Source organism: Lynx canadensis, chromosome A2 (genome assembly GCF_007474595.2).
Source record: "Lynx canadensis isolate LIC74 chromosome A2, mLynCan4.pri.v2, whole genome shotgun sequence".
Taxonomy (NCBI): Eukaryota; Metazoa; Chordata; class Mammalia; order Carnivora; family Felidae; genus Lynx; species Lynx canadensis.
Window position 1 is genome coordinate 46,856,675 of NC_044304.2, and position 71,404 is coordinate 46,928,078.

General features: G+C 45.0%; 1 protein-coding gene across 2 annotated transcripts; it reads left to right on the forward strand.

The window, feature by feature from the left end:
• The first annotated feature begins 493 nt into the window (after positions 1-493).
• Positions 494-30,187, forward strand: EDEM1 (ER degradation enhancing alpha-mannosidase like protein 1). 2 transcript variants are annotated; one of them, XM_030307289.1, is made up of 12 exons: positions 495-1,097; positions 7,597-7,669; positions 10,612-10,715; positions 11,954-12,125; positions 13,339-13,522; positions 16,097-16,271; positions 17,866-17,986; positions 18,482-18,652; positions 20,495-20,568; positions 21,417-21,513; positions 23,631-23,834; positions 26,349-30,187. In XM_030307289.1, the coding sequence occupies exons 1-12, from the start codon at positions 598-600 to the stop codon at positions 26,436-26,438; spliced, it is 1,965 nt and encodes a 654-aa protein (XP_030163149.1). In that variant the 5' UTR covers positions 495-597; the 3' UTR covers positions 26,439-30,187. The 2 variants fall into 2 exon arrangements, with proteins under 2 accessions (XP_030163150.1, XP_030163149.1); XM_030307290.1 differs by lacking the exons at positions 20,495-20,568; positions 21,417-21,513 and having other exon boundaries at positions 494-1,097.
• Positions 30,188-71,404: the final 41,217 nt, after the last annotated feature.

Genomic DNA, 71,404 nt, shown 5'->3' on the forward strand with positions numbered 1-71,404 from the left:
TTTCCCTCCTCTTCCTTCGGTCATTTGACTGGCACCATCCCAAACCTACAGCTGGAGTGGCTTTCTCCAGGCCCAGCTATGCGGGAGACACACACTACCCTAAGCCTGGCGGTCCGGGAGCCCCGTCTCCGTCCGGCGTCCGGCTGGTGCAGCCGTGCCGCTCTCCCATTGGCTGGAAGTTTCCTCGCCAGTAGTCCGAGCGGCCCCTACTCGCCACGCCAGCCCTTCTGGGCTCCGACCGCCCAGGGGGCGGGGCGGAGGCAGGGGCGGGGCCCAGAGGGCGGGGCAGGATGATGGGGCGGGGCCTCGCGGCGCTGCGGAAGTCTGGGCGGCCTATGGCGCGGGAGGGAGTCCCCGGCCGCGCCCCACGAGGCCGGGCCGGGCCGGGCCAATCCCGGGCGACTGGGCGGGCGAACGCGGGGCCCGGCCGGCCGGCCCGAGGGACTGGGGGTGGGGGACAATGGGCCGGTTCCTGGTGCGTCACGGGGGAGTTCCTTAAAGGGGAAGTGAGCGGGGCTACGGGCGGGTGCGGGGTGCGGTGGTCCGCGGGGGAGGCCCCCCGCGCTTTAAAATAATGCCCGCGGCGCCCGCGCGACCATGCAATGGCGAGCGCTCGTCCTGGGGCTGGTGCTCCTCCGGCTTGGCCTCCATGGAGTGCTGTGGCTCGTCTTCGGGCTGGGGCCCAGCATGGGCTTCTACCAGCGTTTTCCGCTCAGCTTCGGCTTCCAGCGCCTGAGGGCCCCCGACGGCCCCGTCTCTCCTGCCTTAGGGCCCGCGGGCCCGTCGGGGCCGTCGTGGCTGCAGCCGCCGGTCCCCGGGGCGGCGGCGGGGCGGCGGCGGCGGGCTCCGCGGCGGCCCGGGCCAGGCATGTGCGGCCCGGCCCACTGGGGCTACGTGCTGGGTGGCCGGGGCCGCGGCCCGGACGAGTACGAGAAGCGCTACAGCGGCGCCTTCCCGCCCCAGCTGCGCGCCCAGATGCGCGACCTGGCGCGGGGCATGTTCGTCTTCGGCTACGACAACTACATGGCGCACGCCTTTCCCCAGGACGAGCTCAACCCCATCCACTGCCGCGGCCGAGGGCCGGACCGCGGGGACCCGTGAGTAGCCGGCGCTGGCCCGACGCCCCGGGCCGCGCGCACCACGCGCTTCCTTGCGTCCTCCGGGTACCCCAAGGGATGCCATAGCGTTTAGGGTCCAGCGGGCCACACCCACCCACCTGGGGCCTTGGCCCGACCCCCCTGGAGGTCCCTCTGGGCTTGGTGGGGGTGTGGATGGGTCCGTGGCTGTCCTCTTCCTCTATTCTCCCGGAATGTCAGTTACAGCACAGCTGTCCAGCTCAGTCTCTTTTACAGATGGGGAAATTGAGGCTCAGAGACCGGAAGGGACAGTGGCAGTACCAAGGGGTAGCTTCGGGGGCTTTTGACTCTCATCTCCAACTCCTTCTCCAGATGAATATATAATTAAAATGAAATCCCTTGTAAAAACGCAGTTTCGAAACAAGCCCTTATTTCCCCGTACCTGCTCGCATCCCTGGCTTTTCTGTGTAAAAATTCGAGAGTTGATTCTGGGAAAGGACTTGCCTAAAGCCAGGTAGTGAGTGCGAGGCAGAGCGGGGTTACAACCTTTCTCCTTCATGTACAGGGGCTGCTTCTTAGGCTGAGGATACTTACATGAAAGGGAAAGAGAGGGAGAGGGAGGGAGGCAGAGAGGCTATCTAGCTGAGATTTGGGGTCCTGATACTCAGGCTGTGATTCCCTGGCTGCAGAATTGACTGCCACCTTTATCTGTCCCATAAATTCCTCCCCTCTGGTGGCAAGGTTGTCACGGAAGTTCAGCCAGTGTTCCTTTCCACCAGCCTTGTCTGTGGAGGCCAAGCTTCCAGGGTCACTGCTGTTGACATCAGAGTCCAAGAGGACAGCACACTCAGCTGAGGACCTTCCACCTGGAGGGAATGGGTGTGCTTTGTCACTGACCCTGTTAGACCACATTGGTGACTACCTTCCTCTGTGTGGTGAGGGTGGACCAGAGGAGCTGCTCAGTGTCCTGGCCCCACATCCTGGGGGTGGCTTTGTACTTTTGGGGGATGTACTTTCCTTCACCTGGGGAAAACGAGTCCGATCCTTAAGTTCTGAAAAGGAAGCCTGTATACTAAAGGGATTTGAAGGGTTTTAAAAAATGGTTTGGTTATCTCCAAAGTCGTATTTTAAATGACAGTTTGAGGAGCATGAGTTTCAGTGATGTAAGGGCACATTCCAGGCTACTTTCAAGGGACTGTGCCTTTCTAAAATTGCAGGAAACTGATGAGTTATTTTTCTTGCTTCACTAGATCAGGCTTTATGCATATAAATATCTTCTATCTTAATTTTTTTTTGAGAAAAATTTTTCTTAAGTTTTGAAAAAAAATTGCTGGGCCTTTCCATATGTTTGGAAAGTAATGAGTCGTTTGTTGGTATTTAACTGTACCAGGTTATGCCTGTGTATTTTCTGTTAATTTCATTTTTTATTGTTGGAGGAAAAAAAAATTAAAATTTGAAAAAATGAAAAAGCCTAAAACCCCACCAGACATTTAATTTATTTTTCCTTGCCAGCTCCTGCTCATATGCCTACACATTTTTTACGTAGTTGAAATCAAAGTGTGTGTACACATTTTGGATCTTGATTGTATTTTCTTGCTAATGCTCATGGTATTACAGGAAGGGAGAGAATACTTTCAGTAAGTGCCCTTATTCTCTCTCGAAGACTTTTTCCTCAGATTTTCTTTTATGAAGGACCTAAGGAAAAGGTTTAATGAGTGCTTGTGATCACACTTTCAGTTGGGAATATGGTGGTCTGGAGAGTTAGCTGATGACATTTGGATGCTTTTCTTAATGAATCTTAGGAACCCTTTGGGGAGTTGGAGCCCCTCTCCAGCAACGTGACGTGTCGGTTGATTACCCTACTGGGCCCTGTGGTAGTTCCGGGTGGCGTAGGCCTTTGTTTCAGACTAAGTCTGCTGATGAGTGTCTTGGTTTGATTGTGTAGTGGCGGTGTGGGTAAACTGAGGTCAGATTGCTTTGAGACAGATATATTGCTGTTGGAAAGATGGAGTTTGAAATGTCGAGGGGGTGGCATTTGGGAAGGGTCATGCCCAGAGGTTAGTAAACCTTTTGGTTGATAAACCTTTGATGTCTTTGAGGAGATGAAAAAATTCTGGTGTTATGGTGATCTTGAGTAGATCCTCACATTGGCTGCTTCCAAGGAGTGGAAAGGTTAATTTTTTTACTCCCCTTTCTTTAACTTAACTCCTTTCAGACTAGTATTTGCTTTTCTTCTTTTTTAAATCATATATTTTTTTAAAAAAGATTTTATTCTATGCTTTTTATAGCTTATTTATTTTTGAGAGAGAGAGAGCGTGAGCAGGGGAGGGGTAGGGAGGGAGGGAGTGAGGGAATCCCAAGCAGGCTCCATGCTGTCAGTGCGGAGCCCAATATGGGGCTCAAACCCATGAACCCTGATATCATGAACTGAGCCGAAATCAAGAGTTGGATGCTCAACCAACTGAGCCACCCAGGCACTCCGAGATTTTTTTTTTCTTTTTTTCTTTTTCTTTTTTTTTAAGTAACCTCTGCACCCATCATGGGTTGCAAACTCACAACCTTGAGATCAAGGGTCACATGCTGTACCTACTGAGCCAACCAGGCACCCCCAGACTAGTATTTTCGAAGAAAGTTTAGAACCAGAGTTTTGGCATTCTGGCTCTGAAACAATAGGATAGTTTATATCCCCCAAGTAAATAACCTGCAATAAAAATTTTTCAGATTTTAAAAAATCAAATGTATTCTAATAATTGTTTTCAAGCGTATTCTAATGATACATTTAAAATATAGAGTGACAAAGCCATTAGAATGTTATGCAAAAAGTACAGAAACAAAATATGGGTGCTCAATGTGTGTATCTTTTCTTTCTAGTCACATTTACCTGAGGCATATCTTGCCCGTCATGTTTAACTATAAATAGGGTGAGGGTTTAACATGAAGTAAATGAAACCCGAACGCTTTAAAATAGAAAATCTTTCTGTTCAGCTACAGATGACTATGCAAAGTCAGTCACTCTCATATCCCCAATTTGGATTGGAGGATCCAAATTCAAAAGTTTCCTCAAGTGAATTTGAATGTTCTATTTTTTGTAACCTTGTGAATAATAACGATAGTTCTGGCCTTGGGCACGTGACCCTTCTTTGCGTCCTCCCCAGCCAAGTTGCTGTTCAAGTAAAAAAGCAAATCGCCTTTGAATCACCCCAACCAGTATTGGCCCCCAAACCAACCCATTCCTCAGCAACCAAGCTTAAGATGGCCTCCTCTGCATTCTTCTTTCTTTCTAAAATCCTGTCCCACTACACAACTCGGGCCTAAGACTTTTTCTATGATGCCATTGAACTTTTGAAGACAAGTTTCTTTGATTTACTCGGTTCTCCTTTCAGTTCCTTTTCTTTAAGCTGCTGTTCCACATTTTAACATCACTTGAGAATTATGTATTCACCTTCCTTTCCCTTTGTCTTGTCTTCCCAGATCATCAATCCCTTGACACAGAGACTGTTTCTTGTATTACCTCTGTGTCTACCCAGCACCAGGTATATTTCTGAACAGCTGGTACAGGTTAAGTGTATGTGGGAATTTTTTTTTTTAAACATATGTTTGATTTTGTCAGTTATGTCATCAAAAATTTTCTGTCAAAGGTGTAGTTTTCTCCTCTATCTCTGTTTTGGGGTGATAAGAACCTTAAGAATTCACAGTAGAGTGGGATCGCCTGGGTGGCTCAGTCAGTTAAGCATCTGACTTTGGCTCAGGTCATGCTCTCATGGTTCATGGGTTCAAGCCCTGTGTCGGGCTCTGTGCTGACAGCTCAGAGCCTGGAGCCTGCTTCAGATTCTGTCTCAGTCTCCTTGCTACTCTTCCACTCACGCTCTGTCTCTCTCTGTCTCTCAAAAATAAATAAATATTAAAAAAAGTTCACAGTGGGGCAAATGTCATGAACAGTCACACATGGTAAATTAAGTGGAGAGTTTAATTCTGGGTCATCATGGTTCAGCCAGCTGGTTATGTGGAAAGATGTGTACTTGTGAGCCTAGTCTTGTACTAGAAGATTGAGTTCTTGGCTTGAGACACTTAGCAGATATAAAGTCAGGCTGGCCATTGGTCAAGAATACCTACAAAGAGCAAGACCACAGTCTTACATACTGGGCTGGCCTAAGTGGAATCACAGTAATATGGTGCTGCTAGGCCAAGAGCGTTCTATGGAGTCTACATTTCCTTTCTCACTCCTCTTCCTTTTTTATTTTGGCATATTTTAAAGACTGTATAGCAATTACTCGGTAGAAAATAATTAAAAGTGTTTTAATGAACACCTTAGATTTTTCAGTCAAATCCTTTAGGGGGATTTGTCTGAGTGGAGAGAAGGAACCAACTCCATTATTCCAAATATTTATTTTCTTTTACTGTGGCATTTCTTATAACTGTTAATTGTTAGTGACTGCTTGGGCACTGTATTGAGAAGTAGGTTGAAATTGGGTCCATTTTAGTTATTAGCCTAAAAGGAAAAGTGCTACAAAACACATGAAGGAGTGCAATGATCGAAGTTAGTAACACCTTCCACCGACCTGTGTAGGTGGAAAGGGTGGTGTTGGCCCCAGATGAGGGTATAGCTCAGGAGAGGGTGTGTTTCACACATAGTTTGAATGCTAAGTGGCGAAGGAACTATTTTCTAATGAGGTGGGTGTTGGAACCCACTCTTTGTTTCTGAGCAGTAGAGCAATGCAGTTAAATGTTTAAACCCAACAGGATGTTCCTGAATTGGCAGAATTAAGCACAAGGATCTTCCTGTCTACTTTGACCTTCTCCTCCAACTTTCGACATTTCCTGTATGTTTTCTTGCTGGCACTGCCCTTGAAGTGCTTATTTTTACCCCACGGCTCTCGTCTTTAGAGGACCTTTTGGAACTATATGAACATATTTAGAAAGAATCTACAAATAGAAGAAGCAGGTGCAGTTTTTCAGCCATGCGGTGTGCTGGCCTCGTGGCTTGTAAGGGGCAAAATAACCCTGGTTCCTAGATAGCCTGTTCTGTATGGCTTGTTTTCAAAAGTGTATCTAAAAGTTAGCTCTAAATTCTTTGTCCTAGATTTAGTGGGGTAACAGCATATAACAAAGCAAGTGGAAGGCTCACGTGAGATCAGATGTGAAGTGTCGAAGCTGTGTGTGCCTGCTTCATGTAAGGCCACTGACCCCGACCAGGGCACGCTGGAGGGTACATTTTCAGAGAGCGTAGCAAGCCATCCAGGACAGGGGAAGTGAGACCAGGTCCTGTAGGTGTGACTGAGGGAGTAGCTACGGTGGCCTGGGACGTGCTGCAAGATGTTTGAGTTTTGGTGAATCTGTGGTCGAAGATGAAACTCGGGCTTTTCACTTTGGTTTTTAATAAATGTAACCTTTTTAAAATTTTTATTAAAAAAATTTTTTAATGTTCATTTTTTGAGAGAGTGCTAGAGTGAGTGAGTGCGGGCGAGGGGCAGAGAGCAAGGGAGACACAGAATCTGAAGTAGGCTCCAGGTTTCGAGCTGTCAGCGTAGAACCTGATGTGGGGCTTGAACCCACAAACCATGAGATGACGACCTGAGCTGAAGTGGGATGCTTAACTGACTGAGCCACCCAGGTGCCCCAATAAAAGTAACCTTTAAACAGCTGTCCCATTTCTCCTTACTCCAGCCTTTTCAGGCTTCTGCAGTTACTCTCGGGGCTGGTGGGAAGGAGAGAGAAGAATGACTGAAGTCCCTGGAGTTTGTCAAGCTGCACTATTTCTCCGTCCTTGCCCTTCCCGGATGTTTTCGTTGTCCTTGTCATCGTTTTCAGTGTTACAAGGAGCAGTCTGAGTGACTGGGGAGCTTTACTTTCCCTGCAGGCCTGAAGGCAGTGTCTTAAGATTGCTCCAGGAAGGGAAATCAGTGTTGACTATGGGGGCAGGAGGAGTGCGGCAGACAAGTCCCACCGTGGCTCATCTCCTCAGAATGGGTGGAGGTGATGGGGATTCATTGGTTGAATGAATGAGAATGAGAAAATGAGATCAAGAGGTTAATTTATTCCCCCAACCAAAGCACCGTGGTGATAATGGGAATATAACTGAAGGTATTTACTTCTCTTTGTGTGTAACCTGCTGGAGTGTCTGATTTCTATATTTAAGGTCACATGACAGGGTCTTCCTAGTTTCGTTAACAATGATTTTGAAATCAGAGCTTTTTGAAGCTGGTCAGAGATGATTTGTGGTGATAAAACTGTGTCTCAGGGCACACGATTCTGGTTCACCGTCTCCTGACTTCCTGTTGCATGTTTCCTCAGTAGCATTAAGGGTGCATCTATTCTGTGAGTTGAGTCTACTTACAGACACCATAGAAAGGGTCACTTATCAGATGGAAAGACTGTTGCCATACTGATCCACCTGTAATCGGCCCTGAATAAATGAGAGTTTCTAGCAGTTTTAGTTTCTAATGGATGTTTAGTTTTATTGCCCTTTTTCTCTTTTAAAATAAAGTACCTTTGTTTAATTTTAATTTTGTTTCTTTTTCAGTTCAAATCTGAACATCAATGATGTCCTAGGGAATTATTCATTGACTCTTGTTGATGCATTGGATACGCTTGCAGTAAGTGTGTAGGCTTGTTATTATTTTTGTAATTAATTAAGGCATTTTGGAGTTGCATACCCCTAGTTTCCACCATCGAGGGAATTCCAGGAAACCTGATATTCAAAATGTATTCATAGCTTTGATAGCCATTGTTTATTTTAATGACCTTAATGCTGAGAGCAAGAAAAGCATTCAGGGTTAAAGGGACGGAAATGTGATTCCCCTAAAAAAAATGGAGAAGGAAGTATGATTATTTTGAGGGAACATGTTTTTCTCCCAGTTTCCCACTGTTTTATTCCATAAAGGAGCAATGGAGCATTCCATTAAAGTTGACAGTTACTGTAGTTAAGATTTCAGAAGTAAAAGATAAGCTCAGGGTGGGTAGGGCCCCTGAGATAGCATTCAGCTACTTGGTCCCCTTGTGTGTGTCCTGGGCCCTGGTCCCAGCCCCTGCGTGAGACCCCTAGAAATGCTCCTCTCCTGTGTGGGACTCCGTAGTTTGTAGACACTCCCTACTCCACATTTGGGCTGCCAACTTGGGTGCCGCCTTCACCCCCCCCATCCCCTGTTTCCTTCGCGGAGTCTGGGGAACTGGAGCTTTTTGAGTGGATCTGCAGAAGCACACTGAAAGCAGGATGGCACTGTGGCATGGTACTTAACCATTGGGCTGTGTCGTGTGCCTGGTCTGCTTCTTGGTTCTTTGCTTCCAAGAGGCTGTCTTCCAGAACAGTATGTTAAAACCTCCTTGATCAAGGTGATTTCACAACCTCTTTGCTCCTCGTCATTGTCCTGCACGGCTTTACCATTAGAGAATTCTTACCATAGTCGAGCCCAAATACTGCATTTAACAACGTACTCTTGTCTGTTTGGACGTCCCTGAGAAGAATTTAAAGCCGTCAGGGGTTAGAAGTGGGTCATGCTAGCTAAGTTTGCGTTACAGCTGCCCAGTGTCTTGCTGGCAGAAGAATCACCAGAACATGGGAAGAGCTTGAGTGATTGCTCTGCATCCTCACAGGCCCGGGGTCTGCGGGGACTGTGGGCTTTCATTCTGCCAGGCTGTGATTGCATAGCACTTTTGGTTTCCCAGTCTCTCTGGGGTTCTTGCTGCTGCACTTCAGTCATCCGTCATCCATGATCACAACGTGCCCAGACAAGTATGCTCAGCCTAATTGGAATTAACTTGCCGCATATACCAGAGGCTGACTCAGACCATAGGCGTTGGTTAAAACAGAGTCCCAAAACTCAGATATGTTATGAAAGGCATAACATCTCTTCTCCCTGACCCCTCTTTTTTGGCCTGTTGTGTCTTTTTATCCTCCTGCTGTGCTCATTAAGTACAGAGACCTCATCTCTATTACTCATTGTCCTCTCCACACCTCCTGTGTCTGATACATAGTAGGAGTGCAAATATGTGTTCAAAGAATGAATTCCTACAAATCCAGCATTTCCCAACACCATTTTCAAGGGTGTTCTCCCTGAAGGAAGAGTTGCTTTCTCAAACGAACTTGAGAAATTCTTCATGCCTGTCCTACTATTGGAGAACCACAACATACACCAGCCTTTCAGAGGCTCTGAGAAGTTCTTCAGTAAAGAAACTGTTTTAACTCTTTCTTTCCAACCCACATTTTCTTAAGCCCGAGTGAATGATTTCATAGCCTGCTTACTCTGTTCTGTAGCTGCCTAAAAGGGTAAATTAGAGTATGTAATTGAAAGTCACTGGCTTTCTTCACCATGCTCCACTTGATCTGAGATTGTATCAGCCTCTGCAGGTGCTAACAGATATTGTTGCTGGCGAACATCTGTAAGGAAACAAAGCCACTTCTGTGGTTTTCATTGTAGAATATCCGGTGTTGAGTGTGCTAGCACTTTAGGCTTATTTTTCAGGTGTTACTTCAGTTGAGGGTTTCTTGATCTCTTGCTAACATTTTAAATAGGCTCTAACAGATGTGCTGTGGAAACATTCAGATGATAGCAATCCCCTGACCACTGGCTGCAACTTGTGGCATTATTGCATAGTCTTTTAAAAAGAAAGAACTAAAAGTCAGGAAAGAAACGCCTGTACTCGATCTGCCTGTTTACAGTGAAATAACAACGAAGAAGGGACAAAAAGATGAGCTGGACCAATAAATACTGGGAAGTAAGGGACACTTGGAAGAAGTAGTATCTGGATGAAATTTTTTGTTTTCCCTTTGTGTGTGTGTGTCCTGATGATGTCCTTGTAGTACCAGGATTGTCCTGAATTTTTGAACAGGATGAAACCATTTTGGTTCAGTTAATCTGTAACATTTTATGCCCAATTTGCACTTCCTATAGGAGAGAGCAGCTTAGCATGAGATCATATTCATGCACCCAAAATAGAAATCGTAATTTTAGATCACTCTTTAAAAAGGACATGGAGCTGATTATTTGTTTGTTTGTGTGTTTTGGATGCCACTGGTTTTATGCTGTGCTCCAAAAGATAATGCTTCATGTTCTCAAAGCGTTTAGACATCTGGACAGCAGGCAACAAGTCCATTTTCCCCAATGTTTTGGTCTCCCGGGAGCCAAGCCCCAAGCTGCCGATTTATTTGAGGAGCACCGGGAGAGTTATATTTTTGTTTCTTCAGTTTTGGAATTTATTTTTACTCATGTTAAGAGTTTTAGGAACTCTGGCGCCTTGCTTGCTAAATCGGATCAGACCGAAGTTTGAGGGAGAGTGGAGTGGGAAAGTGAGGGCTACTCATGGTTCATGAGGAATTACTTCACAGTTTTACCATTCGGAGATCGGATTCTTGAGTTGCCATCTGTCATGGAATATGTTCTAGGAGACAACTGTGCTTTTTCTGCCTTTTGTGTTTCCGCTCCTCCCGTGGGTGGCGAAACCCCGTGCAGACTTTTAGGCGAAGTGGTCCAGCTCCTGCCCTCTCGGAGCCTCGTTCCATTATAAGCTATGGTAATGGTTTGTGTTCCTCTTTTTAAAGATAATGGGAAATTCATCCGAGTTCCAGAAAGCAGTCAAGTTGGTGATCAACACAGTTTCATTTGACAAAGATTCCACCGTGCAAGTCTTCGAGGCCACAATAAGGTAAAATAGTATATAAGATGGATTGAAGACTTCTTTTGTAAGTGTGAAAGGAGAGAAATTCCTGCGAGGATTTCCCTGTGAGATCCAGGTAGAGAGTCGTTGGAGACCTTATGAGCCCTGTGTCCATCTTTCCTCTTCCTTTTGGGCTTTATCAACAGTGGGACCCTTGACATTTCAAAGTAATTACATTTGGGGCTGAAGAGAAAGACTCACCTAAGCTTTAATGGAGGTGGGAGTTAGGTGTGCTTTTAATGTAGATTTTCACTGTTGCACTTCATGTCTGTTTTCGTTTCCTTCCTTCGCCGTGTCCTAGGAAAACCCCTACATATTTCTGACGGAAATGAAAGTTTCCCATTTTACCTACCACCCACAGAGGACCGCTGCTTACCATTCGAGTGTATTTCCCCCTTTTCCCTCTTAATGCAACTCCCTCTTCTCTCTCCCTCCCCCGCTCCGTGTTCCACACTCCGATTTGTTTCTTGTCTCTTTTAGGTTGAAATGTTGTGACTATTTTACTATTTCATTTAAACTTTTGGAAAATTATATTACTGCACACCATTCTAGATGTATCATTTATTTCAAGTTAAAGTTATAAAACCGTTTGTGCCGAAACACGTCACGATGTACTTGAGATCATCGGAGTGGTACATGAATTCCTGGTTCTTAGGGACGTAGATCTCAGCTGGTGGCCGTCTGCCTCTGAGCAGGTCATTTTCTCCTCCTCACCTTCTTCTCTTCCTGACCTCACATCCTCACCAGAAGTTGGGTGATTTCTGAGCTGTTTGGCAGCCCAAACAGGGAAAGTGACTTAGTATTTGTTGTTTTGCCCTTCCCTGTTTCTTAGATGGTTAATTGTGTTCCCCATGTGAGAGAAATCAAGAGTAATTTATTCATATTGAAAGGTAATGTTTATTCTTAGGACAGCTAGTATACTCTCTTCTGATGAGATGGCTGAGACTGCCAGCCATTTGTTTTTACTTTATGTGAGATTATTCTTGGAGGCCCCAGATGAACGGTTCTCTTTCTCCCGGGCAGTAGTGTGGTTAACTAAGAATCGGTTATTTATTATTAGGGCTGAAAAGAACTTCAAGAAACCATTAAATTCAGTCTCTCTGATTCTCGGCTGCTCTGAATTCACGAGGGATTTGAGGCTGCTTCTGTCCCTTGGAACTGGATTGTGTGCATTGATGAGCAACATGATTTTATTATTTTTGTGTTCTTGTCATCTTGTCTTCTAGGGTCCTAGGAAGCCTCCTTTCTGCCCACAGAATAATAACTGACTCCAAGCAGCCCTTTGGTGACATGACAATTAAGGATTATGATAATGAATTGTTGCACATGGCTCATGACCTGGCTGTGCGGCTCCTCCCGGCTTTTGAAAACACGAAGACAGGAATCCCCTATCCTCGGGTAGGTAGACTAGTTTGATGTTTCAGCATCTTCCTGAATTGAAACTCTTTAAAAAAAAAAAAGTTTATGTTTATTTATTTTTGAGAGAGAGGGAGAGACAGAGCATGAGCAGGGGAGGGGCCGAGGGAGAGGAAGACACAGAATCTGAAACAGGCTTCCGGCTCGGAGCTGTCAGCACAGAGGCCGATGCGGCGCTCGAACTCATAGACCGGGAGATCATGACCTGAGCCGAAGTCGGACACTCAGCCGACTGAGCCACCCAGGCGCCCCTAAAACTCTCTTTTGATTATTTTATTTGGAGAAAGGAGGGAGGTGATGCGGAAGAGGAAAGCTGTGTCCTAGAGACAATTTGGCCCTAAATGCGATGTAAATGTTTTCTAGTTTGTTCAGCATTTACTGAGCACCTACCGTGTGCCAGGCACACAGTGACGTACCTGATCTTTCTCTTAAAGAACTTAATGTTCCTGTGCTCAGTGTTCTTAAATTCTTCTGCATGTGAGGTTTATATCCCCTGCTACAGAATAGCATGGGGAATATGTCTTTCTTTCTGACTTGAGTACATGTCCCCAAAGACTCTGATGTGTATATTGTAAGGATCCTGGTGAATGTTCTTTGGAGTGCTTCACATGGATCTTTCAAATAAAAGCCTGCACAGCCCAACAAGTTAGCTGCTGATTTACATGCAAGATCTGGAATGAGATTATATGCTTGTGGCACCCGATTTGCTGAGCCCAGAACTCCCTTGGGAATTGAGTCAGCCTTTGACGTAACCAGCAGAGAATTGCCAGACCACAGAGCCTCAGGGATGAAACAGGCTGTCACATTCTCCCTGTGTCTCCTTTCTCTCCCAGTCTGCAATTTGTTTATGTTTGCTGAGCAGGGGTGAGTTCCTAGCAGGTCACTTAAACTTTGTAAGGGGTTCCACAGCAGAGCTCTGTTTCTAATGCCAAAGCCTGGTGCCCTGTAACCATGAAGAGAACCCACTGGAAAGAGACGGGTTAGTGAATAGCATTGTGACGATGCCCCTAAGACTTACTAAAATAAGGTGGTGGTGTTCTTATGGTCTTGTAGGTGTGACCTGGAAAGTGGTGAGCTGAGTCACACTGCAACAAGTTTGGGTCATTGGTGGAGTCTGGTGGCTGGGACATGGCCTTTTGGCCCTGGAGGGTTCCTCAAGTTTTGCCACAAATCCTTTGTCTCTTCCTGTCCCCAGGTGAACCTGAAGACTGGCGTTCCTCCCGACAGCAATAATGAGACCTGCACAGCAGGAGCTGGTTCCCTCCTGGTGGAATTTGGGATTCTGAGCCGACTCCTGGGGGATTCTACATTTGAGTGGGTGGCCAGACGTGCTGTGAAAGCCCTTTGGAACCTGCGGAGCAATGATACAGGATTATTAGGTGTGGTGGCACCTTCTCAGGCCATTGGGACTGTGTACCTACGACTCCCTTTCCTTCCCTCTTCTCTGGGGCTCTCTCCCCTCTCCACTCCTTCTGTCTTGCACCACGAATCTGACAAATGACTCCTCAGAAAGACCGGCCCTCTGTGTCTGCTGTATCGGTTTCTCTGTGGGGCTTTCTGCTGAGAGGGAGGCTGTAACATCCAATGGGAAAGAATCATGCTTTTGCTGTTTGAGGGTTCCCTTCTGATTTGAATCCTTTGGCAATTCCACTTGAAGATAATTGTTAATGGAAATGCTGTAAGAACTGCCTCTAAGGCAGATTATATTGTTTCAATCTAAATAGAGGGATTTAGAGTTACTGGTAGAGTGGCTTTCTCCTTTAAAAAAAATCTAGGCACATGGTAGGAGGTTGAAAGGCCAGATTAAACTTATATTAGGTGTTTTGGTTTTTTTTTTCCTCCTTTGTGAATGTTTGGTCAAGATGTTATTTGAAAAATTATGGGGCCGCCTGGCTGGCTCAGTTTGTTGAGCATCTGACCCTTGATTTTGGCTCAGGTCATGATCTTACAGGCTGGGGAGTTTGAGTTCCACTTTGGGTTCCTTGCTGACAGTGTGGAGCCTGCTCGGGGTTCGTTCTCTCTTTCTCTCTCTCCCCTTCTCCTTCCCCCCTCCCTTCCCCCACTCATGCTCGCATTTGTGCATGCACACACTCTCAAAATAAGTAAATAAACTTAAAAAAAAATTATTATAGGGGTGCCTGGCTGACTTAGTAGAGTGTGTGACTCGATCTCAAGGTTGTAGGTTTGAGCCCCACGTTTGGTGTAGAGATTATTTAACAATAAAATCTTTAAAAAAATTATTATGGAATGTTTCAAACATGCAGTCATAGGGAGAAAGTGTAATGAATTATAATTACCTATGGACTCATCATTCATTCTCAGTAAGTAATAGTTCTTGCTAATTCAATATTTTATTTTAAACTGTCTTATACTGAGAAATTTTTTTTGTGTCATTGAGAAGTAACTTGATTGCTTCTCCTAGAGCCATGCAATGTCATTCCAAGAGCACTACTTTTTATTTTTATTTATTTCCCCAACCTTTTTAAAATTTCAATTTTAGTTAGTTAACATGCGGTGCAATATTGCTTTTAGGAGTAGAATTCAGTGACTCATCACTTACATAGAACACCCTGTGCTCATCATAAGTGCCCTCCTTAGTGTCCATCGCCCAATTAGCCCATCCCTTACCTACTTCCGTGCAGCAATCCTCAGTTGGTTCTCTGTATTTAAGAGTCTCTTGTGGTTTGTCTCCATCTCTTCTCTCCCTGCCCTTGCCATATGTTCATCTGTTTTGTTTCTTGAATTCCACTATGAGAGAAATCATATGGTATTTGTCTTTCTCTGACTGACTTATTTCACTTAGCATAATACAGTCTCTCTCTCTCTCTCTCTCTCTCTCTCTCTCTCCGTATATATGTGTATGTGTATATATATACACACGCACATACCACATCTTCTTTATCCATTTATCAGTCAGTGGACATTTAGGCTGTCTCCATAATTTGGCTATTGCTGATAGTGCTCCTATAAACATCGGGGTGCATGTATCCCTTTGAAGGAGCATTTTTGTATCCTTTGGGTAAATACCTAATAAGAGCACTCCTTTTTAAAATGATTTTTTAAAAATAATCTCTATGCCTAGCTTGGGGATTGAACTCATGACCCCGAGGTCAAGAGTTGCACGCTTCACTGACTGAGCCAGCGAGGTGCCCTAAAAGTGATTTTTGATTATTCCTTAAGTTCTGAAATGTATTTACGAATTTGTTGTATTTAACAACAATGGTAGAAATAAAGTTGCCCAAATTGTCACCCCACCACCAGATGATTGGCCGGTGTCAGCACAAATTGTCACCTTTTAAATTTCCCATAGGTCCTTTCAGCCTGGCATTTGTAAGGTTTTTATACCTTCAACTTAAAATATGAATAAACATTTTATTCTGCGTCACATTTGGCAGTTCAGGTGTTTTCAAATTGTTGCCTTGTGTTTATAGCTACTGTCTTTAAATTCTACATCTAGTTCATTAACTCTTCCTGTGTTGGACACTTGGATTCTTTCTGTTTTTTCTTTTTTTTCCCCCATTTTACAGATAATATAAATCATACAATTCATAATTCTTGAAAACAACATAATACTTTTATTTAAAAACATTTTTTTTTCATTAAGGATAAAATTCCCAGGAATGGCAGTACTGAGTCAAAGGCTTTGAACACTCATTTGGTATTTGAAATGCACTGTTAATCTGGAAAGGCAAAATGACAAACTTATTTTTCTTTTGCCTTCAGTGTTTTCCCCATTTTTGTGCCAGTGTTTAAACACTGTATTTTCAGAAAGATCTCCTGGCTGCCTGTGCCGCTGCTGGGACCAATAAAACTGTGAGGGCCACATGTTCATCCCTTCCCTTTTCTGCCAAGGACGAGGGTGTTGAAGCACATGGGGCTGGAGGAGAAGGGCACCCTGGAGAGGGAGCTGCCCCAGGATAATTGGGCCCTGTGGGCTTCGTTTGTTTTTGCAGGCAACGTGGTGAACATTCAGACGGGCCACTGGGTCGGAAAGCAGAGCGGCTTGGGTGCTGGACTGGACTCCTTCTATGAATACCTCTTGAAGTCTTACATTCTCTTTGGAGAAAAAGAAGACCTAGAAATGTTTAATGCTGCATATCGGAGTATTCAGAACTACTTAAGAAGAGGGTGTGTGTCCCTGACATCTGTTCTCTTGCTCTATGAAACAAATAGAATGCATTCAGAAACTCCCCTACTTTTCTCAGCATGAATTTACGGGGTCTTTTGGTCTCTGCCTCAGTTGTGCACTTCCTGGCTGTTGGTCAGACATTCGAGGGTGAAGACCTGTGTTGGCTTTCTACTGTGCCATAATAATTACCCCGGAACTTAGTGGCTTAGAACAATAAACATTAGCCCACACAGTTTCTGAGGGTCTGGAAGCCAAGAGCCACGGGGCGGATCCGGGGTCTCACAAGATTGTCATCTGGCTATTGGCAGGGACTGTAGCCGTGTCAAGGATTGGTCGGGGCTGGAGGACCCACTTCTGGGCTCACTCTGGTGGTTGGCAGGCTTCCATTCCTCACTGGCTGTTGGCTCACAGCTCCTTGCCACATGGACCTCTTTGTAGACAGGTCTATGGCAGCTGGCTTCCCCCAGAGTGAGTGATCTGAGAGAGAAAGACCCAAAGTGTGCTTTCATGACCTAATTTTGGAATGACAAACCAACACTTCCATCCAGCTCTGTAGGTCCTACAGACCAACTCTCATACATTGTGGGAGGGAACCTTTGTGACTGCCAGGGGTTGGGGATCTTTGGGGCCATCGTGGAAACTGGCTGCCACAGGGAGTGACATTATGCCTGTGTTTCACTGTGGTTCTAATTGCAGATAGAGCTGTAATACAGGACAATTACTGAGTTATTTTGGTTCTTTGACTTTCCAAAGAATTGTTAGGATTGGTCTTTATCCCTAACGAGAGAAAGGACAGTTATGAACCCCCCTCCCCCCACCCCGTTTGTTTCAAACACCATTATTTGCTACTATCCAGTTGTACAATCAGGAGGGCGGAAGAGAAGTGCTGTTTGAAGCTTCTACCCCGGGCTTCTACCCCAATGTCACCTCACTCCCTTAGGTCTTTCTTTGTATGCTTTTGTATATTAAGTGTCCAGTGTAAGTGATAGCTACTGGGTTTGTGCATGCTAGGATTTTCTTAGACCCATAAGAAAGCTGTTGTAGGAATGCATAAGCTGTTGTAGGAATGCATTACGTGAGTGCTATGTTTTAGTAAGAGGCCACTTTGCCAGGGTTCAGTCCTTTTTGCTTTTTGAAGTCCCAAACTAAATTGAGAAATAATCCGTGAGTATCTTGCTCTGATGTGATCTTCCAGGCCGCTGGTGTAGGACCTCATTAGAGAAGAGACTCTTCGTGTGTGTGTAGAAGTAACTAGGCCTCCCACTCAGGTCAAATCCAACAAAGACCCATGCCGTATGCCACATTACGTGGTGGTATTCTTAAGCCTGAATATCAAGTGCTTTCTGCAATATAGAGTGAAATCCCCGGTAAGTTCCACTGGCTGACTTTGGAACTTCTTTCCTATGGCACCTGTTACTTTCTGCTAGATCCTGGTATGGACAGGTAGAGGCAGTTGATTCCCAAAGGTTTAAAGAATGAGGTAGGGGAACATGTTAACGTTGATTCCATTTGAGGTAAAGGCTGCTGGAGTAGGGCTGGAGCTCTGTCAGCAATCTCTCTTTTCACCTTTGACCGCTCTGCTTGGGTCACCAGTCGGGAAGCCTGTAACGAAGGAGAAGGAGACCCCCCGCTCTACGTCAATGTGAACATGTTCAGTGGGCAGCTGATGAACACTTGGATTGACTCGCTACAGGCTTTCTTCCCCGGCTTGCAGGTGTGTTGCGAGGAAAAAGCAATCATTTTTTCTTTCTTTCTTTAATTCTTTTCTTTTTATTCTGTTCTTTTTATGATACCAGAGCATTCTCTGGCTCCTCCGGATTTGGGAGCTTATTAGCACAATATGTCTTGATTATTCTGTTTGTGAGATTAGTCCCCAGAATGTTGAACAGAGCCACAGGAAGCAAGCACAAACCATGGTAAAAAAGTAACCGTATGTGATTTTTGGATCATCTGTCTCTTAATTGTTTATTCTTTGTTCATTGGTACAGTTAACCTGCTGTCCTGTGCAGTTCACATCAGTTTGTGTTGATGGTCACATAGGGAGGGCATCCTTTTCTCTGGGCTGCTACTTTCGGGTTGGTTTAGTCTCCACCTGTGTTTGTAGGACAGATGAGAACTGGTGGGCAGAGGGAGAGCCCAGGGCCTCTGTGTTCTGCCTTGCCACGCTGAGAAAAGTGTCTTAGCCTAGTGACCTGTGTCTGCTCCTCAGGTTCTGATAGGAGACGTGGAAGATGCCATCTGCCTCCATGCCTTTTACTACGCCATATGGAAACGCTACGGGGCCCTCCCTGAGAGGTATAACTGGCAGCTACAGGCCCCTGACGTGCTCTTCTACCCGCTGAGACCAGAGTTAGTGGAATCTACGTATCTACTGTACCAGGTACTAGGCTTTGTTGACCAGTAGTTTGTGTTTAAATGCTAGCAGGACTCGTAGCAGTTGGGTTTTAGCACACATTTACTTATTGGTGGAGAATTGTGCTCTTCATAGTGACTCTGATACAGCTACTGCCTGACCGTGGGCTTGTCAGTGTTCCACGTGTTCATGGTCCCACAGGACAGAGAAGGCATCTGCGGCCACACGTGTCGTTGAGTCTAACCTTCTGCAAAGCTGAGCATGCCCGTACCATAGGACTTTTCTCTCACGCCCTCAAACATTAGAGAGGATTTAGTACTCGGTGTTTACCGGATCTGTTTGGCCAGATAACTCTTTTTTGGGCTACAGTTCTGTACTCATGCACGGTGGAACCCTGGTCTGTGTAATAATTATTCAGACAAAAGGAATTCTTTTTCTTGGTAAAGGGAATCCTCTGGGATTCATCTGAATGCCTATTTTTGTTTAACGCTTAAAAAAAAGTATAGCATTCATTTTTCCATGCAATTCAGTGCCAGAGGGAATGTCACTTTAACTGTGAGGTCTGCCCTGCAGGCTGAGGCAGGTGTTTGTCTGTCTGTGCACACGGAGCATCTGCACGTGTTCACAGGTCCTGCAGCTTTCTACAGAGACGGCCTTCAGTGCACTTCAGTAGACCTGTAACAGACGCCCACAGTGGGCAAGCCCTCACAAGAAGATACTTAGTTTCATGACTTCTGAGAGTAGGATTAAGACTCTGGTTTAGATTTATTAAAATAATAATAATAATAACGCTAAAGCCTTGCCCTCTGCTTCTAGATGAAAAAAGGGAGAAATGCTATGAACCTGGTCATAGTCCTTGAGTGTAAAGAGAGCCCTCGTGAGTTTTAGATGACCTCTCAGACAAGGAAGAGATAGCCTCTGAGCTGGCTTCTCTGAGCTGGGTGGGCGGTCAGGCTGCACGTGCTGTGAGGAAGTCATGCCTCGAACCGCTCGAGTCCTCCTCCTAAGCTGCCTGAGTCCTCCCCCTAAGCTTAGGTCTGTTGCCTCTGGGTTTACACCTCTTGATTTCTGTCCTTGTGTCTTTCCTGTTTTCAGCTTCTTCCTTGCGTTGTCTGTTCTCTCAGAATCCACAGAAATGTCCGGCTTCGTGTCCCTGCCTTCTGAGCCATCTCCCTGTCCTCCCCTTACGCGCAGCCTGCTACCTTACTAGCGGTTTGCATTGCTGCTGCAGGTTGGCACTGGGCACGACTTAAAGGCGATCCCTAACTTTTAAACCGTCTGTGGGGTACAGGTCTCATCTTCTCAGAGAATTGTTTTCCTAAAGAAACCATCTGCAAACATGTGACAGCAGAGTAAGGAGCCCCAGGGACTAGGTTCTCAGGGCAGCTGGAGAGCAAAGTGTGGGGGCCTCCTGTGTGAAAGCCTTCTTGTTCTTGTTAGCTTTTCCCGGGAAGGCCCTAAGTGGATTGGGGGCAAGATCCTGCTTCCCTGGGCCTGCATCTTAAGTTGCTAGAGAGTTCCGAGGCAAGATAGAATTAGATTGGTTCTCCCATGTGGTACTGTCCGTGAGGCATTATTTCTGATCACGACGGGGATCAGGGGCACCCAAGCAGGGTATTGGTCTGTCCTCAGACAGATTGTCTTAGCCCTGGTTAAGGTGAAACACATTGTAGATGCACTTTGACGTGAGCAATGGAACACCTTAGTCCTGTTACATTTGCGACCCTTCCAGATAAAGTGAGCTGGGCGCTGCACCTGCTTCCGGCCAGTGACTCACCTGCTCGGGAGATACCTGCAGTCGCTGTGATGTTTGTTGATGGCATGTTTTCCAGGCCCTTGCTGGATCACATTCTCTCGTGTTCTCTCTAGGCAACCAAGAATCCCTTCTACCTCCATGTAGGAATGGATATCCTGCAGAGTCTGGAAAAGTACACAAAAGTCAAGTTAGTTTTCTAAGTTCCTTCCTTTTTTCTGGCCCTTTTGATTTATTTTCAGTCGTTTTGGGGAAATATTCCACTTTGCACTTTAATTTATAAAACAGGTCAGTACTGTTAATTCTGTAGGGAAATTGCCTACTGTTTGTGTGGCAGGACTGGTCCATTATAATGGGAATTACTTTTTATTACCTTTTTTTTCCCCCGTAAGGTTCCAGCAGACTATGTATGTTCTTTTTAGTAATTTATTTTCCCTAGTTATACAAATACATGTGCTAAAAAGTTTAGGGAGTACAGAAAACATGGAGGTAGAATATTATCACTGTATTCTCCACGTGCAGATAACCACAGTCCACATTTAAGTGTATATACTTTTTTATATATTTATATGCATAATGTGTTTATGTGTGTGTATATAAAAAAATCTCTATATTTCAGTTTTGTGACCTGCCTTTTCACCTAGCAGTATAAGTATTTTCTTACAAAATAGTATTTTAGACTGTCCAATGATAAGTCAGTTCTACAGGTACTGGGACAAAAAAATTTCATTCAGTCCTAAATTTGCTGCCTGTCATTTTCTTGGTGTCACATTAAGCAGTTGGCATGTCCCATCCACCACCCCCACTCTCTCTTCCCCCTACACCTAACCTGATGATTTAGCAGCCAAGCCACATTTTAATGAATTTGCAAATAATTTCTGGGCTAAAAAAAGGATACCTCTTCAACCTAACCTAATTTGCTTTTCGTATGGCATTTGATAATTTGGTTGATTACTCCAAATTACTATTTTTGCTTTTCAAATCAATAAGCAAGTAGGAAGGAGCAGAGGCAGGACTAACTGGAAAATTGTTTTGTAGGTGTGGGTATGCTACGTTGCATCACGTCATAGATAAATCCAAAGAGGACCGGATGGAGAGCTTCTTTCTCAGCGAGACCTGTAAATACTTGTACTTGGTATGTGTGTTACAGGGTTATAACCAAGAAATTTTTTTTTTTTTTAATGTTTATTTATTTATTTTGAAAGAGAGAGGGAGCAGGGGAGGGGCAGAGAGAGCAGGAGAGAGAGAATCCCAAACAAGCCCCGTGCTGCCAGTGCAGAGCCCGAAATCAAGAGTCTGGGGCTTAACCCCAGGTGCCCCAAGCCAGGAAATGTGGATCACTGCTTGGAGCAAGCATTCATTCAGAGTTCTGTCCAAGCACATACTCCCTGGGCACTGCTCCGGGCTGCACATGTGCTGGCCTGGAGACACAGTACTGTGCACACAAGAGCATATTGCCGTCCTCCACCCTGGTTTCCAATGCTGTGGTGCTTGGGACAGGTTCCCACGAGGACGAGAGCAGTGTCTGTAGCTCTTACGTCTCTCGATGTGTGTGAGTTTGGCTGAGACCCCCAGCCCGGCTGGCTCTCTGTCCACACACACATACTCTCGTGTGTGCGGAGAGCGACAGAATCACGGGCCCTGGAAGAAACCTTGAAGGGGTCATCTTGTCAGCGTTCATTCTTCCCCTCACGGGAGCTGCTGTCTTCGTGGAGAGGCAGGTGTGACTTGCCTGGATTTTCGGGGTGACTGCATGGCGGAGCAGAGGCTTCAGGCCCGGTCCGGACTCCTTCTTCAGTGCTCTTCCCCCTTCCCTGCTCTCCTCCTGCTCACACGCATGGTGGTGGTGTGTGTGGGTACCTACCTACTGTCCTGCCTTGTCTGCCACTCTACTCACTGTGGCTGCATACCAAAGGCTGCTTCCTCAGGGCACAGAGTGTCAGGGTACCCGTTGGGGAAACAGTGAGGGGGCTGAGATTCAAAGGTAATCGAGCAGTGGTGATAGGCTGTGTTATTAAGGCCACTGGTTCCCAGGCCTTGGGGCCAGCTGGATCAGAATCACCCTGGGGCCCTTGTTAAAATTACAGCCCTGTTGAATCAGAATCTTTACATTTTAGATTCAGAAGTGGGCTTGAGAATCTGTAATTTTGACAAGTGGCTTGTGATTCTGCACAAAGCCAGGGTTTGGAACTTCCAGTCTAATCTGGTGTGACTTCACAGAAGACTGCAGAGGGGGCGTGTCCACCAGCAGGCCACATGGCCCATGGCATGATGGCTGTCCTGCTGTCAGACCCCCGTGGGGGCCTAGGTCTCCCTGTCAGAGCACGCCTTGGACTTGGAGCCAGGCCGGCCGCTGCAGGCTGATGGGAGCCCTGCACGCATCCCTGTCCAGCAGCCATTGGTGCATGGGGTGTGCACCAGAGTGAGGGAGGGAGATCCCCTAGGCCATTCTAGAGGAAAGAGCTCAGGGTCTGGGGCCAGAAAACCTAGGCCTACCGCATTCTTCCTTAGCTGTGGAAACAGACCAGCCATGCTGAGTCTTTCCTTATCTGTAGAATACTTCAGGTGACTGTAAGGTTTCTTACGTCACCAAGATTCCTGTTCTGAGCGTTGGCTCATTTAGCATTTAGTGGACACCTGCCTTCTCCACCCACCGACCTGTCCCCTCTTCGGTTAGGTGTTCTTTCTGGACACTCCTGCTGCACGCCTCCTGTTGAAGGAGGGCACTGCCCTGTGTGCCTCTGTCCTCAGGGTCTGGCCCGTGTTCGGACAGGAAGCAATGGGATGGTGGTACAGGGTCAGGCTCTGTGCCAGACCCTGGGATAGGGTGAAGGCGTGTGCATCCTCCCTTCCAGCATTTTCCAGTTAGGGCCTAGGTGTGTGTGAGGTGGGTGGTGGTTCTAGAATTCCAGTGTCAGAACTCTCAGGGGAGCCTTGGAGGGGAGATCATCCTGAGAGCTTTTACAGACTATTCAAGTTTGGGTCTCAGCCCTCAGATTTCTCAGTCTTTAGGTCTGAGCAGGGTGGGATGGGATGGGAGACATTCAGGCATTTGGGTTTAAACAAAACTGGTGATTCTGTTTGCAGCCAGAATTGGGAACCACCTTTTCACCCATTTGTTGCTGAAAAGCCTGAGGACCCAGCAAATTCTGCTCCCTGAGTAGTCTGGGACACTGTCTCTGGAGTTAGTTCCCAAAGTGCTACAGTTACATTTCTTTTCTTTTCTTTTCTTTTTTTTTCCTTTCCCACCAGCTATTTGATGAGGAGAATCCAGTCCACAAATCTGGAACCAAATACATGTTTACAACTGAGGGACACATTGTATCTGTGGACAAACATCTTCGGGAATCACCCTGGAAGGAATTCTTTTCTGAAGACGGAGGGCAGGACCAAGAGGGAAAGTCTGTGCACAGGCCTAAATCTCCTGAGTTAAAAGTCATCAATTCCAGCTCCAATGTAAGTGGCTTTCTCCAGTGGTGGTTTCTGTGTGGAAGAGGAGAAAATAATACAAATTGGTCATTTAGAGTCCCTGACAGAAGATTGGTGGCACACTGAGACTGGGTCGTCTGAGAAGAGTTTCACGAAAGACCCTTAACGTAGATAGTGTAGATAGCGTCAGGGCGCAGGGAACCATGGGAGCAGTGTCTCATTGTCCTAGCTGCAGGGGCTCGTGGCTCCAGGAACCGGGGTAGGGAGAGGCGTGCTGGAGGGGGCAGTCTCCTGGCAGAAGCCATATTCCGAGCTGGCCTCAGTGACCTTGCAGGAAGGGAGCCAGCAGAGTAAACACTGACCATTGTGCTTCCTTCTAATCTGCTGGAGCCCCTCGTTGGCTGCGTGCACCAGAAGGCAGAGGCCACTGCGACCTTTCGACCTCTGGGTATAATCTGCCAGCTTGGCCTCTGGCACCAGAGCAGGATGGGGAAGGAGAGTGATTTGGAAGGACAAAAGGAAGAGATCCAGCCAAATCACTGAGCAGCAGGGGAGGGAAAAAACGCAGTCATCAGTCATCCTGATTTTTAATGAAATGCTCTTTGAGGTGCAGAAGAACCCAGTTTCGTTTAAAGCAGGGTTTCACTAAGCATGCCTCCCTCCATCATCCTGGTAAGTACTGGGAAAGATTTGGAAATGAGTCCTGGAGTTTCTGGTAGGAGTCCTAGGTTAGTTGTGTTGGTTTGAAGCAAATAGGATGGTTTGTAAGCGAGGATGCGGAAAGAGGCATCAGTCGAAATACCAAACCACGTTACCCCACGGTGCAGTGGATGCCACCTGTCTTCCCAGAAAAAGCCTCTATTGTCAAGATTCCTACCACCCAGCCCCACACTGCCTTGGTGAGGGACACCCCTTCATCCCAGGCTCCTTAATGGTCCTGCTGAAGGTCTTTACCATCAGTCTGTGAACTGTGTGGACAGCCCAGCACAGAAGTGAGTCCCCCAAATCTCCGTAAGGCCGTGGAGTGTAGATTAGGTGAATACGGGCCTAATTGAGAAGGAAAGGGGAGCAGGAGAGTTAGGAGGACAGAGATATTAATAAGTCACCTTTTGCATGTAATGCGTACAGTTGCCCAGGCCCCTTTTCCAGGTGGTCGTGTGGGTGAATTTCTCACAGCAGCCTCGTGAGGTTAGGTGCTTGGTATCCCCACTCGACAAGTGGAGAAAGGGAGGCACAGAGAGATTCAGGTTGCGAGGTGGAGGCAGGAGATGGACTGGAAGGATACTCATCTGTTGGCGCATCCCAGGGGCCCCAGTGGGCTCCCCGCCCCGGGTGTTTGTCACTAAGGCACCGCGTGCGTGAAGTGCTGGTGAAACAGAGGAGCTAATCTCCCAGGGAAGATAAAAATAGGCTTCATCATGGAGGCTGCTTTTCAGAAGTTCCTAGAAGGGTGAGGAGAAGCTTCCCAGGAAGGGGTGTTCAGGCAGCAGGAATAGCACCTACAGATGCCTGGCTGGGGAGCTTTGGGACCCACTGAAGGGCCTGCCGGCCTTGATCTCACGAGGATGGGGAGTAGGGCATGGGGGAGTCAAGTTCAGAGCAGTGAGTGGGAGTGTGTGTCTTTGGGGACAAGTGTGTAATGAACGGATGTTTGCAGACAAATGTGTTTGGTTTACAGACTCGCACCTCATTTGAGGGGGTAAAAAGCTCTCTCAAGCATGTAGGTTTTAGCTGTGGATCCGAGAACCATAAACTCAGAAAAACCACCCACAGCTGACTCTTGAACAACGCAGGTCTGAACTGCATGCAGGTGTTTTTTGATAAATACGGTGCAGTCCTGCAAGTGTATTTTCTCTTCCTTATGGTTTTCCTAGTAACATTTTCTATCCTGTAGCTTATTTTAATGTAAGAATGGAGTATGTAATACACACACCATACAAAATTCGTGTTCATTGATTGTTGTTACCAGTAAGGCTTCCAGTCAACCGTGGGCTGTTGGTTGGTAGGGAAGCAGAAGTTACATGTGGGTTTTTGACCGCTCTGGGGGGCCGTGCCCCAAGCCCTGCAATGTTCAAGGGCCAGTTGTGTTTTCGAATAGCCGAGGTGTTTTCTGAAATTCTGGGTGGATTAAATGAAGGCCCCAAGGGGATGAACTTTTCGTCCCGGTCACTCTGCCCTTGGGCACATGTCCTTTAGCTGCCCTGAGTCTCCATTTCTTCACTTGGGAAGACATTAAATTATATCAGTGGTCCTCACCTGGTGTGGTTTTCTCCTCACAGAGGAGGTTTTCTCCTCTGTTCAATGGAACAGAGTCTGGAGACAATCTTGGTTGTCACACTAGGGGAGCAGGGGCTTGGGGGCGTCTAGCGGGAGACAGCAGGGATGCTGCTAACCATCCTGCGGCGCACAAGATGGCCCCCATGACAACGGTGTGCAGATTGACAAACCCTGGTTTAGGTCATCCACCTGCGTTTCCTGGGCAATTAATACCTGGATTTTTAATTCCAAGTTGACAGTTTTCCTCTTCTGTTTTCTTCCTAGTGCAATCGTGTTCCTGACGAGAGGAGATACTCCCTGCCCTTAAAGAGCATCTACATGAGACAGATTGACCAGATGGTTGGCCTGATTTGAGGTGCTCTCCTCCGTGTGGCCGCATCGGAAACCGGACGTAAACAGCTGAACCCAGGCCATGCCGAGATACGTTCTGAAGTGGAAGTGGGTGGCAGTCTGGCCGTCCACGACGGTGTTGGCATTTCTGGCTGGCTCCGTACACACGTCTAGCAGAATCGTGCATACGCTAGTGTTTCTCTTCTGTTCAATAAAACGCCCTGTTTTTCTTAAGGATATAATTGGAAGTAAGAAGGTACACAGAAGTTGGCTTCCTATGACATGCTGATTTCCTAAGCACAGTGTGGATGGGGCATCTTTGGATGGATCTTCCTAGCCTCACCCTTTGGAATCCAACGAGTGTGTTCCCGTCTCCGGCACTTGTGACTGCAGTATTGCTACCTCTCTGTTAGAGGACTGTGAACGAAATTTCCGTGCAAAGGGCCTGAGGTTCATCCCTATTTATTGCATTTTGTTATCCTTTCTCTCTCTCACTAGATAATTGGGCTCTCCCTCCACCTATGATTTGGGATCACATGGGGGAAAACCCCCGAGTTATTCATTTGCATCCCCAGTAATCTTCACAGTGTTATGAGTTAATTGCTTATGAATAACTTTGACCTGAATTTCAAAAGGCAGTCTCTTAAGTTGTCACAAGGCTAGATCTTTTGGACGGTGTATTACATTTATTTTGAACTTACCTGAGGAGCTCCTGTAGTTCCATAACCAGGTGCCTTTTAGGGGGAGAGAAATACCTAAGAATGTCTGAGCTTCCCTCTGTGTTGTATATACTAACCAAGGATTCTCAGTTCTGACTGTGTTTGGGTTAGAATTGTGTTTTGTTTTTGTTTTCTGTGTCTAGTGCCAATTAGCTAAGTCAGGGAGGAAGAAATGATCAGATGACTCTCTGGCCCCCTTGAGCCGTTTCTCTGTGTAACACAGGCGTTAGATTAGTGCCTTATTCGATTTTGGTGGGGGCTGCTGGTCGTCACAGCTGCTGGCACGCTTGTAACAGGCTTGTTTTGTATTGCCACATGGTGGGACCACAGTGAAAGGGGGATGGGATGAGTATTACGAAGACTGGAAAATTCTTGGCCGGTCCTTGACTTTCAGCCTGATATTTTTAAGCAAACCTACATTAGGAGGAAGTTGTGCTCAAACGCCTTCTTTGTTGTTTTCTTAGCCAGAACAGAAGTATCTGTCTTTGAACTTACACTGAATACTCATACGAAGCAGAGGTGGATTTGAACCCTCAGCCTGGCTTCGTGTAACATCTGAGGTTGAAATGAACCCCAGTAGAAAGGCTGGGAAGTCTCTTGAACACCTCCACCCTCACCTGTCATGTTGTGCACCTGTCCCTGCTTGCACACTTCCAACGATTTCCCGTTCATCTTTTTAAAACTAGAAGTGTGGTCTAAGCCATTGCATATCAATCAAAGGGAAAGATTTTATTCCTTTTTGAAAATTTAAGTGTTACTTTTTTTTTTTTTTTTTTTAAAGACAGAATTCAGTTCTTGGAGATTTTTAAAAAAAGGATTTTCAGTAATAAATGTGTCACCTCTACCTTTTAAATATTTACTATGCAAATTGTTTTAAAGTAAACACAATCAAATGCTTCTGTCTTAACTTTTTTCTTCTTTTCAGAGGCATTCTCTTTATCGACCTTGTCTTATCTACTGAATAGAAAATTTTCTTTGAGAATATATTTTAATTGTTTTCTTTGACTCAGTCAAATCAAAATGCCGCATTTACAGACACATGTGCACACAGGCCCAAGTGTCCCTGTAGCTCTTCTCCAGGCACATTGACGTGGGACTATAAATGGCCCATTTGGGAGGATGGGGCACATCAGGGAGGAAAGTGGGTCCTCCATGCATCTGCCCTCTCTCATGGCCTTGCTGGGTTCCCTCTCCAGCTTCTGTGACAACATTGATGTGTGGCATTCTGACATCACCCTCTCCTCCAGGCCCTTAACCTGTCACCTGCTCTGGTGTTGCAGCCCCCTCGTGCTCAGGAGTGGGGATGTGTGCCTGAGTGCTGCTGATGTACCCCAGGGGCTGGAGGCGGCCCGGGAGGTGTCTTGCACGGAGTCAAGACCCTCTTGCCTTTTGGGCACTGCCTTGTACCAGTTGGCGAGCCTGAGGGTGAGCGACATACTGTGGACTCATCCTGGTGGTTGAGCTCGCAGACTGCCCGGTCCAGAGTGATGCTGTCTAGTCCGTGCTCTGTGGGGCTACATGCAGATGAGCGCCTAGTGCCAGCCACGAAACGAAGGTTCTTTTAGCCAACTTCAAAACTTGCTCGTGTTCTGGTTGGAGATCAGAATGTCCACAGCTGTGTTACATCTTGCAGGGCTTTTGCTGTGTCTTTTATTCTGTGTCGCAGGATATGGGGTAGAGAAAGGCGGAGGGGGGAGTGCTTTGCCCCAGGACTGCCCTGATTCTGAATGGATGCCATCCTTTGGAACAGCCGTGGGCCTGCATCAACCTCAAGTTCCCCTGTGTAGCCAGGGTCTAGAGTCTGCTCTGGTCGACGTGAGGAAGATGGTCTTAACAGAACTGCTGTAGAAAGCTGCCTGGTAGTTAGGCTGGGTGGAGTCTGAATCGCCTCCCACAAAGTTCTAAATCGGTACAGGGCAGGCTCAGTGTGACAGGGAACTCTCATTTCCTGAGGAGTAGGTGACGAAGGAAGTCTGGCTTACAGTTGCGCTGGCTTTTGTGAAGAACCAGCTTCCATTTGCACATCCGTCCTGCCGTTAGTTCCACCGGAACTTGGTCTGTGCGATTGAATCCCAGGTTCTCAGGCCGTCCCGGATCGGGGCGGGGGCACACACACGTCACTGAAGTCGTTGTTGTTCATGCACCAAGGTGGTGTCTGTGCAGGTGAATTTTAGAGGAGGGTCTGTATACAGTCTGAGGGCCTGAACCTGTTTCCCTCACCTTCTGTCCCCTCCCCGACCAAAGAAAGCCTCTTAGCTATTTTCTTAGCTCAGTTTACTGAATGATTGCAGACAGTCATCCTTTGCTTTGGATCTTGTGGAATTAGCATCAGACATCCTTTTCTTCTTTCTGGAGGGCTCCGGGGGTCTTTCTCTTTTGACACTTTCAAACTGAACGGTGAAAAGGTAGGGTGCATGATTGCTCTAACCAGAGTGCCTGAGCAGGGACTTCTGAAGAAAATCTTGGTCTTTCCTTTTCCGTTCCCAGACATCCAGCTCCTTCTGTAGTGCCTGTTCCCTGCAGGGCAGGGACCCTTGTGAAAGAGAGAGGGTGGGCTGGCTGGGTTGTGTGTCCCCAGGTTTTGCAGGGCTCAGGGTTCTGTTCCTGCTTGAGTTTGGACGTGACTCTGGGAAAATGTACCTGTGGACCTTCCTGATTCCTTACCCCCTTTCCTTCTTTCTGAGAGGCAGAGAAATACTATTTTTTAAAAGGTATTTTGTTTTAGTTTTAAATAGCAAAACACAAGCTGCATTTTTATTTATTATGCACAAGAAAGGTAAATCTGTTTTTACAAAAAAATCTGGAGTTGGAAACTCTGGGAAAACCAATTAAAACATACACATGCTTCTCTCTCTGTAATGTGCAATATGCTTTGCAACTATAGATGATATTTTATGTTTAATCTGTAAATAAGAAATGTATTTAAATTAAGAGGGAGCTTTTTGTAAAAGGACCAAATGTTCTTTTATAAATGTACTAAGAAATATCTTGTTCTTAGAAATTTATTAGGATTTTTATGAATAATTTTTATTAAAAGATTCTTTTTTTTTTGAATTGTCTTTTTGTTTCTCCTTTATAAACTCACACGTACACATTACATGCAGGACAAACCAGGGGGGAAACCCTTTAAAAGGAAACCATAAAGCCAGATGATAACTTTATTTTGTGTGTTTTTTGTTTTTCACAGCTGAGCCCTGACTAATACCACTCTGTTTTTGTCTGTCACACGTTCCATTTACCTGTCCTTCCCATGTGGGTGAGAGCCACACGTAATGATTTTTGTCCTGTCTCTGCCCTCCTCTCTGCATTAGCCTCCTTTGTCCCAGCCACTGACCTGTTCTCAGTTCTCATTGCCATTTATCTGAGTCTTTCTACGTTCTGGAACCAAGTCTCTGTTACCTTAAGGCAATTCATTCCTGCTGGCCTCCTACAGGTTGAGGTGGGGTAATGGCACATGCGGTCAATGTGGGGACAGCGGTCTGCGGGAGGCATGAGCCAGGAGGGTTTCAGCAGGACGGCCTCCATCCCTGCAGCTACTTGAGTCGCGATGGGGTCTGGAAGGAGATCGCTGGTTCTGCCCTGTGCTACCTTGGTGTCCCGCCTTTGTGGCTGGGCAATTCTGACGGTGCTTTTAAAAACCTCTGCGTTGTAACAAGGAGAGGAAGCACCTTGCTGATATTAAAGCACACCGCCTTTGTACGCGTTGGTGGTGGTTGTGTCTTTGAAGTCTCTTGGGCTTGTCACCCTCTTGACAAGGCCAGGTGGGGCCCCTATGCCAAAGGTGCAGCTGAATGGCCTTGATGGTGGAAGCACCCGTGCCCTTGGTCAGCAGTGGCACGTGGGAGCATCCTGTCTAGACACTGCCGGGGAGCATCAGGGCCGAGAGTGGACTCTGGACCCACGCTGCGGGAGGTGCGGACCTAACTCCGCCGATGAGCCTTGTGCCCGGTTGTACAAGGTCCACAATCTCGCTGGGCCTCAGTGTGCCCATCCGTTATATGGAATGACAACAACAGTCCATATGTACAGGGTGGATTGAGTGGATTCGTATGTGTAGCATGCTTAAGATGGCACCTGGCACCCAGGACGCCCCGCCTGTGCACTTCCTAAGGTTATGGTCGGGTTGGATTTGATACCCAGGAGAAGTTGTAGGATTTTTACCCCAACCCTAAGGAGGGATAAGAACTTGGACTGGCATGAAGAGGCCTGGGCCGGAGCCTTGGCCTGTCCTTCTGGATTAGCAGCTTGAGTCAGGGTCTCACACTGTTTACTCGTTTGTAAAACCAGGGGTGCCTGGGTGGCTCAGTCGGTTGAGTGTCCAACTTCGGCTCAGGTCGTGATCTCAAGGTTCATGAGTTGGAGTCCTGTGTCGGGCTCTGTGCTCACAGCTTGAAGCCTGGAGCCTGCTTTGGATTCTGTCGCTCTCTGCCCCTCCCCCACTCATGCTCTGTCACTCTCTGTTTCTCCCTCTCTCTGTCTCTCTCTCAAATACAAATAAACATTTAAAAAAAAAACAACAAAAAAACCCCAGATTCTAGCACCTTAACTCCTGGTGTTCTTGTGAGAGCAGAATGAGCTACGTTTTAGCAAAGCCTGTTAGGTGCCAGCTGCTAACATACTTATTATATTTGTGACTTCTCTCCAAGTTAAATTTTTTTTTTTTATTTCATTTTAGAGAGTGTGAGCGGGAGAGAGAGGCAGAGGGAGAGAGAGAATCTTAAGCAGATTCCACACTCAGCGCAGAGGCCGATGTGGGGCTGGATCCCACGACCCTGGGATAGTGACCTGAGCCGAAATCAAGAATCAGACGCTCAACCGAGTCACCCAGGGGCCCCAACTTCTCTCAAAGTGTAATCAGGGAAATGTGCTGCTGTTCTGTCCCTCGTAGGACCCCAGAATGCAAGGTGCAGGGTGGTTAAGAGAGATGCCTGTGCCCCACACTCCCTGGGGCATTGTGGGCAAGTACCTGGCACATTCTGGCACATAATGTAGTCCTTCGCGTGTGTGTTTGTGCATGTGTGTCTGTGCACATGCGGCTTAAAACCTACCATATTCAAGCATCACCCGAATCCTGGGAGAGAAGTTCTATTATTCTATTTCTACAGTTGAGGACACTAGGCAGTAAGAACCCTACCCTAGGTCACAGTTGAAACACTCTGAACCCATGACTTCAAGCTCTCTTAAGTAGCAGAATGGATAGCTTGGCTGTAGCCCCAGGACGGAGAGAGGGGGGTCTTTGCTGCAGGGAATAGCCTGGGCCATTTCCAGAGGGATGTTGCTCAATCCTTGGTCCGAGAACCCAGTGGCCCCTTCCACAGGGTGGGAGGGAGGAGGTTGGGACAGGGCAGTAAACCTGCTTCTGGATTCCGAGGACCCCAGCCTGAGGCACCCTGGCCCTCCCAGCTTCTGGTAATCGAGACCTCTGAGGCTGCTCTGCATTGCACAGATCAGAATGTTCTCTGTACTGGTGGGCATGTGTGAAGGAGGCGATGAGCCTGCCCGCCCTCCAACCAATAGAAAGCCCCTCTGCAAAAAAGATTTGTTACTCAGTTATTACTGTCATTCTCTTAGATAAAATATACCCCATAAAAGCCTTCCACGATTTATCAAATTCACTGTACCTGTTATTTAAAAATTTTTTTTTAAATTTTATTTATTTTGAGAGATAGAGTGGAGGAGGGGGAGAGAGAGAGGGAGAGAGAGAATCTCAGGTAGGCTCTGTGCTGTCAATACAGAGCCTGATGTGGGGCTTGAACTCATGAACGGTGAGATCATGAAGCCAAGAGTTCTGAGCTCCTGAAGCCAAGAGTTGGACACTTAGCCAAATGAGCCACCCAGGTGTCCCTCATTGTACCTGTTATTTTTAAATTTAGAGGCACCTTACAGAACTGAAATACTCACAAAGTGCGAGGAAATTAAAAAATATTAACTTCAACACATCTCTGATCATACATTAAAAGAAAGTGTCTTTGTCTTGTTGCCTCCTTTAAATATATTTACGTCAAAACTCCGGAGCTGTAGACTCACCCCCTCAATTTGGAGGAAATATCCACCCTGTAACTTAATTGGCTAAGCAGGTCCTGGTTTTCACACTCTTCTGCCCTAACAGGCTTATTTGCTGATGGGAAAAGTCCAACTTTATTTTTCTGTCCTAATGAACATGTTAATTAACACGAGAACCCTCTCGTGTCTGCATTCTAGCACAGAGCAAGGCGGCCTGAAGTTTTGCTGTGTTTGCTGCAGGAACAGAACGAGGCACTTGGGGCTCTGAGCAAGGTATTCCTGCCAACAAGCCAGGAAGGGAAGAGGCAGAGTGTTTCCTGACAGATATTTCCCATGGTTCCTTTGGTGCTCCAGAGATTTCTACACGCCAGGGCTGTGCACACAGAGCAGTGAGATTCCAGGTCTTTGAGAGGTGTGCCCTCCGATCAAGTCCGACAGGGATCGTGGGGACTGAGAACTGGTAGGTCACAGGTCAAGCCGTAGCCGAGCCATTTTCCGGTGCAACTACAAATGTGTACTTTGATGTTGTGTATGGTGAGGATTTGGAAATGTCCCTTAAAGGCGGTGGTTGTTAGACGTTAGAGTTCCTTGGAGTGTTTATAGAAACACAGATTGCTGGGCTACCCCCCAGAGTTTCTGACTCAGTAGGTGTGGGGCGGGCTGAGAATTTGCATGTGCCAACCAGTTCCTCGGTGAGCCTGATCGCTGCCAGTGTGGGGACCACAGTTTGAGAATCTCGCTTACCGTTTTTCCTGAAGACACGTGTATCCCTTGGAGCGTCTTCCAGTGCAAAAGACACTCTTAACTTTCCCATGTTTTGTAGGGGGCGATCCAGGTTTTGGAGGGATGTCTTTGAGAAAAATAAGATAAAATTACGAACGCAAAACTAGACATGCCGAAGTAAATATGTATGCGGGATAAAAAAAAATCACAACAAATTTTGAAAAGCTGACAAATACCATAATAGCACACATTTCATAAAAATGACAATCGTTTCATTAAAATGACCTGATTTACTTCTTTTCCTAATGTTTTTGGGTTATGTACTCTTTGATTATTCTCTATACTTATACTAATCTGTATAGATTTTGTGCCTCACATTTGTATGCCCTTTCCCCAACATATACCCTCAACCGTCTGGTTCTAGAACCTCAGCTTCCTTCCATTCCTTCCAGCAAAGAAGGAATGTAATTGGGTTGTTGGCCTTTCATTGTCTAGCCATGCCAAATCTATGTCTTCAGTAGAAGACAAGTGGTTCTGAGCCAGAAGAGTTAATGTAGAGTTGTAGAAGGGCCATTCCACTATTTTCCTGATTATGTTCTTAAAAAACTAAGATGGCAACAGCTAGCATTCATGTCTTTGTGACAAACATTTTTTTTAACACTTATTTAATTTTGAGAGACAGAGACAGAGCACGAGTGGAAGAGGGGCAGAAAGTGACGGAGACACACAATCCAAAGCAGCCTCCACGCGGTCAGCCCAGAGCCTGATGCGGGGCTCGAACCCACCCACCGTGAGATCATGACCTGGGCTGAAGTCAGACGCTTAACTGACCGAGTCACCCTGGTGCCCCGCTAGCATTCATTTCTTAAATTTCATGTTTGTAACATGGCAAGCTTTTCCCATGTATTATCTCATTTAACACTTGACTAAGTCAATGAGGGAGCTTCAGTCAAACATTCTGAGAAGTGTAGCATCAGCCCAAGTTCTCTCAGCCAGTGAGTGATAGGGTCAGAATCTGAGCCCAGGATTTGAACATCTGACTGTAGCACCTAAATCTTAACCACTAGCAGCATTATATATGCTCCACCTGGGGTAGTTTGTGTTGGCTCTCTGTAAGGTGACTAACATTGAACAGTGGTTTATAGTCTTTTTAAAGAGCTTATAAAAGTCTTCAAATAAAATATGTAGTGACTGAACTATAAAACAGATGAAAACAACACCACTGCTGCAAACTTGTAGCTTTTGTTAAGTATGGGTGGTACTGGGGACCCTGAACCTCCCATCTCCTCCAACCAGGTCTGTTTTACAAGAACTAGGGTTTCTGTACAAACAGAAACACAGAGACAGCCACTCACACTGCTTTCTTCACTAGTAGGGTTTTTGTTTTTCAGGTTTTAATATTGTCTGTGGTCTTTCACCCATTTGCGGGTTTGAGTCCTGAATCAGCCTCGACCACCAGTCTTGGTTGACTGTCTTTTATTAGTAGGAGGATCTTTCTAAGTTTAAGGGTATGATTTGAATTACCCAACAGTCCCCTCAGCAGTATATAAGTATGGATTTGTGGGAAGGGGCAAGAGCGAGTTCAAAAACACAGGCTTCTTGCCATTTAAGTGCCCAAGGAGAAATGCAGGATCTTCACTTTACAGGAAAGTAGTATTTTCTTTCTTTTTTTTTCAATATATGAAATTTATTGTCAAATTGGTTTCCATACAACACCCAGTGCTCATCCCAAAAGGTGCCCTCCTCACTACCCATCACCCACCCTCCCCTCCCTTCCACCCCCCATCAACCCTCAGTTTGTTCTCAGTTTGTAAGAGTCTCTTATGCTTTGGCTCTCTCCCACTCTAACCTCTTTTTTTTTTCCCCTTCCCCTCCCCCATGGGTTTCTGTTAAGTTTCTCAGGATCCACATAAGAGTGAAAACATATGGTATCTGTCTTTCTCTGTATGGCTCATTTCACTTATCATCACACTCTCCAGTTCCATCTACGTTGCTACAAAGGGCCATATTTCATTCTTTCTCATTGCCACGTAGTACTCCATTGTGTATATAAACCACAATTTCTTTATCCATTCATCAGTTGATGGACATTTAGGCTCTTTCCATAATTTGGGTAGGGAAAGTAGTATTTTCATCAGAAATACATGAACTCAAGACTTGTCTGCTCTTCAGCGAATTGCATAGCAAAACTATTGCATACCCATGCATTTGGCAAAATTAATGAGACCAGCCCCTGGTAAGGATGTGAGATGGGGACATTTCCACACTGCTGGTGGGAATGCAAACTCATGCCTCCACTTGGGGGGGAAGAGCTTGGTATTCCCCAGCACCATTGAATGGGAACATGCCCTGTATGGCCAGGCTGTGCACTGCACCAACTGGGGCTGCCATGGAGTCACGCTATGGGCTGGCCCTGGCAATGTCACTCCTAAGAGTCATCTTTAGCAGGAGTCAGCAGACTATCGGACCATGGTCCAAATCCGAGCTGCCTCCTGTTTTTGTTTGGTTTTGTATTTTTGAATAAAGTTTTATTGGAACACATTCATGCTCATTTGTTTACATAGGGTCAACATTTGCTTTTCCTATACAACGGCAGGGTTGAATAGTTGCTAGAGGCCATCTTGTTCACAAAACCCCCCGAATTCACTGGCCATTTGCAGAAAACGTTTGCTGGCATCTAGTCTAGATGATCTCTTGTATGTGAGAAACTGGTGACACTTGTGAGACCATTCATAGCAGCATGGTTTGCCAAAGGCAAAAATGGGAGACACTATCCAAATGTTCATCAAAAGCAGTGACTTGTTCAATGGAAATATTATAGAGCAGAGATGCACTTCACAATGGTCCATTTATACACACTTGAAAAGCAACCCAAACTGAATTTATTGCTTAGATGTGTAAACACATGTGGAAAATTATAAAGAAAAACAAGGAATTGATTATCATAGAAGTTAGCCTAGGGGTCATCCTGTGTGGATGTGATGGTGGAGAGGCACAGAGAGGGGTACTGGCAATGCTCATTCTCATCCTGAGTCCATTTTTAGTGGTATGACTGCTTACTTTATTTTTCTTTTTTTATAATTAATTTTATTATTTTGTTATTAAAATTTTTTTTTTTAATTTATTTTTGAGACAGAGAGAGAGAGTGTGTGAGTGGGCAAGGGACAGAAAGAGAGGGAGACACAGAATCTGAGGCCAGCACAGAGCCTGTTTCAGGGCTCCAACTCACAAACCGTGAGATTATGACCTAAGCTGAAGTTGGGCACTCAACCAACTGAGCCCCCAATTTTCTTCTTTATATGGTTCACATGTTTTAGATGCTCTTCGGTGTACATGTCAAATTTCATGATAAATGAATTTTAACATTGTATATGAAACTGGTTTTTCAAATTGTGAAAAAGAAGTCCTAATTCAGTTTGTTCTGATACAGTGTGAAAAATGGCAAAATGTTCTTCAAAATAGGAAAAAATAAAATCATGTGCTTCATCCAGTGGAGAAATCTACCAAGGATTTTGTGCCCCCTCAGATCTTTTAGGTACACCTATCCTAGCCTTAGTCTTTTTTTTACCTTTCATGGACACAAATGTAGACCAGGGCTTGTCACTGAGTTAGCAGCTGAGTTTTGAACAGCAGTCCAGGGGGAAGGTCTTTCTTCGGAAGTGGTATTTGGGGGTGCCTAGGTGGCTTGGTTGGTTGGGCGTCCGACTCTTGGTTTTGGCTCAGGTCATGATATCACGGTTTGTGAGTTCAAGCCCCGCTTTGGGCTCTGTGCTGACTGTATGGAGCCTGTTTGGGATTGTCTCCCTGTTTCTTTGTCTTTCTGCCTCTCCCTGCCTCTCTCTCTGTCTCTCTCTTTCCCTCTCTCTCTGAAAATAAACTTAAAAAAAAAAAAGCACTATTTGAAGAAAACACAGTAGTATACACCACGTGACCAGTAAGACTACTGGAACGCCCAATTTCAGAGAGTATTTCTAGAATACCTGCTGTTGACCCACCTGGGTGATTGAGGAGCACAGACTAGGAAGGCTGGCAGTGGACAGGAGAGACACAAGTATTCATGGCCTTGAGGAAAGGCTGGCAAGCATGGCCTCGGGTTTTAGGCATGCAGTTTCAAAACCCATCCACACTGAAAACAGGCCAAGTCCCTCTGGTGGGCTTCCAAAGATCCTGTGTCATTCAAGCTCTATTAACTGTTGTAGACACCATGACTTCCACAAGAGGCCACTCTTGTTTCACTTTTTCAAAGGGGGCCTTTGAAAAATAGTTTTAGCAACCAGTGGTACAGAAAAAAAAAACACCATTGGCATGTTTTAAACTCAGCGTGCAAAAATGTAATTTCATGGTCTTTTGGAATCTTGCATCGAACTCTTGGTGTGTGCTTGCTAATTGAAACACAAGTAATAGTGACGATGGCAGTGATGGCATCAGATGTCTCTATGGGGTCTTCCTCCAGAGAACAAACTCTTTTGTATGTATTATTCAGGGAAGACTCACAATGCCATATGTCTTGGGGTTCTTGTTTTCTGAGAGCGAGACCAGGTAAATACCACAAGCTGCTTAGTTAGATGGTGATATTTCAGAACCAGGGGTAGGTAAGTAAGAAAAGGGGAAATGTAGAGTTTTTCTTTGGGACGTGCCCCATGTCTGCCTCGGCGGCCAGGTGGATGGTTTAATTTTCATCTTGTGAGGTTGTTTTTGGCTTGCTGTGAATTTGGGTAGATAAAGTTTCTAGAAAAAACTTGGGAGGTTGTGTCTTGGCACCCACAACTGGGAGATTCCCAGATGACAGCTTCCGTAGGCTCTCCTTCATGGTTTTTCACCTTGAGCTTGTACTCTGGATGTGAGGCACTTCTGGGTCCTGTTGAGCCTTCCCTTCTACTAGTTACTGTCCTGCCTTAGGTTTTGGTTGTCCAATCTGGCAGACAGAAAGTGGCAAAGAAAGTCAACTTTGTAGGTTTGAATCTGGACTCTGCTCCTTATTAGCCGGGTGAGTTATTAAGCCTCCCTGAATCTCAGTTTACTCATCTGTAAAATGGAGCAAATTATACCCATCTCACAGGGTTTCATGGGGATATCCTTCCCTTTCTTCCTCCCGCTGCCCTCAGATCAGCTGCCTCTGTGGTTGTGAGCCCTGGTTCAGAGAAGATTCACAGAATGTTCGCTACTAACCTAACTATGTTCTGTAGTCCTTGAAGCAGTGGTTCTAACGTTTAAATGAGAATCTCCTGTTCAATTCTAATACGGCTGGCCAGGCTGGGTCTCTATGGTGATCTCCCTCCTGGAAACGTGGCCAGGCCTGGGCTCTCTGCCACCTCCACCTGTGGTGAGTGGCTGAGCAAACAAGATCATCCTACCCATGCCGGCAGGCATCCAGTCTGTTGAAGGCCTGGATGGAACAAAAAGGCAGAGAGAGGGCAAATTTGCTGTCTGCTGAGCTGGGACGTCCATGCCCTCCTGCCCTCAGACTTTAGGACTCTTGGCTCTCAGGCATCTGCCTGGGAGCTCCCTCCATGGCTCCGCTAGTTCTCAGGCTTTGGGGAGGGGACTGAAACTGTACCATCAGCTTTCCCTCGCCTCCAGCTTGCAGCCGGCTGATTGGGGGAAGTTAGCCTCCATACTCAGGTGAGGCCAATCCTTCATAATAAATCTTTCTACAGATCTAAAAAAAAACATCCCCAGTGTAATGGCTCAACAATTCCTGATGGCCCTGAGCCAGAGTCTGCCTGGTAACAGACTCTCCGGAGGAGTCTGAGGCTTATGGTCAGAGGATCACAGTTTGAAAACTGCCTTGGGAGTTTGCTGGGGGAACCTGCACCACATCCTGCATTTCCAGGCTTACCTTTGGGACTGATTTCATGAAATTTGCAAATGCAGCTCATTTAGGCCGCTTCCTGTCTTACCCTTCTATGGCCTCCTGCCATCCATTAGCTGCCCGCCAACCCTGGAATACAGTTAGAAAATGCAATCTTTGTGGGAAAGCTCCTTCTCAAAATGTGGTTCCTAAAGCAGCAGCGGCAGCACCTGGGAGCTTGTTTGAAATGCAAATTCCTGGGTCCTATCCAAGATGTACAGAACGGGAAAGTCTGGGGGTGGGAATTTGGCAATTTGCTTCAAACAAGGATTCTGCACTTAAAAAAAATTTTTTTTTAAGTTTATTTATTTATTTAGAGAGAGACAGAGACAGCATGAGCTGGGAAGGGACAGAGAGGGAGAGGGAGAAGCGAGAGGATCCCAAGCAGGCCCCACACTGTCAGCACAGAGCCCAACATGGGGTTCGATCCCTCGAACCATGAGACCATGATCTGAGCCAAAATCAAGAATCAGATGCTTAACCAATGTGCCACCCAGGTGCCCCAAGGATTCTGCATTTGAAAGGTGGGTGACCTTGCACAAGGGAGGGTTGGTCTTCCTCCCAATCGGGTGTAGCAGATTCCAGAACCTATCCACTTCCTGCCATTCTTGGGCTGGTAGAGGTGGGAGGTGGGGTTGTTCTCCACTGTTCCCAGTGTGCAAGCGCTGAGCATTTAGGAAGCACCTCCTAAGAGTGCTGATCTTTTATCCTCCCCTCTGCTATGCCTTGTCACCTTAAACCATGTTATTTCTAGTAGAGAGGCAGGTTTGGTGTTTCTGATTCATTCACTCTTTTTATTGAACAAATACTCCACAGCCACTATGTGCCAGTACTCTTCTGGGTACTAGGGTATGGTGATAGGATTGTGCCAGCACAGAAATAAATCAATTTAAGCTATAATGTCAGAGCACGGCAACAGCTTGAAGGCAAAGCAGGGTGAAGGGCTGGCATGCTGGGTGGAGGAGGGGACATGGGGCTCTTCTGTTTCTCTGGGATGATATGGAGGGCCTGTATTTTGCCCTTTAATCCTTGCTCTGGGGAGACCGTCTCCATCTTCACTCTACCCCCCTCAGTCCAAAAGGTTTCAAGAACTTAACTTACCCTTTTGGTGGAGTCACGTGATGCAGGCCCAGCCAATCAGCATTCATCTCCCTACCTCCAAAACAGAGAGGATATCTGAGGTAGAACTGAGGGCAGGAGAGAGCGCTGATCACCTTGTTTGAACCACTAAATCCAGCCATGCCTAAAGCCTTTACTCCTGGACTTTTTAGCGTGGTGAACCAATCCTTGAGTTTTTCATGTGGAACCTTCTTCAGTCTTTTTTTATTTTATTTTATTTTATTTTATTTTTAAGTTTATCTATTGAGAGAGAGAGACTGCAGGGGAGGGGCAGAGAGAGAGGGAGACACAGAATCCAAAGCAGGCTCCAGGCTCTGAGCTGTCAGCACAGAGCCCAGCTTGGGGCTCAAACTCATGAACCATGAGATCATGACCTGAGCAGAAATCAAGAGTCAGCTGACCAAACCGACTGAACCACCCAGGTGCCTCACCTCCTTCAGTCTGTTGAAATGCAAAGGGTTATAATATGAAACTCAGGGAAGGTGGCTTCAACTCCAGACTCTGCCACTTTCAGGCTGGGAGGTGTTGAGTAAGGGGTGGCTGGACTGTAGAGAAAAACCAGCCTCAGGCCAATTTCTTTTTACCTTAGCTTAGTGGTATTCACATTTTGTGTTTCAGAGACATGTGACTGAATTCCCAATGACGGGGTGACTGGCTGTTCTATTTTTCATCTTATTCCGACAGCCCAGATGGTAAGGGCTCTTGCTCCTTGTCTTTCTCTTTCTCCCCACTCAAAGACACACGTGTGCCAGTAGAGACACTTTTTTCCTTTTCTCAATGAAATGCAATTACATTGGATTCATAGCATTGATGATATTCATTGTCTCAGATTACACTGTTTCCTGGTGCTGGGCTGAGAGCTGTATAATAAGGTACTGATAAGGATTTTCTCTTTCTAACCCAAATTGTATGCAGATAGATGACACCTCCTTAGGACACTTTCTTGTGTGTGTGTGTTTTCAAAATGACTGAAAAATCAGTCATTCTGAAGCTCATTTACATTGCATGTGTTTTTCACACATCCATCAATTTCAAAATAGACTTCAAAGAGGAAAAAAGTAAAGTTCTCTCAGCTCAGACTTCCGAATGACTTGGTTTTAATAATATGCAAAACAGGGATGGGGGTGAGGGAGGGCTGGCCAGGCTTAAGCACACTGGCAGCTGAAGGAGGCCAGAAGCGTTTCCACGGTTCCATGGCTGAGAATAGCTCTCACAAGATCCCAGTACTGACAGCCTGGGAAGGGGGTGGAGGTTCTGGAAAAACCATCTGGACTGACCAGTCCCTAGACTGGGAAACTACCCAAGTCACAGAAAGAACCCGTTTCTGTGTTTGAGCCGTTTGGAATGCTGGGGCTCGGTCACCACCATCATTGCAGGTGGTATCCATCTAGGGCAGTGTTCCTCAGCTTTTTTTTTTTTTTTTTTTTTTTTTTTGCATTGTTGCCCCCTCCTAAGGAGACGTGTAGAGTTATCCTAATCCTTCTCAACCCCTCTTCCCATTATGAAATTTTAATACCAAAGATACACTATTTACCTGTTTATGCACTGGATATAAATCTATGCTTATACATAAAAATAGTAAGTCTGTATTTTTTTTTTCTTGCTTCTAAGAACCGTTTTTGCCCTCTTGGTGATATTGTCCCCATTAAGGACACATGACCCAGTGTTTGTATGCATCAGGCTCTCTTCTGAGTGCTTACTTACATCAACTAATTCAGTCCTCACAGTGACCCTAGCAGGTATCGCCATTTTGAAGTTGGGGCGCTGAGGCACAGAGAAATGCCTAAAGTCACAGAACTAATAGGTGTTTGTTTTGCATTAAGCAAACTACAAAGGTTAAGGGAACAGTTTCCACACAAGGCTTCCCTCACCTCTGATACCAAAGGGAAGGAATTCTGGGCCCCTACGAAGTTAAAGGGAGCAATGCCCTTCCCAAACCATCCTTGGGTTTGCTAATTTGCTTGAAGTGCTCACAGACCTCACAGCTAGTATACCTACTCCTGGTTAGAATTTATTACAGTAAATGGATACAGGTGAATCAGCCAAAGGAAGAAAGGCATAAGGCACAGTCTAGAAGGGCTTCAGATGGGAAGTATCTATTGTCCTCAGGATGTGTTACCCTCTCGGCATCAACATGTGACAATATTCATGGAGTATTGCCAACCAGGGAATGCTTACCCAGGCTTTGGTGTTCAGTTTTTATTGGGCCTTCGTTATACAGGCATGATTGATTGACTGATTGATTGCTTCTGTGGTTCAGCTCAGTCTCCAGGTCAATTGATAGAGCTAGACCAAAACCCCCACTCCAAATCAGGGTTGGTCTCTCTGGGCATGGCCATCCCTCACCCCATGACTATCAAGAATGGACAGCCCCACTCCAAGATCCAATATGGCCAGTCTCTGCCCTAAACAAAGACACTCCTACGACATGGATTACCTCTCAGAAGCTGAGGATGAAGTCCAGAGCTGTCTCAGGGGAAGGCCAAATTCTTCATTGCACAGGGCTGGGGCTGGGATTTAAAGACAATTTGGATCCTTGTGGAAGAGTAACGGGCCTTATATTTGAGTTTTATAATCACTGGAACAATATCGTGAGGAGACAGGCATATTCGCACTGCACAGGAACTGAGTAAACTGAGTATGGTAGGCTGAATAATGGCTCCTCCAAATCTAGGTCCTAATATCTGGAACATGTGAATGTTACCTTACATGGCAAAGTGGACTTTGCAGATGTGATTAAGTTAGACCCTTGAAGGGGGAGAATATCCTGGATTGACCAGGTCATTCCTGAATGTAATCACAAGTGTCTGTATAAGAGGGAAGCAGAGAGTGAGTTGGCACAGAAGAGGAGAAGGTGATGTGAGCAGAGGTAAGAGTGATGAGCTTTGAAGATGCAGGAAGGGGCCAGGGGGTTCCTCCAGAGGAACCAGTCCTGCCTACACCTTGTTGTTAGCTCTGTGTAACTGATTCTGGACTGGTGGCCTCCACAACAGTAAGAGAGTATGTGTGTTGTGTTAAGCTGCCAAGTTGGTAGTGATTGGTTACAGCAGCCATAGGAATGCATTGAGACTGAGGAGTTGAATGTTGCTAAGGGCTCTGGGGCTAAGAAGCAGCTGTTTGAGAGTTTTAACACGGGCCTCCCTGACTCCAAAGCCTGTTCTCACTTCTGCCATCCAGAGATGGCTTGTTCAAGGCATTCCGTGTTGCTGCTTCACTCCTGTGTTGAGACTGGCTATTGCTAATTGATTATAATTCTCTTGATCTGGGGGTGAAGAGCAGAACGCTTATCAACATGATGCTTTTGGTGGCCATGGTCTAAAGATGGCCTGGGATCAATACCTTGACCTACCTCCTTGAGAGTCTTAAGGAGACTATCAGCTACATTCTCTTCCTTTTTTTTTTTTTTCCTTTCTTTTTAAAAAATACCTGAGTTTGTAATGCCAACTCCAACACAGCAAATACTCCGTATAGGACCATTGTTTTTACTTCCTCCACACCAACTCCTGTTGCTTGGATATTTGGTCTTTACCATTTGCAATAGTGTGCCAGCACTTGGCATATGCCCTGGGGGACCAGCCCTGCATCTTGTACCTTTTATCACTCTTTTAGGTCAGTTCCCTAAAGCAGAACTTGAGACAGGAATTTGGATTCCCTGAGTGGGGGATAAAAACATATGGAAGGGAGTGGGGGAAGGAGGATAGTTAAGAGGAAAGAACAGGGCAAGGTTGGAGATACAGGGAATCTGGTCCTGGCAGCACAGTGCTGTCTCCTTGCCAGGCAGTCGGCCACCTGTGGGTGGCAAAAGCCTGCAGCTTTCTGGGAGATGGGATTTCTAGAAAAGGGGAACTGTACCATGAGTGGCCAACCTTCCCAATGGGTGCTCTGGGGGATGGAGGGATGAGTGATCCTCGCAGGAAGGGGGATCTGGGTGGGGTGCCAAGGACATGAAGGTCAAAATCAGGACCTAGTTGACAAGAGGGCTCAGAAGAACCTGAGTAAAGTTTGGTCAAGGAGGGAGTCCTTGTTACACAGGAGTCCTAAGTCCACTCTGCACTGAGGAGGGACAGTGACACTGCCTGCAAGAACTTTTGCAGGATGAACTCCTGCCGGCAGAGATCTCTGACGATGGTCACCAGTGCTGTCAGCCCTCTTGTCTGCATCAGGCCTGCTCAGGAAGTACCTGTGTAGAGAGAAGAGGTTCACAGGTTTGTGAGATGACCCTCTGCTTACTTGCAGTGGGGGAAGGAGACTGCTCAAGTTCCCTTCATAGTGGAAACACCTTTGGTTCCACAACAAGAAACAAAGCTCCTGCTGAAGAAGCTTCTGGGAGAAAGGCTGCATGACTTTAACTGCAGCAATGGATGGTATGCAATTGATCTAAGGGTTTGGTAGAGGAATGGTGAAGTGGAAAGGCGGTGTCGAGGGGGCCTAGATACCTTGGCAGAAGCAGCAGGAAATAGAGATAGGCAGCTATACAGGTCATGGTTTCATGGTTTGTGAGCCCTGTGTTGAGCTCCAGGCTGACAGCACGGAACCTGCTTGTGATTCTCTCTCTCCCTTTCTCTCTGCCCCTCTCCCATGCGTGTACTTACTCTGTCTCTCAAAATAAATAAATACACTTTAGAGAAAAAAGTTAAAAAGAAAAAAAAAGGAATAGGCAGCTATAGATACTGAAGACAGAAGGCAGAACAATTTTGAGTCTTGAGAGCGCGTCTGCAGGGAAACACATGTTTGTTGATCAAGTGGCATGGTCTCCATTCTGTGCTGTTATCCTTCCCTCTGAATAACTCCCTCTTGCTCCTCCTGGGACTCTTCTCCTAACTCCCTCACCCTGTACAGAATCTCACTGGTCCACTTCTTCCTTATGTTTGTTTGTTCATTTGTTAAACAAATATTTATTGCCAGAAATCATACAACATCAAGTGTTAGGGTCCAGTGGTGATTCAAGAAGCAGATACAGTTCCTGCTCTCATGGGGTTGACAGCTGAGAGGAAGAGAGAGACATCAACCAAATAACCACTGAGATGCATACTTAACAAATTCCCACACAAGCTGAGCCACAGACCCTTGCCACTACTCCGGTCACCATCTTCATTAAGAAAACTTTACTGTTGACTGTGTGTAACAGCACACACGGTGCCAGAAGCCAAAATCACAAATAGCTATGTTGTTTGGGAAAATCTATTTATCCAACTTGGGTCTTCCCAACTAGCTGTCATTAGGGTAAGTGTCCCTTTCTCAGGGCAGTAGGTTGTTTAACAAGGCTCATCAAATGACTCTTCAGGACTGTTTCAAAGCCCTTGCCCTGCTCTGCTCACCAGTCCTAAGTGATTCTGTTGTGAAACTTGCAAACGCCCAGTCAGTCCCTGCATTGAAAAATCTGCCTTAAACCAGTCCCCCCAAATCTCCTAGATATTCCATTTGTTCCCTCCCCCTCTAAGATGTGACTATATTTCTGGTGAGACTGTGTTCTCCCTTATAATGAAAGCAATGAACTTGAAGTTGACAGGTAATGGTGTTCTGAAAGGGTGGACTGTAATCTTTTACCACAAAGAACTGGGAACCAATCTAGAGGCTTCCCCAGAAGTGTAATGCTTGAGCTGAGTTCTAAAGGATGTATAAGAGTAAATAATGTAGAGGGAGAGAGGGGAATGAGGGAGGGCAAGGAATGAGAAAGGAAGAATGTGCAAAGGCCCTGGAGCAGAAAAGAGTGTGGACCTTGAAGAGACAGGGAAAGGCCAGAGTGGCTGGAGCCCAGGGTCAAGGATATTGTAGTGAGGGTTCATGCTGGGGAAGTAGGTGGGAGCAGGCCACACAGGGTATTATAAATTGGCCACATTAGTGATTGTGGGTGTGTTTTGAGAGAGAGAGAGAGAGAGAGAGGGTACAAGTGAGGTGAGTGAAGGGCAGAGAGAGAGAGAGAGAGAAGCAGGGCTCACCCAGAGTGGCACTCAAATCACAAACTGTGAAATCATGACCTGAGCCGAAGTCAGATGCTTAAGCAACTGAGCCACCCAGCCGCCCTCAGTGATTGTGTTTTTGTTTTTTGTTTTTGTTTTTTTTTTACCTGAAGAGCACTGGGAAACTATTATAGATTTTTTTTAGTCTGATTTTTATAAGTGCTCATCACCCACAATTAGCAGGGATGATAACTGAGTGGCCATGGTGGCTATCCCGGGGAGAGACAGATTAGAGTGCTAGCAGACAGAAGGAAAGAAATGGTGGATTTGACAGTCTGTAGGAAGCAAAACTGAGGGCTGGATATGTTAAATCGCTTGACCAAAGTCACCAGAGGCTACTTAAATAATTTATATCAATTAAAATGACCTAAAATCAAGCATTCCACCTTTCTCAGGCACATCAGCCATAGTACAGGTGCTCAGCAGACACATGTGGCTACCTTATTGGGCAGGCAGCTTACAGAACATTTCCACCGTTATGGAACAAGCTGATGGGCAGCGCGCATGCGGAATTCAGGACTACTGGTCTACTGCAGCTCCTTGCCTAAGGCACAGCCTGACTTCCTCCCTAGTCAGTTTGGAGTCTCTAAATGTTTGGGGGCTGAGGTTGGCAACTCTAGGCCGTGCTTGACCTGGAGGTGTTCCCCAGCCCTTAAAGCGGAGGGGAGTCCCAAGCCGTTCAATTATTTCTGCCCCTTCACACCCACCTGAGAAGCAGGAAGCAGCTGTTACTAACTGGCTCCTGTGAGCTTGATCACAGGGCCGCAGGGGCTGCTTGGAGGCGTGGGGATGCCAAGTCCAAATCCTTCTTTATGTGCAATCAGCCTGCCGGCTTTTGCCCAGCTTCCGGGAATATTGGCATGCAGCACACACATTTCATGGCTGGAATTGCCCATTTCTGAATTAGATAAGAGATGTCAGAAGAATAATAAAGTTACTTTTGGTGAGTACATATTATCTGTAACGAAATAAAATGGGGATTGCGGCAACTACAACTCAATCTTCCATCTCAGGTTTATTAACGCTAATCCCCCTAGAATCAGGAGCAGGATCTGAGAGTGTAATAAAATGGACTCATTTTTCACAGTTTTTTCTTCCCCTGTCAAGTGCTAGTGGTGTAAAAAGAGCAATATTAAAAAAACAAAAAACAAAAATCAAAACAAAAAAAACCCCACCACACACAAGCATTTGTTTACATTTTCTGCTGCTAACTTATGACTGATTTTTGGAACAGTCCTGTTGTTTTTGGGGATAGTGGCTTTCCCCTCACCTTAGGTCAGAGCCAGGATGACAAATCCATAGCCTATGTCTTTGCTCCCTGATCCCTTGCAGACATCATTAATCAATCATGAAACTCTTACCCATAACTCCAGACATGGCCTTAGAATCCTTCTCTCCCTACAGTCCTCACGAGGAGAAAATAGGTCAGAAACCTAGTTGCTATCCATGGAATAGGAACAGGCATTTTATCTGAGCTGGAGTAGGATAGATACTCATTTCTCAGAACAGCAATGGGAAATGGTTCAGAGCTTTCTACTCCTGGGAAAGAGGGGAATACTTTTGCTGTTTTGGGGGGTAATTAAGGAGAAATGGCTTACCCCACTCAACCCTACTCAATGGTAGTAATAGCATCATAAAGAATTATAGGGACCCTCGGCATGATGATGAAAACATTTCTCAGCATTTCCATTGGGCTGTTTCTGTTCCTAGAGAACTTATTCATTAATATTTTTATAGCGGAAGTCTTACTGATGAGACCTGGGCTGTCTTTCTGCCAGTGCTTGGACCACTGCATCATGTCACTTCTGGGTGAGTTGGAAGTACCTCACATGACATCCTTTTAGAAGGGATCCCGGATTAATTACATCTATACTAAAGACTATTATTAGTATATAATATAAACAGAGCTGGCTGAAGCAAAGTGTCAGAAACATGCTACCAGTTCTATCCCCCCACCCCCCAGTTTATTACTAGCAAAGGCTCCAAGTGTGAGGTCTTTGTTTTCCCTGCTGAAAGATGAGTGCCATTATTTTTGTTTCTAAATAGTTGTGCACAACCTCTTCAACTGATCTAAGACTTTTTCACAAATCCTGGCTATTCAACTCCTTGGACACAATGAGTATCCTAAATTGTGAATACGATGAAGGTACAGAAAGGATTTGGGGCCTTCTCTTGGACCTTATTAAATAATCCAAGGTGCTTATTTAAACTATATGCAAATGTCCCAGGAGCCCCTCAGGAAAGTCCCTTACCCTTGAGACTCCTAACACCATCATGCAGTGACTTTTTTATTTAATGGGTGATCAATGGAATTAACAAACTGGAGCTAGTTTCTAACAGTCTTTTTGTGGGGTTTCCTAAGCTTTCTGTGTCTTTTCCTGGATATGGGCTGCAAATCTGCCCACACAAAGTAAGAAAATTCTTAATGTTCGCAAACCGTCTGCTGAGCTCCCCTTCATTTAAAAATCATGCTTGCTTGTTATATCTGTTCTCAGGTATGTTCTTATACATATTACAGAGAAGCTTTTACTTTCTATGCCAAAAAAGGCCCAAGAGAGTTTTGTGATGGACTAGAACTACAGCTTTTAAAATTTCTTTCCAGGGAAGAGCACTAAAAGGCATCAAACTCTCCCTCTCCTTCAGGAACAGTTGCCCTAAAATGGTACCTGCAAAGTTTTCTGCCCTGCCACTTTGCTGAGGAGGTCCAGGGCTGTTGACAGTATTGAAGGAACCAAACTTTCCCAGAGGTTAGGAGCAGGGTGGGAAAGTCTTGATGTAGATTAGCATGGCTTCTGGCAGGCAATAATGGGAGAGGAAAGCCACTTTTGCTGAGTCTTTATGTCCAGCACTTTCTGTCTTGGTGTGATCGCATGGGCTTGAAATACTGTTTAGGCCGGGGAGGGAATCAGCCCATCTGATTGATTTCAGGACATTGCAGGTGGCCTTGATTATACCACTTTGTCTCTAGCCTTTGACAGAATTTATTGGCCCTCCCCGGGTGCGTAGGTGAGGTGGCATTTCGTTCTGTTGTTCTAGGTGCTAAAGTTATGTAACAAGTTACTGCAGCACATAGAGTGACTCATACCCATGGATTCTGTGGGTCAGGAGATCACACAAGGCACAGTGGAAGTGGCGTGTCAATATCCTGGGATGTTGGGGTCCCAGTTGGGAAGACTCAAAGGTTGTGGTGATGCCAGTGAAAGGGGCAGGAGTCTCCTGAAGGTTCATTCTTGCACATCTAGTGCCCAGAGTAGGATGGCTCAGAGATGGAGCTGTCTCACCTGTTGACCTAGCCTCCAAAGCCATCTGCATCAACTCTGAGCTACTGTATTGGTTGAAGCCCATGCAACCCTACCAGGATTTCAGGTTGGAGAGTCACATTGTAGAAGAGCATAGTGCGGCCACTTTTGACAAACACAATCCTCCCCCTCCCTCAGGAGCTCAGTGTGAGGAAGCCAGGCTAGGGAGGGGGTGACAGCTTCCATTGTATGCACTAGGCAAGTGCCCATGTTTCCTGCCACTGCTCCGAATTTCCTGGAGTGCTGTTCCTTCTGTAACAGGGAGACCTCCGCGCGGGGAATGGTGATTCAAGCCAGTTAGCACCCTGGCTAGCACGTAACAATTTCTCCTAATGCTAACTTGCCGAGGCGGTTGTTAACCTCCATGGGGCCTTTATATAAATTAGAAAAAGATAGCATTTGGATGTGGGGGAAGGGCAAGCAAAGCACAGCCCCTTTGGCCTTGGGCTGGCCACGATTACAGTGCATGTACCACACAGCCAAATGTAGCCGTCCTGGTTTGTAGTAGGTTTTGCCATTTAAAAACACAACCAATGCATTTAGCAGTCTCCATGCCAAGGGCCCTCCTGGTTGCTTTCACCAGTGCCCATTCCTAGCTGCCCTCTTTACTAGACCTATGCTCTTCCATTTCTGAAGCTCCCACAGTTTCCCAGAAACAAGACATTCTCTGTAGTGGACCATGAACTTGGTGAGCAGGGGCACATTCCTAGGAATGTTGATGGCTTAATGGGACTACATATGCATTTAGCAATTTCTAAACAATGTTTTTATTTTTCATTTCAAATGCAATAGATGTGTTATGAAAATTCAAGCAAAAAATATAGAGAGGTAAAAAAGATAGTGACTCCAAAGTCTCTTGTGGGGATTTTCAGCAGTATAGAAGATCTACATGAAAGTAGAGTAGAGGGGTGTGTGTGTGTGCGTGTGTGTGTGCGTGTCTCAAAGAAAGAGCGGGAGAGAGACAGAGACAGAGAGAGAAACAGGTGTGAGGAGTTGCCAAGTAAAAGACAGGTCCCTCAGTTCAATCAGAATTTCAGATAAATAATGAATTTCTTTTTAGTGGAAATATGTCCCAAATATGTTTATCTGAAAGTCTACTTTAATTGGCATCCTATATTTAGTCTGCTAAATCTGGCAGCCTTTGTGTGTGATGTGTGAGTGGGGAGTATATGGGGGTGTGTGTGTGCATGTGTATACGTGGTGTGTGTGTGTGTGTGTGTGTGTGTGTGTATGATGTGTGTGGGACTTCTGTTTGGGTGGGGAATGGGAGGTCAGAAGAAAGAAAGAGGAGATACAGGAAACCCAAAGGTGGTTTTTAAAAGTTTTCCCCATTGGCTTTGTAACATACAGATTTTTAGTTTTTTACTTTTAATACTTTATTGTAATTTATTGGTTTACATGTCCAGATTCCTATGAGACACAGGGGTCAAGTCTTGTTTATATTTAGTCCCTGAATGTGGCATAGAGAAGACATAGAACAGATACCTGTCGATTTCGCTGCGGTCCGACTTCAGAAGAGTTAGTATATTAGTGTGTCGGGGCCGCTGTAACAAATACCACAGACTGGGTGTCATAGGAACAACAGAAACTTGCTACTCCAAGCTCGAGGTAGGAGCATGGTCAGGTTTTGGTGAGAGCCCACTTCCTGGTCCAAGATGGTGCCTTCCCGCTGTGTCCATACATTCTAGGAAAGGTGAGGGATGTATGGAGAAGGGCAGAGGTGGAGCCTCTTTTTTTTTTTTTTTTAATGTTTATTTATTTATTTTGAGAAAGAGAGAGAGAGAGAGTGAGCTTGGGAGGGACAGAGAGAGAGGGAGAGGGAATCCTAACCAGTCTCTGCAGCTGTCCAATGCTCAGAGCCCAGTGTGAGGCTTGAACTCATGAACTATGATAGGGTGACCTGAGTTGAAATCAAGAGTCAATGCTTAACTGCTTAACCAAATGAGGCACCTAAGGGCTCCAAGGTGGGGCCTCTTTTATAAAGTCTCTAATCCCATTCATGAGGGCTCCACTCTCATGTCCTAATCAACATCCAAAGGCCTCACCTTGTAATACGATCACCTTGAGAATCAGAATTTCAACATATGAATTTTGGGAAGACACAAACATTCAGATTCTAGCAGCTGAGGATTTAATTCTGGTGCATCAGTCTCCCTTAATATCAGCCATAAAGCCATCCACTGCTTGCATTGAATATCTAGTTTTTGGTATGTGACAGAGTAGTCTTGGTTCCCAATGTTGGGCCATCAGAATCACCTGGAGAATTTGTTTATTTTTTTAAATTTTAATGTTTATTTTTAAGAGATAGAGACAGAGTGAGCAGGGGAGGGGCAGAAAGAGACAGACACACAGAATTGGAACCAGGCTCCAGGCTCTGAGCTGTCAACAGAGCCCGATGTGGGGCTCAAACTCATGGACTGTGAGATCATGACCTGAGCTGAAGTCGGCTGCCCAACCAACTGAGCCACCCGGGCACACTGAAAATTTGCTTAAAGTACAGTTTCCCAGGACTTACTCCTCCAAGAATTTCAGGAAGCCTGGAGTGAGAAGGAACAGTGTACAGGAATCGCCTGGACGATGACTGTTGACATTTAATTATCTCCTATTATAAAAGGAAAAAAGCAACAGATTCAGACCCATGAGCCATGCTGTGAACAACTGAATGTGTGTGTTTGTGTGTGTGTGTGTGTGTGTGCATGCACATCACATGCACCCAGGCAGCACAAAGTGTAAAAAGTAAAACTTGGTTCATTGATATTTTATAAAGATTTTTCCTCTATGAATTTATATTGGTGCTACTAATAATAAATCACTTGCCTTGAGCAAGTAATGAAGTCATAAAGATCAGTCTGCAATGAGCTGTGCCCAAAACTGTCTGTAAGGAAAACCAAAAGAAGCAGAGGTTTTATTTTCTAGCAGCAAAATCCCAACTATGCTTCCCAGAGCAAACGTGCATCTTTCAGCTAAATAAAGTACCTCTGTACTAACGCTAGGTATGGAGGACTTGGTGGTGGAAAGGGCCCAATAAGTGTGTCCAAAAATAAAATTAAACATGTACAAAGAAAGGAGCCACAGGGTGGAAGAAAAGTAGCAGTTGATTCTTTGAGTTCAAAGTTCTTGAGTTTAGACGGTCTTTCAGATTTTCTCTATGGCTGTTCCTCCATAAAGACCATTTTAAAACAACAGAATTGTGGTTACTCAAAAGGAAGTCAACTCTGTGAATGTAGTAAAAACCACTGAATTGTGTACTTCAAATGGGTGAATTGTATGGGTATGTGGATTTTATCTCAATAAAGCTTTTACAAATAAATTCTAAACATCAGGAGGACCAAATTCCTTAAGCGCTAAGGATCAGGTCATTTCACAGTCTGGTGATGAATCGTAGGGCAATTTATCTTCCAAGGATGACCTTGTTGCAGACTTTCCTAGGAAGGTTTTGTAATTGAAGTACATAATACAAATTTAAAAAATACAGCAAGATGAATGGCACTGTTTCAAATACTAAAAAGGTAGATTTTTAGAAAACACTAGTGGGCAAGAGCATCAAATTGTTTCTTCTGTTATCTGCAGTTAGTTTATTACCTGGTGCCCATTTGGGCTTGGGAGGGAGGGAGGGTGGCTGGGGATGAAAAATACTGGTGAGTCGGCAGCTGTTAATGTTTCTCCTAAGCCTCATTTCCTGAAATCTGTAATTTGAACAAGGCCGTTCTTTGAAATGCTCTGGTCTCTCAAAGTTCAATCAATTTCTTAATCATGTAACAACAGCACGAGTCACTGAAAAAGACAAGAGCTAAAGAAAACTACACATGCTCCTTTTCCCAGTGTAGAGAATATGGAACCCAATACCTCCTTCACAAAAGCTCTTGTGATCACACTGCACATCCGAGTGGTCAGGGGGAGGGAAATGGAAAGTATTTTTAAATGAGAAAAAAAAGAATTCAGAAAATATCACTGTTAGATGAACAACACCAACAAAAATCAAGAGCTCCTGGTGAAAGGCAAATTATACTATTCGCATTGATCGCTTTTTCTCCCCATTTTCAAATGATTTATTATCCTTTGATATTACAATCAGTTAGCTAGCTAGCTGAAGCATAAATATTTGATCTTGGCTTAATGTTTTTTTCAACTGCTTTTTGCTACAGTCAGACATCCTTGCTTTTTCCCTCCATCTTTCCTTGATGAAACCAAGGAGGCAAATATTAGGTGTGCAAAGAGACTAGAAATCACCGACTTGTTAATTATCCAAGGGAGGGAAAGCCCCAAGGATTAAATAAAATACCGGCAGGGAGAAACTCCCAAACGGTATTTTTTGAGTGCTCCATTACCTGTGTCTGCTTTCTGGGGAGAATCAGGATACCGTGGAATTCATTTTGTTTCCAGATCACTGTTTTGCGCTGTAGTTATTATTAAAAGCGAGCTGTACGAAGAGGGGCGCTGGATGTTCAGACAGTCATTATATGTGTCAAAATTCGGTTGGGAAGCAGTAGCTGAGTCAGAGCAAACATTCCGTTGCTTTGGGGTACATCCCCGTGCTAATTCTTCAGAAAAGGGTGCCCCTGTGAGAACGTGTCACTAGCATTCCCAGCAACTTGGCTTTGAGAGGACTGGCCTGGGAAGGGGTATCTGAGTGGGGTGCTGGCAGCCTGCACTGCAACCACTGATCTGAGTTCTGTTTTCTGAGGTCAACAGATCTAACCCAGTCTCCCTAAGCAATAACCCTCCAAATACTTGCACTGTCCTATGCCTGCCTCTGTTGCACTCTTTCCTCCAGGTCAACCGTGTTCTGGTCAGTGCTCCTCTGACATGGTTTTAAGTCTCCCTCATCACTCGCCTGGGCAGCCAGCATCCCAGATTGAAATTGGGGTTCCACTTGGGTCTGTGCGGGGGAGGGGGTGTTCCATCCCCTTATTCATCCACAAAGCAGGGGTGCAGTGCCAATTGCCTTAAGGGGAGATGGGAAGAGGACACGAGAGCTGCTCCCGGAGGGCTTAGCAGCGCCTGGCACTCATCGCTGAGAGCACAGTGAGGATTATTACAATTCTCTTTTATAGAGCCCTTTGAAATCAGTCCTAGTGGCTGCTGGCCTTTCCCCCTGGCCCGGAAGGCTTGTCTTTTTTGTTCTTCCTGGTTCTGGTCCATCACCTCGCTCTGACCTTGGGTTTCCAAAACAAAGCTGTGCACCACAGCTAGACGCTGATGCGACTCGGTATTAGTCAGCATTGTCACTTGCCTCGGGCGATTTATTTGAGCTCTTTGAGCCTCGGTTATTGCCTGGAAAAATTGTACCTTCCTCTCAGAGTTGTGGGGTCAGATGGGATGACTTGGAAAGGGGCTGGTGTATAGCAGCCAATGATTACTGTCATTCTCCCTATCACAGGCCTCCCTTCTGCTTTACTCCTTTTCCTTCCTTCCTTTGTTTATTCTCATTTGCCTCAAACCCAAGTTCAAATGTCACCTTTTCAAAGAGGGCTTTTTGTTTTCTTTTTTTAATGTTTCTTTCTTTATTTTGTTTTTTGTATTGTTTTGTTTTTAATTTTTTTAATGTTTTATTTTTTTTTTTAAATTTTTTTTTCAACGTTTTTATTTTATTTTTGGGACAGAGAGAGACAGAGCATGAACGGGGGAGGGGCAGAGAGAGAGGGAGACACAGAATCGGAAACAGGCTCCAGCCTCTGAGCCATCAGCCCAGAGCCTGATGCGGGGCTCGAACTCACGGACCGCGAGATCGTGACCTGGCTGAAGTCGGACGCTTAACCGACTGTGCCACCCAGGCGCCCCTTAAATGTTTTATTTTTGACAGAGAGAGAGAGAGAGAGAGAGAGAGAGAGAGAACACGAATGGGGGAGGGGCAGAGAGAGAGGAAGACAAAGAATCCGAAGCAGGATCCAGGCTCTGAGCTGTCAGCACAGAGCCGGATACAGGGCTTGAACTTGTGAACGGTGGGATCATGACCTGAGCTGAAGTTGGATGCTTACCCAACTGAGCCATCCAGGTGCCCCTATTTATTTATTTTGAAAGAGAGAGAGTGTGAGCAGGGGTGGGGCAGAGAGAGAGAGGGAAAGAGAGAATCTCAAGCAGGTTCTGCACTGACAGACATGGGGCTCGATCCCACACACTGTGAGATCATGACCTGAGCCAAAATCAAGAGTCAGATGCTTAACTGACTGGGTGACCCAGTGCCCTGATGATACATAATTACTGAAGGAAGATACCGTGATCATCATCACTGTGATGGAGAAAGGTAAAGAAGGACTAAAGTGGTTTTCCATCACTAGTATTTTCAAATACAGCATGCTCAAACTTGTATGGCTTTAAGCAAACTCAAAGGCTACGTCTGTGTTTCTCTGAACATAGGGCTGAATTGATCCTCATGAAATGGGGGTCCACTGCGTGTAAACAGGATTCTGAAATTCTATTCTCACACCTAAGTCTCCTCTCCTATGAACACACTCTTTCTGGGTTTCATCCTTACCCTTTTCCACTCAACCACCAGTTTTCCTGCTAAAAATGGCTAATGTTTGTTCAACATTTATCATGTGCCAACCATACTGCACAGTGCCTTGTAGGTGTTATCGTCCAAATCATAACAAACACATTTTGTGATTGAATCACAAGTATTCCTAGGCTAACAGAGTTACTAGTTAGTTTATTCCTAGCAACATTGGGCTCTGACCATGGATCTTGAAAAGAGAGAACAGGAAGCCAGGAGAAAGCGAATATGGGTAAGAATGGAAATAGAAAATAGTTCTCATAAAGTGGTGGTTGAGATAAAACTGATCAGAAATCAGTCAAGAAAGCATAAGTCACCAATCCCAAATCCAAGAAGTTAACCTGATGTGGGAGTCCACCTTTCCCAGGGACCAGGACCAAAGGCAAGCAGAATGTTGCCAGTCTAGACAGTGGACACTCAAAGGCATCCTGCCCAGGCAGCACATGACATAGAGATCATGGTCCTTTCTTATTGGGGCACTCTCCTACAGCTGCGGCCCCACAGAGGGTCCAACCCCAGATTTGCCAGTGAAAATGGGGTGGGGGGAAGGCAGAGAGAGGATGTGAACCAATTCTACTGGAGAAGGGAGGATTCATTGATAGTCACTCAAGATAGAAAACATTATTTACTTAAGATTCTTTTATTTTGAGAGAGAAATAGAGAGAGAGAAAGCATGTGCATGGGGGGAGGGGCAGAGAGAGAGAATCCCAAGCACGCTCCATGCTGTCAGCACAGAGCCTGATATGGGGCTCGAACTCATGAACCGTGAGATGGTGACCTGAGCCAAAATCAAGAGTTGGACTCTTAACCTACTGAGTCACCCAGGCCTCCCTACAAAACATTTTTAAAAGGCATCTTCACCAGGGTTGTTCTTTGAAAATGGGACAGAAACCTCCCGAATGTTTAGAGATTTTTTTTTTTTTTTTTTTCGCCAAGGCAACAGAATGCTGAGGATTGCAAGTAAAGATTCTTATTACAAAAAGGTGCTAAATTCTGGATTAGGGTTTAATTATACCTGAGGTATTTCTGACTTGGTGTGCGTGTGGGAGGCTCTGCCTCTGTCTCTATTGCTGTTATTATCTCATGGGTCTACAGTTTAATTTTTCTCACCATGGGGCTCCTTAGTCATCTTTCCAATCCCCAGCCCCCTCTGGGAGGCAGTTTCTGGCAAAGCACTCAACTGCCAATAAAAGTTGCCCCCTGAGTCTCTGACTATTAGTGATCAGATTCCTGGCCATGGCTAATCATCAGGTTTAATCACACGTTAATCATCTGCCAGATGGCGTAGGGGCAAGCTTCAGATATTCCCCGAGGCTGGATCTGTACAGTACAGATATGTTTGTTAGAGAAACATATCTGCTGAGAGCCTTTGTCTAACGGCATGCAAGAGCTGAAGACAGTGAGAGGCATGGTTGCATTGCAGGCTGCCTTGTGTGATCTCTCCGAATAGATTCCTCTCCTCACCGGCTGGCCTATCTTTAATGCTGTATTTGATATGGTCCATCTGTCAACCTCTCTGGCAGTTCTCCATTTGTTTTGCTGGCTTCTTCTGAAGATTTTATAATCGAGTATTTACCAGGGCCTCCAGAGGTCATCGGGAACCCCATCAGCAGATTTGCCTTCCGTGGATGTCCGTTCATCTAGCTGGGCGAGCTCTCAGGAGCAGGTCAAGGCCATGTGCCCTTTACTCAAACCCTCCAGGGCCATCCCATCTCATTTGGTGGAGGTCCAGGGGCCTGGCCAAGGGACATAGAGGTCTGTGTTATCTGGCCTCTGGCTATTTTTCCCATTTCATCTTCTCAGCCCTCTTTGCTACTACACTCCTGCCACGTTGGCCTTCTCGCTGTTTCTATTAGTTTTCTGTTGCTGTGTGGGAAATTGCCGCAAGAGGAGCAGCTCAAAACATACCCCTATTTATTATGGCTTCACGGTCTCAAGGTCAAAAGTATGGGCAGGCTCAGTTACATTTTCTGCTTAGGCCAAACTCAGCTCGCCTGCTGGTATGGGCTCTTATCTCACGGCTCTTGGGAAAAATTTACTCCCAAAGTCATTCAGGTTTTTGGCAGAATTCGGTTCCTTGCAATTGTAGGACTGAGGTCCCCGGTTCCTTGCTGGCTGTCTGCTGAGGGCCACTTTCAGCTTCTGGAGGCCACCCACATTCTTTGCCATGTGGTGCCCCCCACATCTAAGCCAGCAAGCGTGCACGGGATCCTACGAGCCAGCGATTGTATTGGATCCTTCTCCTGCTTTGAATCTCTCTGACTTTCCTTTCTGCAGATGACCAGAGAAAGCTCTCTTGTTTTTAAAGTCCTCATATGGGGGCATCTGGGTGTCTGACTCTTGATTTCGGCTAAGGTCATGATCTCATGGTTCATGAGTTCGAGGCCTGCATGGGGCTCAGGGATGACAGCGTGGAGTCTGCTTGGGATTCTCTCTCTCCTTCTCTCTCTCTCTGCCCCTCTCCACTCTCTCTCACTGTCTCTCTCTAAATAAATAAATAAATAAATAAATAAATAAATAAATAAATTTAAAGCACTCATGATTCAGTTAAGCTCACCTGGATAATCTTCCTAACTAAATTAGGAAATCTTAATTGCAGCAGCAAAATTCATTAAATGTATATAATCACGGGAGTAACACAGGGGAGGGGATGATCACAGAACATCTTTTTAAAAAAAAGGGTTTCTTTTGATGTTTATTTTTGAGAGAGACAGAGACAGAATGTGAGTGGGTTGGGGCAGAGAGAGAGGGAGGCACAGAATCTGAAGGAGGCTCCAGGCTCCAGCACAGAGCCTGACGCAGGGCTCGAACTCACGAGCTGTGAGATTGTGACCTGAGCTGAAGTTGGACCCTCAACCGACTGAGCCATCCAGGTGCCCCGATCACAGAACCTCTTAGTCCTGCCTCACATGTTGTTCCTCCAACATGCTGTGATCAGTCTCACTTCAGGACCTTTGCACTGGCTCTTTCCTCTTTCTGGAACTCCTCCTCAGATACTCACATGGCTTGCACAACTGACATATTATGTATTTACATGTTTATTTGGTTATTCTCTCTCTTCTCTCACTGGCACAGAGGCTGTTGGAAGATGGGGGCTTTGCCTGCTTTAGTCAGGGCTGTATCCTCAACTCCTGACACTTAGCAGATGCCCCACACATGTAAATAAATAAATGCATAAATGAATCTTTAGCTCTTCCTTCTCTCTCCCTCTAAGATGTGTCTGAGTTTTAGAATTACCATAAAATGATCACTATAAGGGGTTTTTCCCTTACTGAACTCAAGCTTTATCTCCATTTATCAGCCTTTCTTACAGTTGACACATTTGTCTCTTCTTTGCCTGGCATGCACCTTACACATTTCCATCTTTATGTCCGGTTCAGGCTTGGAAATGTTGTGAGAATGTTTGATTGTAGCTTCCCATTCAATGAGAGACTTGTACATACTGGAATAGTCTCCCTTTCCTTGCCAACAATATTCCCTGCTTTTAAAGGCCCAGGTCAGGCCTCACAGGCTCTGAGGCATTCTTTGATTGGTACAGTTCATAGGGAGATCTTTCTCTTTTGAACTAATTTAATATCTGAATCAGGGGCCCTGAAGGCACTATGGCTGGATCAAGTACATTGGTCTCTTTTCTGGCATGTACAGCCATTTTTTAAACAGTTGAGCCTCATGTAAAGGAGATTGCAGTAAAAAATCTGAAATTCTCTCTCACAATATGTAGAAGTCAAACCATTATGTTGTGTGCCTTGAACTTAGGTAGTGACGTATGTTAAGTATTTCTCAATAAACCTGGGGGAAAATAAACACCCTGGGATTCTCATTTCTCTTAAGAGTAAAACTCGGGCAAGACTGTGCTCTCATTTCTGTAGGAGAGAAGTCTCATTTCCATGTGGTGGCACTTGGGGCTTGAGTGAAACCTTCCTTTCAGCTGGGACGTGTGTGTGCAGTTTTCCACCGTCTCTACTTGTCCCTACTGTTTGACACCAAATGAGGTCTGACTGTTGGTTGCTCCTTATCATTGTTCTTGTGGCTGATATTTTAATTTCATTTTAAACTTATTTATTTTTAAATGTTTATTTATTTATTTTTGAGACAGAGAGAGCACAAGCTGGGGAGGGGCAGAGAGAGAGGGAGACAGAGAATCCGAAGCAGGCTCCAGGTTCCGAGCTGTCAGCACAGAGCCCGATGTGGGGCTCAAACCCACCAATTATGAGTTCACGACCTGAGCTAAAGTCGGACGCTCAACCCACTGAGCCACCCAGGTGCCCCATGGGTGATATTTTTTAAAGCAAAGAAATAATTCTCTATATCCCTGTTGTATCAAAAGTGAGAAAGTGGATGATAGATATACTCACCCTACCTTATGACTTTCTATCACCTGCATGGCCTCTGTAGGCTTTTGAGTTTGATGGTTTCTACCCAGTTCTGTGAGGCTAGAAATCTGCCTACCTTGTTTGCTGCTGAATTCTGAGAGCCTGGAGCATCAAAGGTGATCAATCAATGTTGACAGAATGAACAAGCACCTGGTATCTAAAGTCTGTGCAACTCACCTAGCACCTAATAACACCTGACTTTACTGTTGTCTTTTTATGTGTTAATATCCTTCTACAAACTCTGCATGTCACTGTCTCCCCAATAATCCCTTTAGAGCCAGAGACCGTATCTGTATTTGTTTCCTATCACTGCTGTAACAAATTACCAAAAATGTCAAGTCTTAAACAATAGCAGTTTATTCTCACACAGTTTCGTAGGGCAGAAGTCTGAAGCCATGGTGTTGGCAAGGCCATATCCTCTCGAGAAATTCTAGGGGAGAATCTTGCCTTTTCCAGGTTTGTTGCGCTCCAGGCTTTTGGCTATGGCAGGATCTCTCTGATTTCTCCCTCTGACTTCCTGGGGCCTTTGCCTTTTCTGTGTCTCTGTCTTCTCTTCTGTCTCTTGTAAGAGTACATGGGACACCTGGGTGGCTCAGTCAGACTGACTGACTTTTGATTTTGGCTCAGGTCATGGTCTCATGGTTCATGAGTTCATGCCCTGAGTCGGACTCTGTGCTGACAGCATGGAGCCTGCTTGGGATTCTCTCTCTCCCTCTCTCTTTACTCCTCCCCTGCTCATACATGCTTGCACGTGCGCTCTCTCCCTCTCTCTCTCAAAATAAATAAACATTAAAAAAAAGAATACATGTCATTGGATTAGGACCCACCTTTAATTCAGGGTGCTTTCACCTCAAGAACCTTAACTTAATCACACCTACGAGGACCCTTTTCCCAAATAAGCAATTCATGGGGACTAGGTGGACATGTTTTTTGGGGGAGAGGATGGGACTTTTCAGTCCAGTACATTATCAGATGGTAGTTCCTATTCTTTATTTAAGAAAATATTTTTTTTTTAATTTTTTTTTTTAACGTTTATTTATTTTTGGGACAGAGAGAGACAGAGCATGAACGGGGAGGGGCAGAGAGAGAGGGAGACACAGAATCGGAAACAGGCTCCAGGCTCTGAGCCATCAGCCCAGAGCCTGACGCGGGGCTCAAACTCACGGACCGCGAGATCGTGACCTGGCTGAAGTCGGACGCTTAACCGACTGCGCCACCCAGGCTCCCCATTATTTAAGAAAATATTAAGAACATGATGTTTATGGGGCTCTGTGCTGGGTACTGTATGCAGAAAAATACTGATCAAGCAAATAAAATCCTTACCTCTGGGAGGGAGAATTAGAAATATATGCAAGGAACTGTTATATAATCATGTTCATAAAGAATACTCTCAGAACATTCAAAGCATTCTTGGGTCTCAAAGGAGAAAGATTTTGGGGGATTGGGGACAGAAGGGAAGGGATTTAACTGTGTCTTAAAGGAGGAATAGAATCTTGAAAGATTGAGGATGTTTCTGGCAGGGTGAAATGTATGAAAAGCCCAGAGGTGAAAAAAATACCACACAGAGCGATTACTTATTTTGGTGAAACATCCAACAATGCATCCCTAGGGTGCCCTTTGTATATAGTAGATGCTCAACAAACATCTCATTGGCTAGAAGCACTTATTAAACTCCCATGCCATTGGTGCCATGCTTGGGATGATATCAAATTTATATACATTTGATAAATTTACAGTTTTCTGAAAAACTGTAGCTCAGGATAGAGAGGTAGGAAATACAAGCAAGTAGCAAATTAATGGCATTGTCATTATGCATTTAGAGGTGATATTTGCTGTCAAAGCCCTCAGGGTGATATGCAGATTGGCACTTTAATCTCATACATACACAACTGAGTCCCAAGGTTTTCCGGTTTTCACATTCTAAACTCTGATACTGTGGGCTGCTAATCATATGCTGATCCACTCGGAGCCCACTGTTTCTTTGTTGTTTCCAAATTTGATTAATGTTCCTGCCTTCATTCACCCTCCTGGTGGTGAGGCAAAATGCCACAAATTACACCCACTAGTGGGTTTCAGGCAGCAGAGGAAATTTCTTTCTAACCATGAGGAGCTCAAAGGGAATTTCTTGAGAAAGCTACCTGATCACATCACAAAGGCAATGCCACCCTGGCGTTGTGCAGGAATGAGGAGATTACTGCTCCTCAGGCTGGAGGGAGATAATGAGGGGCAGTGGGCAAGCCATTTTCAACAGACGCCAAGGAGTCACGTACACGAGAAAAATATTTGCAGTAAGTGTTGGCTGCCTGTGTTGAAAGTAATGGTTCTGATCTTTAGAGTATTTGTTAACACAAATTTAACTTCATTTAAATCTTCGATTAATGTGGCTTTGTTATAGATGAGTAGACTCTCACAATATAGACATTTTAATAAGATGTTGGATTCAATAAGTTTATTGTGCCAATGATGGGCTTGTTCAGTGGAATTTGGTGATGCAAGCCCTGCCCCCAGATGTTTGCACATAGGCTCTTCAAGTTTCAGGTGGTTTGGTACCCAGAAGGTCATCTCATCCAACTAACTTGCTTGAATCCATCACTCCCCCTGTCTATACCATCTGGCCTGGCAATTGACCAGGTGCTATTTGAATACCTGAGTGATGGGTCACTTTTTACCAGAATAGGAGACAATTCTGTAGAGTGACGTTGGTTTTCCTTTTATCTGATCACCAACAAAATATGTTTAAAACACTTACCTGAGTTTTTAAACAGAGAATTAATATACACACATTAACCTGCATCAGTATAAAAGGGCACATCCTAAAACATTGCCTTTATTTTGCCATCTATCCTTCTGGCACTCTTCCCAGTGCATTTCATGTATATTTCCAGAATATTCTTGCCTTAACACAAATGTTTGTGTATGTACACAGTCTCCCCCATGGTTTTTCTTTTTTCGGCCCATATGGAATCATCCGATTCATGTGATTCTGTACCTTGAATAAAATTTTTTTTAAGCAATGTACCTTGGAAGTGTTTCCAAATTAGTACCTGTAGTTCTGCATTCATTTTTTCCATCTGTCTAGTATTCCACTGTACAGCTATATTATTGGCTATAACCAATTCTCTATTAATGGCAATTTAAGGGTTGCTTCAAAGAACAGCAGATGTTTTTGGGTCCCCCTCTTTGCCTTCTTGCATCTCCTCCCAAATCAATCACTACCTATCGCCAGTCCCACTTGACAACATCTATTTATCCATCAACCAATTCAGCCTCCTTGGAGGAGCCTTCCCTATATCCTTTGCAGGTTTCAGAGAGCATTTTACACACACCTCTGTCAGAGCATTTTGGTGTTTAACTTTCCCTAGGATGTAAGCATAGGGCTGGCCTTCTACCTCCCCTGGAAACATGGAAAAACCTTGGGTCAGACTCTGCCTTTAAACTTGAGGGGCCTAGTATACTTTGGGTCTGGGTTACCTGAGGGCACGAGGAACCGCCCCAGACCTATTGTTTTATCAGGAGCTGTGGGAGGCAGAGAAACATAGTTCAGTCATGAGAAATATTTATGACTGGACTCTACAGCCATTTTTGAGAAGAGATTGCTTAAACCTGTTGTAGATATTGTAGATAAGTTGTTTACATGCTTCACTGTGCCTCAGAAGAACTTAGTGATATAGGTTAGAATACAGACGCTGGGCCCTTCCCGGAGAGGCCACTTCAGGAAGCCAGGGACAGGTGTCGGCCATTTGTATTTTTTACAAATGACACTGATATGCAGAGCCCGCCTGGCCAAACTCTCTCCTTTTTGGACAAAAATAAGAAGTGGAAGTAAGTGTTTTGACCCTCTAGGAGGTCATAGTCTAGGTGGAGAGACAGAGAGAATGGGAAAAAGGAAGTGACATTTCAGTACAAAATAGTGAACGCATGCTGACCAGTTGTCTGTGGGGAGATCGACCCTGGCAGGCTAGGGCGTTAGAAAAGGCTTCATAGAGAAAATGAAACTTGAGCGGGACCTTGGAGGTTGGGTACCCAGTCTGTGGGGTTCTGTGGGCTTGAGGTTAGTCATTGTACAATAGTCTTTTGAAGGAGGCAGTGGAGTGTAGACACAAAGAACGAGGGCTTTGCAGCTAACTGCTGTGCGAAATTTCAGTCATGGCTGCACGACGGATTGGCTATGTGACCGTGGCCAAATAAGTTCCATATCCAGGCTTCAGTTTCCATATCTGTTAAGTGGAAACAACAACGGTTCTCACCTCAGAAGGTTGTTGTGAAAGTTAAACAGGATTAGTTTATGCAAAAATCTTGATATCTGTAAGCCCTTGAGAAAGGCGACTTTTTAAATAATAAATGAAACACAGATCCAGGTTTTATACTAAATCTTTCTCTCAGGAAAGTCAGATGGGGTATATAGGGACTGAGGACTCAGTGGGAAAACAAGAAAGAAGCGTCTATCACAGAGCAGGGCTGAAGTACTTTGAGGGCTCCACTGAAGTTTCAGCTCTGAGGCTCTTAGCCACGACCAACCACTGATTTAAACTGCAGGCCCACGGAGCCCACTGAGCCTTCCCTCCGCTCCCTATCTGAGGTGAGCAGCCCAGGGTGCGGGGCAAGCTGAGAATCAGGGCAAAATTGGCCGCAACCAAGGAATGGCACGTTTCCCCCCAAATCCTATGAATCTAATAATAAAAAAGAACTAGAATATGGATTAAAATTATTTGCCATCTAAATCTTCCCAGTGCCACAGTTTATCACATTATTTTGCATGAACCTTTAGGACTGTTAGGAGCAGAATTTTCTTTTACTGTCTTTAAGCAATAGCAGCACCAGCTCAGCGGTTGGCTGCATCAACTTTAGTCCCCATGCCCCCCCCCCCCCCAACACGCCACAAATCCCTTCTCTTCAAAGGACCTGATAGGAGCTTTACCATGACCACATGAAATGTGCCACCATGTGAAAAAGCACTCTCGATGGATGTTGAACTCACAGTCTCAATGGCTAGAAATAAGTAATGGTGTAGACAGAAAAAGGAGAAGAGGAAGGTAAGAGTCAAAGCAAAAAGTAAAGAAAAAGAAGGCAGAAAGAAAAGTTGAACAGAAACAAAGGGTGAGGAAAGTTGAAAATGAAAATGCAAGGGAAGAACACACAACAAGAATGGAAAGAAAAGAAAGATATGAAAAGAAGAGAGAAAAGAGAAATGGGTTTCCTATCCTTTCCTGCTTAGACGTGGGCTAAGCCAAGGGCTGCCCTGTTCCGCCATGGCAGGCGCACCATTGTGTGGGCCAACCTTTATGTAATGAACAAAGTATCATTTGTTCCCACATGTCTGCTGACATCAATCAATAAGGCTGTTTCTCTCACCCAGGTACTACAAGGTGATAAGGAGAGATGTACAATAAGCACTAACTAGTACGAACAACAATTATTTTTGAACTTTAATGAGGTACCAGACAAGAAAAAGCAGTTAATTTCTACTTAACGATCTGTTGTGGTCCTCGGAGTCATGCTCCCGGGTTACGTTGCTTTTATTGAACAAAGCTCTCAGTATTGTCTGACCACGTGTCCAGCAGAAAGCCACTGATCTGATTCAGGGACTGCAGAAAAGACGTAGCCACATAGTCATTTTTTAACCCTCGATTTCTAAACTATGGGGAAAGAATAGGAAAGAGCAACTCTTTATTTCTAAAGAGAAATCCTATTAGGTGAAGCCTACTTTATGGAGCTGGAATGTGAAGAATAAAAATGTAAGGGCACCTGGGTGGCTCTGTTGGTTAGGCATCCAACTTCTGCTCAGGTCATGATCTCACGGCTCATGAGTTTGAGCCTCGCGTTGCTCTCTGTGCTGACAGCTCAGAGCCTGGAGTCTGCTTCAGATTCTGTGTCCTTCTCTCTCTGCCTCTCCCCAACTCGTGCTCTGTCTCTCTCTCTTAAAAATAAATGAATTAAAAAAATTTAAGCATATTATAGGTTTCTTATGTTGTTATGTAGAGAAAAACCCTAGATCACTTTTCTAGGCAGTGGCCCATTGTGGAAAGATGCTGATATCAACTCATTTCCTTAATGCCATCAGTTATGCTGAGCATTAAAATAGTTACTCTGTTGTCTGTATATAATAAAACATACTGGATAACTCTAGATGAATGAATGTTGAAGCAACTATGACTTTTGGAGGAACGAAGCCCAGATGGCACACGGGCTGCCATGTCTCTTTGCGCAAGGAGAGAGACATTACTAACTGATTGCTACACAGATCCCGTTAGGTCCCTATGTGACCTCAAAATTCTTCTCAACATAGCACTCGAGGCAGAACCACTGCTTGACCGGAGCTGTCATTTGAAATGAAGCCTTTTCCATTCCTGATGTAGATCATACGAAAAAGTTGTATTTCTCTTCTCTCCTTGCCGTTTGTTTTTTCTTTTCTTTTCTTTATGAAAATGCTCAAGGATAAACAGCCTGGCCTTTGTATTTCCAGCTGAATCACTAAATGGCTCATTGCTTGTTATGTCACTTTGAAAAGTGGGCCACTTTAGAAGTTCCACTAGGGAATTTGACAGGATTGCTGAGGCAAGGCTTCATTTGATTTTTTGAGCTTTTTACTCCACACCAGACATTGATAGAAGCCAACTTCTGGAACAGATGGAAAATTGTGTATTTCAGGAGAGACAGCAAATGGGTCACACCACGTGAGAATCTAATTCCTTAGAGTGAGAAAGTTTTCTCTGATGGCAACTCAACACCAAGTGACCCCGAATGCTCATGTCTACGGACTCGATTTCTTCCTTTCCTGTGTCTTGAAGTTACAAGCAAAGTCAGGCAAATGCCTGCCCAGAACAAAATAATTTGATAGGAGGGAATACTTAGGCTCCAGTTTTCAAACTTGAGAAGTGAAATGTTTTCATTAAAAATGCATTATTCATACCATGCAAAACCACAGCCCTCGTCTTTGGTTGACACATGATCATTACATTCTTCAGGATTACTTGAATTTGTTTTGCAACTGACACAACACAAATGGCATCAGAACATTTTGAACCAAGGAAGCAATTTAAAAATTCAATATTGCAGAAAAAGAAAACAAATAGGCTTTGTCTGTTTGTATACAACAGCCCTAAATATACACACTGCAATTTCATGGCTGACCTGTACTATAATTTACTCCTGGTGATTCACTTATTGAAATTTTAATTCTTGGGACTCTACATTTGGCCAGAAATGATCTATATTTGAAAACCATTACATAGCTTCTCTCAGCAAGAAAAAGAAGGACAAAGTGATGGGCATAACTTTAATTTCTGTGTGGTAGCTGAGGAGAACCAGGGCTCCAGAGTGTTTGAATCCTGGGTGTGCAGCCTTGAGCAAGTTATCAAACTTCGCTGAACCTTAGTTTCTTCATGTATAACTGGAGTAATCATACACGTCTTAGAGTCGTCGGGGAGGAAGAGATGAGTTGGCCCATGTGTAGAGCCTAGCACAGGGCCTGATACACTGAAAGGGCTCAGTAAGTTCTATTTGTTATTTTTCTATGGCTCTGAATGGCAGTGTGCTTTCTGGTTTAGATAGTATTTAGAAAAAACGATCTTGGAATTGTGGAATGGAAAAGCTTCCAAAATTATTTTCCTGTGCTTTTGTTTGCAGCCCTTTTTTTCATACCTCTTATGGTGGGTTACAAAAATGGGCCAGTTCTTTCTCTTCCTCTGTCCACACCCTCTGCCATGTGACTTTGAAGCCCTTCCCATCGAGAAGGGGCTATGTTTGCTTGTCCTTTGTTTCTGAATGTATCATGCCATTTCCTTTGGCCAATGAGATGGTAGTGGACATAGTAGAAAGCCACTGAGTGTCTCTGCTGGTTCTGAGTCATTCCACAATGAAACTCCAAGTATTCTCCACATTCCTGGTAGGATTTGAAGGTCAGTTCCAGTTGGTCAGTTCCCATAGTCTGGCACAGCAGTGAGTAATTTCTTTCAAATTGTCTCATGCCATGCCTGCGGCCTGCTCTGGGGTTCAAAGCCAAGGGCATCACCGAGAAGCGCTGCCAGGTGAAGAAGCAATGTTGGCAGTTCATATATTGGAAAACAAACCAAAATTACAAGACAGATATAGTTCCTTTGGTCTTTGTGCAAAATTGCATTATTTTCTTGGGAAAATGTTTTTGCCTTATCTAAAGAAAAAATAAAATTTAAGCATTTTGTAGTTATAAAAACGTGCATATCTGCCATTACCATGAAAATGCCCCGGCCAGTCTGCTGGAGAATGAGAGCCACATGGAGGTGAGCCAGTCAGTACAGCTAAGATCATCGGCTCCCAGGTATGTAATCAAGCCAAGCCAAGAACAACAGTCCCTTGGCAGACCACCCTGGATTCGTGATCAATAAGTAATAACTATAGCATGCCACTGAGGTTTTGTGGTTGTTTGGTATGCAGCATTATTAAAGCCATAGATAACAGTTACACTTCTGTTGTAGCCCACATTCTCTTATGTTGCAATTACGGCTTATCTCTCAGCATCGCCAGATGTATTGGGAACTCCTTGAGAGTAAGAATGATGTCTTATTTCCCTTGTGTCCCCGTGGCCTAGCACAGTACCTGGTGGCAAATATATATTTGTCACTTGAAGTTCTGGCTTTAATAGGACATTCCTCCACTTATTGGTTTACTTGTTATTACATCCATGCTCTCATTATTGAATGCCTACAATGTACCTGGGCACCTTGTCTTTGGGGCTATAATTTTGCACTAGAGGAGGGAGGCTGGAATTAATTTTGATTCCAGTTAACGTACAGTGTTCTATTTAGTTTCAGGTGTATAATATAGTGATTCAACAGTTCTACACATTACTCAGTGCTCATCAACATAAGTGTACTCTTAATCCTTTTCACCTATTTCACCCATCCCCTTACCTACATCCCTTCTGGTAACCATCAGTTTGTTCTCTATAGTCAAGAGTCTTTCTTGCTTTCTCTCTCTCTCTCTCTCTCTCTCTATCTTTTTTCCTTTGCTTATTTGTTTTGTTTCTTAAATTCCACATGAGTGAAATCATATGATATTTGTCTTCCTCTGATTCACTTATTTCACTTAGCATTATACTCTCTAGCTCCATCCATGTTGTTGTGAATGGCAAGAATTCATTCTTTTTATGGGTGAATAAAATATTCCATTATATATATACATATATATAATGTATGGAATAAAATATTCCATTATATATATACATATATGTACATTCTATATATACATTCTACATTCTATATATAATGGAATATTTTATTCAATTATATAATATATGTATTTATTTATATATGATTATTTCATTTATTTAAATATGTATATATATACATACGTGTATATATATATATGTGTATATATATATATGTATATATATATACACACACACATACACACATCTTTGAATTAGTGTTTTTGTATTTTTTGGGTAGATACCTAGTAATGCACTTACTGGATTGTAGGTTAGTTCTATTTTTAACTTTTGAAGAACCCCCATACCATTTTCCACAGTGGATGCATGGATTTGCATTCCCACCAACAGAGCATGAGGGTTCCTTTTCTCCACATTTTTGCCAACATTTGTGTCTTGTGTTGTTGATTTTAGCCCTTCTGACAGGGTGTGGTGATATCTCATTATAGTTTTGATTTGCATTTCCCTGATGGTGAGTGATATTGAGTATCTTCTCCTGTGTCTGTTGGCCATCTGGATGTCTTTGGAGAAATGTCTGTTCATTTGTTCTGCCCATTTTCTACGTTCATTATTTGTTTTTTGGGTGTTGAGTTGTATAAATTCTTTATATATTTTGGATACTAGCCCTTTATCAGATATGTCTAGCATTCTGTATATTTCCTTTTACTTTTGCTGTGCAGAAGTTTTTAAAATTTTAATGAAGTCCTAATACTTTATTTTTGCTATCATATCACTTGCCTTTGGATATCTAAAAAAATGTTGCTACAGCCGATGTCACAGGCATCACTGCCCGTGCTCTCTTCTAGGATTTTTATGTTTTCAGGTCTCACATTTAGGTCCTTGATCCATTTTGAGTTTATTTTTGTGTATGGTGTAAGAAAGTGGTCTAGTTTCATTCTTTTGAATGTAGCTGTCCAGTCTGAGATTCTGTATTTCTAACAAACTCCTAGGTGATGCTATGCTGCTGATTCCCTCTTCCATCCTCTGAGAAATAAGAAACTAGTTGATTAAAAAAAAAAAGAAAAAAAAGAATCTAGTTGATTGTTGCCATATGACCATGTCCGTCTGGATTTGTCAGCTCATTGGACCTTTTTAAGAAAAACAGTAATTCTCTGTTTGATCTGAAATATCCTGATTTTTCATGGTGGTAACTAATGTTTGCAAAGATACTTACAAAATGGAAAACGTCTCTTTGACTATTTTGTGGCATTACGTACATGAACTATTTGATTCCAAATGGTAGGATATCACCCTTGCTGACTTCAC

Coding starts and splice junctions, on each gene's coding strand:
- EDEM1 (XM_030307289.1), top strand. CDS start 598: ATGCAATGGCGAGCGCTCGTCCTGGGGCTGGTGCTCCTCCGGCTTGGC. Junction 16,272..17,865: donor CAGAACTACTTAAGAAGAGG/GTGTGTGTCCCT, acceptor TTGGGTCACCAG/TCGGGAAGCCTGTAACGAAG. Junction 17,987..18,481: donor CTTTCTTCCCCGGCTTGCAG/GTGTGTTGCGAG, acceptor TCTGCTCCTCAG/GTTCTGATAGGAGACGTGGA.